The sequence below is a fragment of the Talpa occidentalis genome, unplaced genomic scaffold (assembly GCF_014898055.3).
Source record: "Talpa occidentalis isolate TD23 unplaced genomic scaffold, MPIMG_talOcc4v2.1 talOcc4.16, whole genome shotgun sequence".
Taxonomy (NCBI): domain Eukaryota; kingdom Metazoa; phylum Chordata; class Mammalia; order Eulipotyphla; family Talpidae; genus Talpa; species Talpa occidentalis.
Window position 1 is genome coordinate 67,712,867 of NW_023601653.1, and position 50,835 is coordinate 67,763,701.

General features: G+C 40.2%; 1 protein-coding gene across 1 annotated transcript; it reads left to right on the forward strand.

The window, feature by feature from the left end:
- The first annotated feature begins 22,772 nt into the window (after positions 1-22,772).
- Positions 22,773-33,770, forward strand: LOC119247034 (killer cell lectin-like receptor subfamily B member 1). Its single transcript, XM_037513259.1, has 6 exons — positions 22,773-22,857; positions 27,199-27,297; positions 28,003-28,089; positions 31,307-31,464; positions 31,828-31,943; positions 33,644-33,770. The coding sequence occupies exons 1-6, from the start codon at positions 22,773-22,775 to the stop codon at positions 33,768-33,770; spliced, it is 672 nt and encodes a 223-aa protein (XP_037369156.1).
- The last annotated feature ends 17,065 nt before the right edge of the window (positions 33,771-50,835 follow it).

Here is a 50,835-nt window from a genome sequence, read left to right on the forward strand (position 1 = left end):
TATATATATCACATCTTGTTGATCCAGTCATCTACTTTTGGACATTTGGGTTGTTTCCAAGTCGTACCCATTGGAAATAGTGCTACATGGCAGTCATTTTCAACCTGATCTTTGTATCCCTAAGTCAACTACTGTACAATCAGCAGAATTTAGATGTTTATTATTGTGGTAGGTGCTGAGAAATAAAAGTTTTGCAGGAAAGGGCTGAACAGATGCTCCAGGATGGCCCAGGTGAGGCAGGAGCTTTCTCTGATCTTCAGGCAAGAGATTGGTTTTTAAAAGGAGGCTTATACCATACCAAGAAAACTGTAACAGAGCAAGAACAATATCTTATGAAAACAGTGGCACACCTAGGCTGTAGGAAACTTGGGAGGGAGAAACATATCTATTTTGACACAGCCCTACTCTGCCACAGAGAATTTAAGGATACTCAGACTCAGATTAAAGACGAGTCTCCTCAAGAAGCCGGCGTCCCTTGTGTTAACTTACTAGTACGCAGCATTGTATGGAGGGGAAAATTACTTATTCTTCTAGAGGTCAAAATGAGGATTAATCTGGAAGAAGAGAAGGAATGGGTCCCAGCTGCTTCTTCAATTCCCCCCCCACCCCATAGGGCTTGGATTATATAGGCTGTGGAGATGGGGGGTGGGGAGGGTATTTTTAGGAAAGACCACAGGGCAGAAACAAACACTTGCTTTCACTGGAATAATATTCTCAGGCACATGTTAATCACCAGAGAGGGCAAAACACAATTCAATTCCCAGACAGGCAGTACCTTAACTCGTGATCTCTGATAGTCATCAGCATGAGAAAGGCAAGAATTTAGGGAATGAAGGATTTTAGCCTAAGGAAAAAGGCCTTTGGCCTCCTGTCAGGGCTCTCCAGGGCAGAGGCTTCAGGCTTCAGGCGGTGGTGCTTGAAGATGCTGAGGACAGGGCTCAGAGCAGGCTGGGCACAGTGGGCCTTTAATCTCCTGACTTTGCCTCTGCTTCATGCCCACGTTTTGTTCATATTAATTTTGTTTATTTTCACAATGGAAAATAGAGGATTCAGACCAGTTCGGAAAAAAAAAAAAATCTATTTCCAATTAAAACAGCAAAGCTTTCACAAATTTCCACCCCAGGCAAAACAGGGAGAGGGTGGGGGAGATTGAAACCAGAAAGGGAGAAGTCCCTGAACCTGAAAACCAGGACCTGTCTAGGAGCCTTTGCAAAAGCCTTTAAAACCATGAAAAGTCCCGAGTCTGTACAATCTGATACCAAGGGCAAGTCCAGGCCTGGGAACTACGGGAAGAAATCTGGTCAGAATTTTTGGAAAAACATCACAAAGGCCAAGCAGAGGAGATATCACTCTAGGTGAAGCTGGAAAAGGCTTTTTTTTTTTCTTTCCTGGTTTTTGGTTCTTCCAGTGATGAACTAAGAGGTGCTCTGGAGGAAAAAAAAAAATGTAAGATATGGATGGAGGACTGTCAGGGCTGCCAATTTCCTGTGTTAGGGAGAGAGAGAAAGGGGCAGTCACAATACCTCGTGTAGGAGTCTGCAGGTACAGATACAGCAGAGGCTGCTCACAAACACCCTATGACTAATGATCTGTTTTCTTTGAAATTTATTTATTTTAAAGATTTTATTTATTTATTTATACAAGAACGGGGTACAGGCCAGGGTGAGAGGATTCACCAGAGACAAAGCAGGAAACAAAACAGACAGATTGACGAAATACACTGCTGAGGGGAGCAGCGGGCGTGACAGGAGAGGTCTGCCACGCCATGTGGGACCCTCGCAGGCCGGCCGGGATCGAACCGGTGCTGCAGAGGATGTGGACAGCTTCATAGTACAGCGCTCAGCCCCCTGCGCCTCCAGGGGAGGCCCTGTTTTCTTTGAAATTTGATGGGGATTCCTGCCCTACTGAGGCCTGAGGAAGTGTTGGACATTGATGCCATTAGAAACTAATCAGGCCTGGGCCTCCCTGTTGGTGCAAGGGTTTAAGCACAGCACTAAGAAGCAATCCCCAGCCTCTGCAGCATGAGTTCGATCCCCGGCTGGTTGGTGGCGGCTCACATGGCGCAGCAGACCTCTCCTGACTCGCCCGCTGCTCCCCTCAGCAGTGTAGTTCAGTAGATCTGCCTGTTCTCCCCGCTCTGTCTCTGGTGGGTCGGCTCACCCCCGCGCATCTCTGGCTTGTATACCAGCTCTAGCATGCATAAATAAATAAATCTTAAGTGATATTTGTCCACTAGGAGTGTTTACTTACGTACTGTTAAAACAAGATAACAAAGGCAGAAACTGGTTTTATCAAGAAATTTGTTTTCTGGTGAACTATTGTAATCTCTGAAATCATTTAAAAGCTTCACTAGACAGTGATAATAAAAAGCAGATGACTCTTTGGAAGACAGTTTGTTCGTTTAAAAAGAAAACTAAACATACTGATAAGATCTGGTATTCTCCTCCCTTGGCATTTATACAAATGCTTTGAAAACATTTATACAAATGCTTTTATCACCATAAAATCCCTTGTCTTTCTGGGTTCTTCTCCAGCTGGAGGAATAATCAATTGAATGGGGGAGAGGGCAAAAACAATGCTGCAGATCCTGCCAACATTTCAGGAGGATGGGGTATTGAGGGATCCAAAGGGCTAAGGAGAGAGGAGAGGGAGGCTTCACATGAGGAGGAGATGACCTCATCATTGCTCTGAGAATAAAGGTGAAGTTCTCAGGCAGAAAGGACATATTTGCAGGTAAACCTGTCCTTGGATGGTTCTCCCCAAACTGCATTCTTCTGAAGACTCAGGCAAGGACAAGAATTTCTTAGACTCTAGGGCTTTCATTGCTCTTTACTCAAAATAATCCACATGCCAGCAAAACGAATTCCAAGAATCTTGGGGTTATTTGTTTTGGAAGACTCTTGGGGTGACCTTCACTTGGAAGAAACCAAGATGCCTGTCAGTGGATAAGCAGTATGGAGCATCCAAATAATGGACTATTGTTCAGAGACAGAAAGGAAAGCTTTCAAATGAAAGTTGCTGAATGTGGGCCTGTACCTGACAGCACAGAGGCCAAAAACCATGCTGCCAACTTTTGAGAAAAGAAGCTGTTGAACACCAGGTCACCTGGCAGGAGATTGGACTCTCATATCAGTCTCCCTGAGGATAGGGTTCGGGGCAGTATTTGTGGGGTTGAAGAACAAATACAGAAAATGTATTTTGGGTGTCCTCCCTGGTGGCCTAAGGGTTAAGTCTCAGCACTGTGACCACTGCAGCCTGAGTTCCCTCCCCACCAGAGAGCTAACCTACATGGTTCAGCAGAATTCTCCTGTCTAGCCCACTGCTCCCCTCAGTAGTGTATTTCAGTCAGTCTGTGTTTTCTGTTCCCCACTCTGTCTCTGGTGAATCGTCTCATTTCCCGTACCTTGGGCTTATACCCCAATTCTACTACATAAAAATAAAATTAAAAAAGAAAAGAAAATATAAGATGGTAGCTTTTGATGAGCTGCTTTCTGCTAAATCATGTTGTCACTCAAATTGGGACCCAGAACTGCAACAAACTGAGCACCCTTTGCATCTGAAGTTGTCCATCTAACCATGAGCCATTTTCTTTCTTTTCTTTTCTTTTTTAAAAGATTTATTTATTTATTTATTTATACAAGCACTAGGTACAGTCAGAAGCGCAGGAGGGTGAGAGAATTCACCAGAGCCAGAGCGGGGAACAGAACTGGCAGAGTGACAAAGTACTCTGCTGAGGGGAGCAGCGGGCATGGCAGGAGAGGTCTGCACGCCATGTGGGACCCTCACTGGCAGCCCAGGATGGAACCGGCGCTGCAGAGGTTGCGGGCAGCTTCGCAACCCATCGCTCAACTGCTGCGCCACCAGGGGATGCCCCCATCAGCCATTTTCTATGGCTATTTTTGATCCAGAAAATGAGCTATCATCTCGAGGATAGTGACAACTAGCATGGGCCTCTGCTCTGAAACATAATTTACCAATTTATGAAAGATTATGGACGTTTCCTTGTTGAAAATGGGTGGGAGCATTTTGGTCCCATGGTTGTTAGCTCACCCTGTGTTCTTGCAAGATAAACAGAAATAGAAAATGATCCTGTGACCAGCAGAGTTTCAAAAGTTTGCTTCGAGAAAGAAAGCATCTAAAAAAAAATATATATATATATATATTATATGTATATATATATATAATTAGATAGATCTATTTAAGTGCATGTACAGTTGATATATTTTAACAAAGTAACACAGTAATAGCTGATGAACATTTATGGAAATTTAGACTTGGCTCTCAGATCCTTGAGAAACATCCATGGGTTGCAAAACTGGCAAGAGCCTAGGTGATTTATCTCTCAAAGGGGCAGAGAGAAAGAATTTATAATTATGAATTTTCTAAAGTAAATGCTTTAAGAAATGGGGGGATCAGAAGACTATGATCAGGTAAAATCCCATCTAAGATTATACAAGCAGAGGGCAATCTTATGCGTATATAAAGCTTATTCAGAGATACCTTGATATTCATTGATCCTCTAGATTTCTAGTAGAAGATCTAACAATATTTTATTTAAGGGAAAATCTCCCCTACCCTGCTAGGATCTTCTTGGATTGGTCAAGTAATCAAAAGAACAGGTTAGCAGGAGAAAAAGAACAAATTTAGTTATGTACATAACTATAAATTCTAGAGTAAATCACATAGAAAAAGAGTTGTTATCCTTAAACTGAATGGGATAAGAGCCTGGGGCTTCAAGGTTAGAGTAGCACCCATATGACGGGTAGAGGGTGACTTCTAGGGCAAAATCAGATGCTCTGTAACTAGGTGTTAACCACATAGATTTCTGTATGAAATGGTTATTTCTGGAGATGACCTTAAAATGAGTAACACTAATTCTTTTTTTTAAGATTGATTGATTGATTGATTGATTGATTGATTGATTGATTTAAGCACTGGGTACAGTCAGAAGCCGGGAGGGTGAGAGAATTCACCAGAGCCAGAGCAGGGAGCAGAACAGGCAGACAGATGGAGGACACTGCTGAGGGGAGCAGCAGGCACAGCAGGAGAGGTCTGCGCTCCATGTGGGACCCTCCCCGGTGGCGGGGGGGGGGGGGGGGGGGGGGGGTCACTGCAGAGGCTACAGGCAGCTTCACAGCCCAGCGCTCAACCACTGAGCCACCAGGGGAGGCCCAGTAACCCTAGTTCTTTTAGGTACTTAAGGTAATGGTAACTGTTTCTTTTGAAGTTCAGAGACCTTTGATCTTAGTTCCACATGACAAAGTGACATGTCTTGGAAAAAGCCAATGAACATCTGAGAGAGGGCTGTCATTCATTCACAAAGTCTAAACAATAAGAATTACATTTGTTGCCCAAAAATAGATCAAGAAAATGTGGTCCATATACACAATTAATATTACTCAGCAATCAAAAAAGATAAACACATGCAGTTTGTAGCAACATGGATGGAGCTAGAAGGGATCATGCTCAGCGAAATAAGTCAGAAAGAAAAAAAAAAAATACTGGATGGTCTCACTCAAAGCAGGAATTTAGAAAACCTAAATAAGAGACCAGGAAAAAGATTAATCAATACAAAGTAAAAATCAAAATCAACAAGCAACTATAAACCAGAGACACACTGAGGGCGGGGAAAGGAAGGACTACAGTCAAAATAAGGGGGGAGGTGCAATTGTATGGGGAATATAACCAAAATGAAAAGGCATACATTGCGCAAAGATGAAAAAAGATGTAAGAATTATATAAAATAAAATATTTAAATAAAAAAAAGAATCACATTTGTGTTGCAAGCACTTAAAAGATTCTTAGCAAAACAACACAATAGGTATTATTTGAATCCACTCAAATTTAGCCAGAATATTTAAACAGGAAAGAGTTGCCATCTTAGTACATGGACAACCTTAGGCAAACTGAGGCTGGTGTGAGATCCACCTCCCCAGTAGGGTCAGACAGGCTTTTCTCAAGATATCTGCAGTGGCCACTTCTGACCATGTCACCTTGATATGAGAAGCTACAGGTCCACTGAGGCCCTGTGAGCCCGAGAAGTTTCTATTACTGTTGCTTAAAGAATGCAGATTAAAAACAGGAAAATGTCTGAAAGGTTCGGCGTGATAAAGAAAAGGAGAGCCAGGCTACATTTCTCAAAGGGAGGGAAAGTTGATTGCACCCGGGTGGACCTCACAGACCCAAGGTGGGGGTCAGTGGAGTCGTGCACGTTGTCAGGGGGAAGCAGAGTTTTATAGGGTGAGGAGAGGTCAGGTGGGCTCCTTGGGGGGGGGGTAGTTTGTAGGGCGTGAAAAGGTTCGTGGGGCAGGTAGGGGTTCTTTGTCTGAGAAGAGACTCCTGGGGAGAGGGGGAGGGCGCACCTCCTGAATCCTCCAGGCAGGTATCCACATTCCTGCCCCCCACGTGGGCTTCCTGGTTGGCTCCTGCATTCCGGCCCCCTGCATGGACCTTTCAATGTCCTGATCCACTCTTTTTCTTTAGAATTCAAAACCACGTAAATTCTCCTCATGTATGTGATTAAATTTTGACTTTTCGTCCTACTAATTTGTTTGCTTGTTCTATTCCCCACTCTGTCTCTGCTGAATCCTCTCCTCCCCCACACCTCTGGCCTGTACCCCAATTCTTGTATGCATAAATTTCATTTCCCCAGCTTCCCTAAATAGGCAACATTTTATTTCAGTTCTTCCTTTTCCGCATGACTTGACATTGATAGCATCATACCAGCAACCCATGGTACTACTGTAGGTTGCAAAATGAGCTTGTGTTTTTGAGCTAGGAAACCATAAAGTCAAAAAATATACAAGTTTTGGTGCAGCGAATGGAATAGTGTAGCTTTAGGCATTTATTGATAACTAAATTTTCTGACTTCAGTACTCAGATGTTTTAATGACAAAAAAAAAGACATTGCAGCACCCTCTGGTAGGAAATTTAGTAAATTTACTCAGAACAATTAAAAAAAACAAAAAAAACCCATGGGTTTTTGCAGCAGCTACAAAAGCACTTTCACTCTGTCCCTGCTCCATTTCTTTCTGTTTAAATTCCCTCAAATGTGTGGAGAGACTCCAAAGTAAACTCTGGAGGTTGATCACCAAAGTTCATATCCTTCCCCTCCCCTCCCCCCATCCCCACACTGCTACACACACACACACACACACACACACACACACACACGTCTGGGTGACTATTAACTAAAAGCTTAAAAGCTTAAAATAACTGATCAGGAAGGTGTGTCTCTTACATCAGTAGTCCTAACACTTTAATATTAGGACAAGTCACCTGGGATCTTGTTAAACTGCAGGCTGCACTGGGCCTGGGTGTCAGCAGAGGCCGGACATCTCCAACATCTCCCAGACAAAGCACATGTTTCCGTCATCCTTCACGTGCTCAGCAACTAGTTAGTAAAAAGTGCAGGTCTCCATCTCCTTGGGAGAGTCCTGCCCCAGGGCTGGAGGTGGGAACAAGGCTCATCAAGGGAGGTTTGCTTTGGTAAGGAAGGGGGTGCCACAGCATTAAGGGGGAAAGTTGTCCCCAGGAGCAAGCACCCTGTAAACTTGAAAAACTCAGGACCAGACAGGATGCAGACCACTTACCTGGACAGTGTTTTGCAACCTCCCAGGCTGGGTAGGTTAACCGTGGGCTCTAGGAATTTGAAGGAGAATTTTGGAGCCCTTGGCATCATTTTTACAGGTCAGAATGGTAAGCAGGGGAAATGAGCCAGCAGGGAGATACCAACTTGCACCCTCTTCCCCAGGGTTATTCCGCCCTTTTACCCCCTCCCTCCCAGGCACACCTGCACATGTGCACACACCCACATGCCAAGTGTCCACAATCAGGCACACATGCCCCCCGCCCAAGTGCCTCCTGTATGAACACAATCAAGGCCACAGGTAATAGCCACACAAGTTAGTAGCAGAAAAAGCCTGATGAATTCACTGACCCCACAGACAGACTTAAGAACCTCTACTCAGACTTGTTCAAAATCTGAGCCTGGATTTAGGTGGAAAGGGATTTAGGAAGCAACTGAGTGGCTTGGAAGGTGACTTAACTACTTCACGCTGTGAGCCTGCTGCAGCAGCCTGGGTGTCAGGGGTTCCTGAAGGATGGGACAGCGTGGGCGAAATCATGAGGGAAGGGGGAAGGAGTGAGGAGACTCAGACACTTGGTCAGGGTGCAGGCATCATCCTGCTGAGAGTCTCAGCAGCCCTTTATTTATACATTTCAAGCAAATTGGGAGAGTGCATAAGCATATGCATTAAGGCAGGAAGATAACAGTCACATCTTTTCTCAGAACAACATGGGCTTATTTACCCTTTCGCAGAGGCTGTGACATTTATTACTTTTTGATTTAAAGGAGGTACATTTGCTAAACAATAGTTTCTCAGAATAGTCATTTACCTTAAACAACCAGTCATTTTATTACTAGCAAAAGGCGTGCGACTGCACTAACATTTCTATATTTACTATAGTGAAGGGATTAACTAAAAGCTAGGAGAAACAAAGGGCAGGAAGTTACCTGGGGGGAAGGGAGACAAAGAGATTTTTCCTAACTAACCTATAAAGTTTAGACTAACATATAACCAATTGATTAAAGAAAAAAACAAAAGGCTTTTATAAAGAAGTCATTATCTATGGTATATTGTTTTAATATTGATTGGATATAAAGGAACCAATTGCCCGGAAGGCGTTAATGCCAGGCAAGCCTTACTGACTCTTCCCTAGCCCCCAGCTCTCAATTAAGGGAGGAATTCTCCTAATTAAACAAAGAGTTTTCTACCTATTACTCCTCTACTTATCTAGTCAGCCTAGTTTCCATATCTAACTTTAAGATCAATGGAAAATTCCTTTCTCTGTAAGATTGCTGATTGTTGTTTGTATTTATAAGGGATTACAAATATTTTATCAAAGGCATGGCAAAAGATGGTTATTGCTAGCTGCTCAACCAGTCACAAAATTGCTGTTAATTTATTCTTGAATGTATATTCTAACAACTACGATACTGTTAGGGAGAAATGATGTCCTGAGTTAATCCCATACAGGCTTTGTGGACTCCACCCCCACTCCAGACTAAAGCCATCAAGACATTGGGAAAGACAAATCCCATCACCACCAAAGGGAAGGTGGCTGGTGAAAGGTTCGGCGCAGTAAAGAAGAGAAGAACCAGGCTACATTTCTCAAAGGGAGGGAAAGTTTATTGCGCCCCTGGCGGACCTCACGCACCCAAGGTGGGGGTCAGTGAAGCCGCGCACGTTTTTTAGGGGGAAGCAGGGTTTTATAGGGTGAGGAGAGGTCAGGTGGGTAGTTGGGCTCGTTCTGCGGGAAAAGTTTGTAGGGCGCGAAAAGGTTCCTGGGGCAGGTAGAGGTTCTTTGTTTGAGAAGAGACTCATAGGGGGAGGGGGGAGGCTCACTGCCTGAATCCTCCAGGCAGGTATACACATTCCTGCCCCCCAGGTGGGCTTCCTGGCTGGCTCCTGCATTCAGGCCCCCTGCATGGACCTTTCAGCTGGGACCTGAGGGTGGAGTTAAGCAGCCAGGATGGGTATAAAAACCAAACACGTGGGCCTTGGGGTGGCTCGCTATCACTCGCTATCGCTCGCCTACTGGCTTCACAGCTCCTGGCTTGCAGTCACCTCTCAGAGCACCATTTGGGATTCCTGATTGGCGGATTGGATAGGACTCATTTAAAACTTTGTCTCCCACTTTTCTCCCCGAGCTGTACATTTCCTCATTTCCCCTTCCCTTGTAAATAAACCTTTTATTAACCTTTTGCGTGTGCCTGCAGTAGAGCATGGATAAGTCCTTTTAAGCACACGGGTGAGGACCCACAGTCAGGCACCCCGTTTTGTATTGGGGTGCTCTACAACAATACCAATTGCTACATCCATGGGAATTAGCCCTAAATAAATAGGAATAATTTAGCAGGAGTTGACTATGGCGTCTTCTGGCTTATCAGGAGTTTTCTTATACTTGGAGCCTGGCTCACCTCTGACACTCAACTGTTATTTTTAACTTTAAAGTAAAAGAATTTCCTTCTCCAATTAGCCCTTGCCTCAAAAGACCACATCTCCATTATGTACAGCTCCTTGAGGCTCCCTTGTATCTGCTGCCAAATTCAAATTGATTTTTGTTCATAAAAACTCTAAAAATGATAAATGTCTCAATTACTCGTTAACTGTGGGATGATGTCTCCGAGGGAGCAGGAGAAGGAAGGAGTAGGAGTGAGCAAGAGAATATGTTTCCTTGGTGACCTACATGCAGGTCATGCAGACATCAAAAACAAATGGTTGAAGGGGAAGATCAGACTTTACACCTGTGATAAAGTAGCTGAAAGACCAGAGTTCGAGCTACCTGTCACCACCAAATGACAAAGTCGAGACAGGAATTGCATCTTTACAGTGTGCTTTACTCAGAGAGCAGGCAATCAGGAAGACTGGGAGTTAACAGTCTAAAGAAACCGCCTTAACATTTCACTTCCAGCTATTTTTTTATAGTGAGTTGAACAAAAAGAGTTCAGCAGTGAGCAGGCCTTCCCCACTGCCAGGAACTCATGATGTCCCTGAGCTCCTTATCAGCCTTCAGGCCTCAGGCTCCTCCCACTGTGCTGAGGCTGGTCTGCAGATAGCACTGCTCCCTGAGCTCCTCCAGATGTGTCCTTCAGGAAAATCAGCTCAGAGCAGACAGGTCACAAGCAATATGTGTGTGCAGATTTCTTAGTATACCAGCTTAGTGTCTTACCCGGTCTCCTCCCCCTCCCTAGCCTTTATCACTTCCTGTGCAACACAGAACATAAAAACCCTAGGTGTCTAATTAAAATTTGGACATCCAGGGCCTCCCTGGTGGCGTAAGAGGTGGAGCACAGCACTATGAAGCAATCCGCAGCCTCTGCAGCATGAGTTCCATCCCTGGCCAGCCAGGGAGCAACCCACATGGCACAACAATCCTCTCCATGACTCAGCTGCTGCTCCCCTCAGCAGTGTATTTTAGTCAGTCTGCCTGTTCTGCTCCCCACTCTGCCTCTGGTGAATCCCCTCACCCTCTCCTGCACCTCTGGCCTGTACCCCTCAGCTCTTGTATGCATAAATATATAAATCTTAAAAAAAAAAATTGGACATCTAGAATAATGACTTACTTCCCCACTCGACAAAGTTACTCAAAATAAATGACACTTTTTCAATGAGTTTTTTGAAACTCATTATTTTAAAAACTTCATATGCATATATACTTTATATACGTATTTTGTGTTTTACTTTTATAGCAACTGTCTGAAGTTGGGCAGACCACAGATACTGGGAGTGCCGTGGAGGGGGCCTGCCACAGCCAGGTGCTCTCTGACCTCTATTGCCCATGTTGACTCAGTCTCCACAAAGCACCTTATTTCCAGGGTGCAGTCTGATTGCAAAGATGATACAAACTGACACCTACTAAGGAAAAGCTAGGATTAAAGCACAGTTCCAAGGTTCTGAACTGAAGCTATGCCCTCTCCTTTGTACTAGGCTGGCCTTCAGTGCAGGGAAGTCAACAATATGTATGAATTTGCCATGGGACAAAAACAATGACTAAATGACAGGATAAAATACAAGAATCTTTAAATACTGTTTAATGTAGCAAATTCAAATTAGCAAATACTAGAGATATAAAAAAAAAAGTATTTGGGGTTGTTAAGGACAGATGAGAATTGACTGTTATATGTTAGTGTCGTGACATTAAAATTGATACTGCTTTTCTGGAAAGCTATTGGCAAGATGTCTGGATCTTAAATTTTTTTAAACCTTAGATCCAAGGATAAGTGATGTGGACAAAGATTCATTCCTCCTTACTTATTTCACAGATACCACATAGATGCAATTATTTGTATGGTTAAAAATAATGGTATCATGCAGCATACACTCTAAAGTATTAAGGAGTCTATTGTTCTGGATTCTGGACTGTTCTAGGATAGTGTTAGCAGTCTTAATGCTGTTTACACATCCTCAGGATTTCCTCCTTCCAGGAGCATGATAGGATGTAATTCTCTGCTTTCTTGAACTCAGGCAAGGTCCTATGACTTGTCCAGTCTTTGAAAAACAAACCATGTGTGTTTTGCCAAAAGCTAAAAACCAATTTTCCCAAATGTGTGCAATTCCCCACACACTTTTCCCACCTGTTATAATAGAGAGCAGCATTCCTGATGCCACCTTCCTTCTGCACCTGGCTCCTGGAGGTGCAAAGCAGAAACTAGAAACTCCAGTTAACTGCTTTGTTTTATCATTTAAGCCAGCACTCCCACCTCTATTTCCCAAAGAATTGAAAACCGTGATAGTTATTTCTACACCAATAGTCATAGCAGCATTTTCCTGCTAGCCAAAATGTGGAAACAACACAAATGTACATAAGCAGATGAATGGATAAAAAAAAAATACATTTCTAGGACTCTGCCCATTTCATCTAGATGAAGTTATTTGTTTTTCACTATTAAGAAAAAGAATGTTGCTTACAATGGGGACTATCAGCCTCACACTTTGCCACCTCAAGAGCTGAGAACAAAAGAATAATGCCTGTGCTAGCTGAGGAAAACAATGATAGACCCCAATTATAGACAGCAAAAATGATCTAGGGCCCCGCCTTCTACCATACTTTAGAAGCCCTATTTTTAGTAGGCCTCCACATGCTCCAAGATGTCAGAAAGAACTTGTCTTTAATACTGAAGCTTAAACTAAGTAGTTCGTATGCTGGAAAATAAAACCAAGGCTAAATTGCTATTACTTTAAAAAGGATACAAATGTTGGTAAGGTAACTTAGCTAGGTTCTTTCTGTGACAAGGTATAAGTGTGTTTGATAGACTTTTGATCTGCTAACAAATACAAATTTAAGAAAAGTGACCAAGTTATGTCAATGTGGTGGCATAAGACAGCTTTGGCTTTGATCCCCTTTTTAACATGTAAAATTCAGCAACTGACCAAGAACAAAGGTGCCTCTGTGAGAGCTGTATACCTAGCATCACACCTCAAGGGCTCTAGGGGAGTCTTGCTCAGCTCTGCACCAGACCATACGAGGCAGGACACCCCCACAGGTGATGGAACTGGCAGGAACCTGTCCCAGCACTGGGAAAATGCTGATATGGGTAGATGATACCACAGACAAGAGAACATTTACAGACGTTCAGGTTTCAAAGAAGTACCAGTCGTGGGTCTGCTACTCCTAGGCAGCTTATTTGACCGCCATTTTGTCACCTAAACAAGGTCGAAGTGGTCCAGCCAGTTAGGAAAAGGATCCCAACCCTTCAGCCCTTCAAATCAAACAAGAGCACAAAGCTGGACCACACTGGGAAGGTTGTGCATCAGGAGGTATGTCCAGAAGGCCGGGGGTGGGGTAGGGGTGGGGCGTGGCTGAGGACCCATGGATAACATGTACCTCACGAGGTATGTCCTGAATGCCCAGGGGGCTGAGGACCGATGCATAACACATACTCCCGACTTATACATCACGAGGTATGACCAGGAATGCCCGGGGGGCCGAGGATTGATATATGACAAGGGACCCCAGAAGCTGATCAGTGGAGTGCCTTGTTGATAAGATTAGAACCATGGCGGGGATTAAGATGTGTCATCAAGTAGATAAGAGGTGCCTGGAGGGCAGACTCACAATACCTAATCTTCTACACCCTTCCCCTTTCTTTAAACTCCTTAATCTCCTTACAACCAATTATGTGTGTCAATAAAAGGGCCAGGATCTTGCTCTTCAGCAGCATCCTGCTTTATGTAGCCTGCCCCACGACTCCCGTTTGTCAGTGTGGTGTTGTCTGATGTGACACCAGTGTTTCATTTTCCCTCTGCAATTCAATTATTTATATCCATATCTATATCTATCCATATCTACATTTGTATCTGTATCTACATATGAGTTTTGACTTGTGGTGTGTTGCATCAGCAACACCACACTGATAAAGAAACAGGAGTCGTGGAGCAGGCTACCTAATGCAGGATGCTGCTGAAGATCAAGATCCTGGCCTTTTTATTGATTATACAGCATTAGTTGTAAGAGGGAGGAGCAAAAGGAAAAGGGATGGAGATTAAGGAGGATGCAGATTAAAGAAAGGGGAAGAATGGAGAAGATCAGGGATTGTGAGTCTGCCCTCCAGGCACTTCTTATCTGCTTGATGACTCGGTGTTGTCATTGAGATCAAGCCCTAGCTCCCCAACCATGGTTTTAATCTTATCAACAAGGCATTCCACTGATTAGCTTCTGGGGTCCTTTGTGATACACTGGCCCCCTGGGCCTTCCTGGTCCTGATGTATAAGTCCGGAGTAAGTGTTATGCATCTGCCATCAGATGTTATGCGTTCATCTGTCATCAGATGTTATAACGTGTTACGCGTTCCTGTCATACCCCGTGATGCATAGCCTTCCCAGCATGATCCAGTTTTTTGCTCTTGCTTGATTTGAAAGGCATCTTGCAGGGTTGGGCTCCTGTACTAAACTGAATGGGTCATTTTGATCTTGCTTAGGATTTAGAACTGTAGGTAACAAAATGGTGACCGAACAGGCCGCTTAGGGTAGCAGACCCACAGCAGTAAGAGAAACTTGAATCATTTCTCCCCCAACCGTAAAGTAAAGAAAGCCCAAGTCCCACCCAAGGGAGCAAGGGAGAGTCAGTGAGTGAGAAGTGCAGAAAGCCACTGTAGAAGCCATTCTCCCCCTCAGCACCCCAGTAACAAAGGGAAGTTTCTTGCCTAGGGGAAGGGAGGAGCTTGAGAAACAAACAGATGGGAATATCAGAGGCTTTAGGGACACAGATTCCCTGACTGTGTCTGGAATCCAGCAGGAGGCACACCCAGGAGCTAATAGGAAGACCTCCCCCAGGAATTCCCTCCTCCCCCAACCCCCTTCCCTCCCTCCACATGCACTCTTTGTGCCCACAGGCATCCCAATACCTCCACCCAACCTCCACTTCCTACACTGGTTGGTATTTTGTGTCACTGAGATTAGCAGCACAAACAACAACAACAAAAAACTAGATGGGAAGTACATGCGAAAATAACTCAGAGGTGAAAGGTTCCGAGCAGTAAAGAAAAGGAGAACCAGGCTAAATTTCTCAAAGGACAGGAAAATTTATTGCGCCCCGGGCGGACCTCACGGACCCAAGGTGTGGGTCCGAGAAGCCGCCCCCGTGGTGAGAAGAGATGTCCCTTTTATAGGGTGACTGGAGGTCAGGCAGGAAAACTGGGCTGTCAGGGGGAAGCAGGTTTAGGCGGAACAAAGTTGTTTTTCATGGAGCCGAATTGTTTTTCTCCTGTTTATGGCTTCAGTTTCGGTTTGATAGTATCCGTGGTCCTGGTGTCAGGGCCATCTTGTCTTTTTCTGTGTGGGCTTCCTCATTCCTGGCCCCTGCATCGACCTTTCCAGAGGGAGAAACCAAACCGCAGTGTGAGGAGATAAACAAGCTTAAGAATTTCTCCCAAAAGAGGGAGCAAGAAGCATGGGGCAGGGGTACAAGGCCAGAGCAAGTGGCAGCAGACTGTCTCTCCCACTATTAGGCACCAGCACAGATTGTAGGAAGTGGCTGCTAACTCACATGTGGAAACAGGAATGCAACAGTCCTGGAACGTGAGGAATCCAGGACATGACATCAGCCAAAGGGCAAAAGAATCCTCCAATAACCAAACCCAAAGGCACAGAGATCTGGAATTTCCCAGATGAAGAATTCAAAACAGCTGCTTTGTGTAAACACAATTGATGAGAAAACACAGAAAGATAATTTAGGGAAATCAGAATAAACAGCAAATGAACAAAATGAGAAATTTAATATTGAGAGAAATCATAGAAAAGAACCAAACAGAAAATCTGGAGCTGAAGAATTCAGTGAATAAAATGGAGAATGTAATAGGAAAGAAATCACTATCTGCACCTGCCAAGCCCTAGAAACAAATTAAGCATCCAGTGATGAGTAAATATAATAAGAGATAAAAGGTAGGTAAGCAGTAGGTAGGCAGGTAGATGGATAGATAGAGGGTATGACTGGATAGGTAATGGAATTTTTTTCTTGTGTATAAAAAGGACAGAGATCCTCTCATTGGCAACAATATGGAAGAATCTTGAGGGCATTGTGCTATGGAATTGAGGCAGAGAAAGACAAATACTGTGTGATCTGACTTCTTTGATAATCTGAAAGAAAACTGAAGTCATGAACCAGAACAAATCGGTATTGTCCAAAGTGGGGAGGTGTGGGTGGGAGAAATGATCGCATGAGTGAAAATGTCAATAATATGTTTTAGGCATCTAACATGCAGCAAAAGCCCTTGACCTTTTGTTACAAAGCTGCTTTGGTTTTGTTTCAGATAAATGCTCTCTCCTTTACCACCAGGCTCACCGCAACCACCTCTCACCATCCAGCTACGGATTTACCCTGTCCTTTTGTCTCTTCTGAAGACCTGGTTTACAGGTCACATTTTTTTGTTGCTGTGCAAATAGTGTATTTTGCAATTTATATTTAACTTACACTTACATAATCCTCCTGACAAATATATGAAGTATTACATAGTAGATGTTTTCTAAGTACTGACTCAACCTCATAGTACCATACCACTATAAAGGAAGGGCTTTGAGAATTTGATTTCTAGCAGCTGCCTTTTCTCCCATCTACATGCTGTGTATTTGGTGACACCAAAATGATAGGAGAACTGTGCTATTCTAAAAAGAAATACAACTCTTAGGGTATAGAAGTGAGACTTAGCAAGATGGATGCTTGTGAGTGTTGACTCAGGCAAATACTCAGAAGGCCATAGCTAGCTGCCACATGGCTGACCATAGCTATAAATAGCAAAGTGCTTTAGGGAGTTCTTTGTGTTACTTTCTGTATGTAAAAGTGACCGACCTAATTTTTAGCAGTAGAAATTTATAAACCACCCCCTGCCCAAAATTTCTGGGCAGTATCTTTTTCTCTTGATATTGCTACAAATCTTGTGAATCTCTGTATCATACACATGGAACTAACTGTGGACAATACAATGACTACTTGGTAGAATTTGCATTTAGTTTTGTAGAAATCAGTAGGTTCAGTTGGTATTTAGACAGCTTTAATTTTCACACTATAATATGCTTATGTTAACTTCAGTTATAATACCAAATCTTTCTTTCTCTTTCTCTCTCTCTCACACACACAAAAAAATCTTCTTTTTTTTTCTTCTTTTTTTCCCAAAGATTTATTTATTTATACATGAGCTGGGACCCAGGCCAGAGACAGGTGAGAGGATTCACCAGAGACAGAGCAGGGAGCAGATCAGGCAGACGGACCGAAATACACTGTTGCGGGGGGCAGCGGACGAGACAGGAGAGGTCTGCCTCGCCATGTGGGTTTCTTCCTGGCCGGCCAGGGATCGAACTCGTGCTGCAGAGGCCATGGACAGCCTCACAGCACAGTGCTCAATCCACTGCGCCAGCAGGGAGGCCCATAAAATCTTCTTTTGTAAGCAACTATAACCACTATGTGTCTTAAATATGGAAAATACATTTGGAGATAATATGAGTAAATTGTGCTTCCTCCTGCTCCATGCCAAATAGTCTTATGTGCAAATCCTAACCCACAACCCCAGATTGTGACATAATCGGAGATAGGGTCTTTAAATGAAGAAATTAAGTTAAAATCAGGCCATTAGGGTGAGTCCTGATTCAATATAGTCATATTGAATTGAATATAGTCATATTGTACCTATATGCAGAGAAGGTTAAGATACATCCATGGAGAAGAACCTGTGAAGATATGGAGAGAAGATATTTACAATCCCCAAAATTAACCTGCTTCAACATCTTGATCTCAGGCTTTTAACCACTTAGAACTATATGAGAAAGAGAACCCAGACTAGGGCACTTTGTTATGGCAGCTCCAGCAAATCCAAACAGGACGAGCTGCACACCTACTCTCCAGTGCCAACATGGAACACAGGACAAGCATAACAAGTACCTGAGACAGGGATTCATTTTTTCAGCTATCTCCATGGAATTGTTCTCTGGCAATGCAAGTATAGCTGTGGTTCAGGGAAATGTTACATTTTTTTAAATTGCAACAACATTAGTTTACAACATTCTATATGATTCAGAGATATAGGTTCTTAACATGCATGTTACCAGAAAATTCATGTCTAATTGTGAAACAGACATAATTGATATTAACACTTTAAAAATAATGAATAGGGCCTCCCTGGTGGTGCAGCGGTTGAGCGCTGGGCTGCGAACAATACATTGTTCGATCACCTGCGGCCAGGAATGTCCCACATGGCGCACAGAACTCCACTGCCGAGCCCGCTGCTCCCCTCAGCAGTAGACTTTGTCAGTCTGCCTGTTTTGATCCCCGCTCTGGCTCTGGTGAATTCTGTCACCCTCCCGCGCTTCTGACTATACCAGGTGCTTGTATTAATAAATAAATATAACCTGCATGAACAATCTCCAAAAACAAGAGGAAAGGTAAAAATACATCTATTTTTACAAATACTGAATTACTGAGACATACACAAAGAAATGGGGACATAACCAATACAGATGGACCCTGATGAGTGACAAGACCAAGCAAAGGTCTAACAAGCTACAGTCAGTTGAAATTTATTTATCGTATTTGCCTGAAATTTATCTGCCCTTGAAAATTTTTAAATTTCAATATTTATACTTAGCAGGAATAATTTTGTTTCTAGTTCCATATCTGAATAAGCAAGTCAGCGGAGCACACAGTTTCCTGAGACAAGTAAATGAAGTGGAACACAAGTGAGGTGAGGCTTTTGCACCCCCATTGAGTGCTTGGAGGCTCTTACTGTTCTCCAATACCCATTGTCTCACTGCTTCCCTCCAACTGACCATTTCCCTCATCTCTGGGTGGAGGAGACAGAGTCATTCCATCAAGACCACTGTCCTATATCTTTGATATTTTAGAGTACATTCTCTCCCTTCCTTATCTGTTACTACTGAACATTAGTTTCCCCCAGATGCACAAATTTTCTACTGTATTATTTTTCTATTATCTATTACAGTAAAAAGACATAAGATAGAGTTTACCTTCTTACCAAATTTTAACTGTACATCTCCAAAGTTAATTTTATTTACATTGTTGTAAAGCAGAACTCCAGAATTGCTCATCTCACAAATCTGAAATTCTATACCTACTTAGTAACTTCTTTCCTCCCCACACCCTAGAGGGTCACCTACTTCTTGTTCTTGTGAATTTTGCTACTTTTGTACTTTATACAAGTGAAATAATATTTGTTCATTGGACTCATTGCTTATAAAACCTAAAGACTAATCCACAATGCAGTATGACTTAGGTTTCCTTCTTCTTGAAAAGGAATGGTGTTCCACACCACATTTTCACTCTCCAGTCATCTTGGAGTGGACATTTGGGTTGTTTGAACTATTGTGAATACTGAACAGTGCTGCTATAAAAAAAAGTGATGTAAATGTCACTAAGAAAAATTCTTTTGAATATATATGCAGACATAGGAGTCCTGGCTCATAGGGTAGTTTTTCTTTTGTAATGTTGACTGAACTGTTTATTGTTTTTCATAGTGGTTGCACCATTTAACTACCCTAAGGCAATGGGGTTTTTACATTCTTTCTCATATTTGTCATTTTCTGCTTTTGTTGTGTATGCGTTGGTCATTCTAACTGTTCTAAGGCAATATCTTATTGATTTGTATTTTCCTGATGATTAGTGATGTTGAGCATCTTTCCCTATACTTTTGACCATTTGTATACCATCTCTGGAGAAATGTCTACTCAAGACTTTTGCTCAATTTTTAACCAGGTTCTTTCATTTTGTTGCCATTCACAATGGGCCATAGAAGTTCTATATCTGTACAAGATATTATCTCCTTATCAAATATTTGATTTACAAATATTTTCTCCTATTCTACAAATTGACCTTTTACTCTAATGATTGTGTCCTATGGTGCAAAAAAATTTTAAAATTTGCTTATTGTTGCTTTTGTTGCCTATGATTTTGGTATCACATGAAAGAAATCATTTGCCAAGTCCAATGTCTTGAAATTTTTCCATATGTTTTCTTCTAGAGTTTTATAGTTTTAACTCTTATACTAGATTTTTAATCTACTTGCCGTTAATTTTATATAGAGTGTGAAAGAATGGCCCATCATCATTTTTCTGCATATGAATATATCTCATTTTCCCACATCATTTGATGAAGAGACATTTTTTTCCCCATTGAGCACCCTTGGTCTCACTGTTAACGATCATATGGTCATATACATGATGTTTATTCTGGCCTTTTTGTTTGTTTATAGGACACTGTTTTGATTAGGGAATGTTAGGATGGTTTTTCAGTTTCTGAAAAAATATATACCTTTGCAATCTGGATATGGATTGAATTGACTCATCTATAGTACACATTAGGTAGTATACACAGCTTAACAATATTACTTTTCTAATCCATGTATTCTAACCCATGGATGTATTCTCATTTACTTACAGCTTTATATTTTTTCAGCACAGTTTTATTGTTTTCAGTGTCTTTCACCTCCTCAATTATATTTATGGTGTAACCCTCAATCTTTTTGATGATTCGTGAATGGAATATTTTTCTTCATTTCCTTTCTAGATTGTTCATCATTAGTGTATAAAAATGCAATTGAGTTCTGTGTAATGATTTTATTTTTCAAAGCTGGAGATGCTAGTATTTCTCTACGCTTCCTTATCTCTTGTGACCCCTCTGTCAGCTTGAAGAACTACAGCATAGTCTGTGGTTCACCTCACTTTATAGTGGTTTCCAAACTTACCTGATCTGTAAAGTCTCCCAGTCAGGCAAGACAGAATCCAGTCCTTCAAATAGCATCCAGGCAATGCAGGATGTTAGAGGTACAATCCACTCATCTTCCCATTTCCAAGGAGGACAGTATATGAGGTTCCTCCTAATGCTGTCTCACCATGCTCTGTAACAGAGAGGCATCAACTGGTTACCAAATGCTGGAATTATTTTTACTCCTTTATTGGAATCTCTTCTTTGTTTTACAATGACCTGGGTGCTATAGCTTGTCAACCTTCTTTGGGACTCTTATAGAGGTAATATGGTCCTTAGAGTGTTATCAATTCCATGTCTCTGTGGATAAAGGAGGGCTTGAAGTTCCCTAGTCTACTATTTTCTTTACTCTGTTAGACCTAGCATCCTAGCGTGGCTTCCCTTCTCTGAAGATTACCACTTGTTGCCTCTTTTATTTTTACCTTTTAACACAGAATAATTGTCATATCTCCATGTTGAAACCAATTTTTTGTCTCAATTATACTTCTTCATATTATAAAGTAATTTTGTTCCTATTTATTTTCCTATCTAACCAAACGTCTACTACTGAGCCAGCAAAGTTCAATGTCAAAATAAGTCATGTAGTTAAACATCTATCATTCCTTGAACTATTCAGTATTACTGCCTTATTAATAGCATTATTAGAACTATTGCTACATGCCAAACCTCATAATTACTTATAATCATTTACCCCTAAAATCTCTAGATTTAATATCATACATATGTGTGTATGTGTAAAATCTCTCTAGGTGGAGATAATAGTGACAGCCTATATCTGAATTCTTTTTTTTTCTATATCTGAATTCTGATAGACTTTCCTTGTGTGTCATCTACATGATTGAATGCTCAAATTAATTTATTAACAAATTAGAAAAATCACCAGGTTTGAATTCCTGTGAGCATTTTATTTTATATCCATACAATGGTGATTGCATAATATGGATCTTCATGACAGCAGATAATTGCCATAACAAGCAAAACTACAACAAGCAAAATGAAATGAGCCATCCATGAATATCCATGTGGATAAAGACTTATCAGCTTATATTTCCAGATGTTTATAAATTTTGCAATTTGCAGTTTTGCAGACTTCTATTTGAAGTAGGCACCCTTTCCTTGAATAAATTACTTTTAGTGACAATGGTGGGTCCCTAGAATTCTCAGTCATGCTTCATAATTTGATATTAAACTTCAGTGCACTAAAAGCACCATTTTGCTAATTTTTAAATTATGTCTACGAGGTAACAATTTACCCACTGTATATATTTTAGGCATATAAGTTCACACGTCTACACCTCCACAATGTGTGCTATCACACCATGCCCACCACCAAAGTGCCTTGGGGCTCTTCCCCACCTGCTCCCACATCCCCTCTCCTTCTGGTGGTCTCTTTCTGCTGTCAGATGTCAAGGGCCTTTTCCACATCTACAACTCCATTTTTTGCATTTTGTAGCTTTCTTTGGAGCACAAATATTGCAGGGAGAATTTAGAGGTTGGGGAAGGCATAATAGAGGGCTTTATTTTGCATGAGTGTTTAGTATTTTACAACATTGTGGTAAGTATTACTTATCAGGATGACTGGGTTGGGGTTTTTTTTGTTGTTGTTGTTGATTTTTGCTGTTTTTTGTATTTTTTAAGGGTCCCGTTAAGTTATACATTAGATGAATACCTCATTTCCCTCATCCTGCTCATGGACCTGAGTGAGGTATTCAAAAAACTGAAGGTCAGAGGTGCAACAACAAACAAGCCTTCCCACAATTTGTCAGAGAAAAGAGCAGTTAGTTCACTAAATCCATTATTGAATATTAAAATACAGTGGACTCAAAGTAAATGGCCAGTGCTACTAATTTATGGAGAAACCCACAGCTAGAGGTGTGGTTGGGTGGGGGTGCAAGGGCGATAACAAAGTATTTCAGACTGGGCACTTCCTTTTGCTGATCTTGCATCAGAAGACCTAGAGTTTGTCCTCCACGCAAGGTTAGTGCCACTGTCTCCTCTTTGCCATGGATGGACAAGTGATGTACGCTGAATTAAATGTATCCAGAAATTCAGACCTTAAAAATTCATCACCTCCATCTGTTCCTCAGGGTAAGTGACTTTGATTTTCCTTTTCCCCATTTGTTTATATTCCATGGTTAGTTTTTCTTGATAAATATGTGGTATTAAATCATTGCTTTGAACAAGTAGCCATCCCAGATTAATGTTAAGTGTAGCCTGCCTACTAAGCCAATAGCTATTTGGTTAAAAGACTCTGAAGAAGTATTTTACATGTATGAACAAAGGAGTATTTTTAGGGACACATCGCTACCTTTATGCAGTAGTACCCCACCTCACTCAAATACTCTACAAAATGCTAAGTTCAAGACCAATGTATTTGCATCCATACCATGCCTTTCAGAATACAAAGTGTAGCCTTACTGATGGACATTCTTCACTCTCAGAAGAGATAATCTTTCTGGAAGAAAGTCATATTCAGGAGCAAACACTTGAATATAATTACAATCTGATGACTTCTAAGTCTGAAATTTCATCCTTGAAAAGTATCGCTAGGGAACCTATTTGAACGTCTGTTAAAAGCCACACATTTCTTGTTGCCAAAGGAGGAGTATTCTGCTGAAAGAAATGGAGCTCTAACCCCAGGTAAAAGGTGACTGACATATGGCCTGGAGTTCATGAAAAAAATCCCAGAAGCTAGATGAAAATGAGCATGAATATCAGGGCCATCTGAAACCTAGCCAAATTTACTAACATCAATAATATTGAAATTTTTATTTAACCTGATTATGTCCCCTTGGATGTCCCCTTGGATGTCCCCTTCCTCTATGGTTGCATATAGATTTGAAGCTATTAATCAGTGTTCATGTTGGGGGGCAGTCAGGATAATCGAATATGTTTTAATATACTCTTCATATGGGAATTAAGGGAAACAGAATTCTAAGAGCATTAGGGTTTCGTCACGGCTGTTATTTTTTGATCGTACGAACAAGATTTTCTTTTTCCTTATTCAGGTTCTGTAACAATGGAGGGAAGGGTGGAAGGAATTGTAATAAGGGCTGTCAAAAAGACAGTGAGATGTTTGTCTTTAGAAGCTACTATCTATGACCCCATATAAATGGGTCCAGAAAATTTACCTACTTATATATTCATTGTCCAGAAAATATAATCTTGAAGGTAAATCTCAGGGGGGGAGGGAATAGAATAAATTTAGAAAAAAATATGTGATTATAGATACTGCTCTAGTATCGCAGCATCAGGAAACCACTGTTGAGTTTCTGACCAAATGGTCAGGTTGTGGTAACATGTACAATAGTGATTGTATCATGGGCTGTCAGTACAGCTGGAGAAATATATGACCTATTTAGTTGTGAGATAGGCTCAGTCTTCTAGATCAGGTATTGACAATGCACCTTCAGAATTTATTCAAAAGTCAGCACTTACTATGTACCTGCTTTGCACCTCAGACAGAGTCTACAGTCACAAGTAAAACAAAGGGGAAAACCTTCTTCTTTACTGTATGGAGACATGCAAATAAGCCAATAGCTAAGTATTGATGAAAGGATCAGTTGATAATGAAAGCAATTGACCAAAATAACAAAGGGAACTAGAATTTATGTTTGTGGGAGGGCACAGAACATCATAGAAGGCTTCCATGATGGTTTGACATTTAAATCAAGACCTGGAAGAAATGCAGGACAAAAACATGTTCTCTTGGAAAGAACCTTGTGGAAACTGGTCCTGCAGTTGCATAGTTCTGAGAGGAGGTCTTGCCTGTCTTGCTGTAGGAGGAGATGTGAGTTAGAGGGAAAGGCAGCACGCAGGAGATGAAGTTAGAGATGCAGTGGGACACCAGGATGAATAAGGATGTGTAGATCCCTTTATATATATTTATGTTTATAGATGTTTATGTTTATTGATAGAAAACCGTTAAATGGTATAGAACCACGGAGTGAGATGATTTCACAGACTGTGGACATGCAGTCAATGGGTAACCCACACAATTAGATTTACCTTTCTTTCCCATTTGCTTCTGTAAATCCATTCATTCCAACCTCTCAGAGCAGCAGAAAAGTGATTCAGAAGAGCAAGGAGTGAGAACCCAGGGCTTGTCTTAGGCTCATGGGCTGAATGAAGCCACCTGCGTCACGCTGGCGCTCATTGATAGTCTATCAATATCTCAGTTAGTTTTTCCCTATTCAGATGGATGCCCAAAGCCTTGGAGTGTCCTCTGGGATCAACTCATACCTGCCACCTCCTGTTGGTAGTCCACATGTCACTACCTTGAATCTAATCTGCTTCCTCCATATCTTTTATCACATTTAGTTATCCTAATTCCATCTCCCTAAGGACATTCATAAGAACAAGCTCCTATATGATTGTCAGCACAACAACAGATGAGACCACAGCAGTTGTCTATAATACGATGAGTATAAGTCAACTGCTGGGAGCATGTAGAGAAACAAAGTTTAGGTGAACTTGAAAGTCACTTTGGAACATTTATTGAGAGTAAAAGCAACATTTTAGCATGTCTGATTCAAGTTTTTAATAAGTAACCCAAGGCAGGTAATCATTTATATTGAGAAATAATAGAAAAATATAAAAAGTATAAATAATATGAATAAATTAATAACTGTAGATAAATTAGAAAACTTTTACTTGTGAAGACCCTTGATTCTAATATGATTTAAAAAAGAATTTGTAGGGCCTCCCTGCTGGCACAAGGGGTTAAGACACAACCTATGAAGCTCTCTCTTAGCCTCTGCAGCACAAGTTTGATCCCCTGGCCGGCCAGGGAGCAACCCACATGGCGCAGCAGACCTCTCCTGTCTTGCCTGCTGCTCCCTTCAGCAGTGTATTTCAGGGGATCTGCCTTTTCTGCTCCCCACTCTGTCTCTGGTGAATCCTCTCACTGCCCACACCTCTGGCCTGTACCAAGGTCTTGTATGCATAAATAAATAAATCTTTTTAAAAATATAAAATAAAATAGACAGACTTTGTAATTGTAATATATCTAGTTTTCTACAAAACAAATGGGAGCAAATATTTCTTATCCTTAAATAAGAGATATGAGAGTTATATTGTATAAAGATAGTTTAGTGTGAATTAGCACAATAAAGTTACAGCTAATTTAATGTTTGGAGTTATAGCCCAGTGTTTCCCAAGAATTTTTTTTTATTTAAGTAACATTGCACTACAACATTATATTATATTGTTATATAATGTTACATAATGTTATATTAAAACGAATCAATGAGAAAATGTCAAAACTCTTACTCTAATTCTACATCTAATCAACGTTATGGCATTATATAATGTTAGATTATATGATCTCCCAAAATTTAATAAATTCTTTTTTTAAAATTTTCCCTATGAAATCCATTTTAAAGATGTCCAGTAACAAAACACATTGGTAATGTTATGATTAATTTATCGTTCACTTTCATTAATTAGCTAATTAACCAAAACTTCTGATGAACATGAGACATACAGTTTATTGTACTTGATATGTTAGAGAAAAGCAAAGATATTTGACATTTGTTTAGACTATGCAATGTAGGCATCAGTTCATGTGACATTATGCTCACTAACATAATTTGGAGACTGACAAAATACTTTCTTGATTGCAATACACTTGGTCTTAATTGGAGATGATTTTTCTGGACAACAAAAAGCAGAGGAATCCATGTCCACAAACAGAATTTTATATATCGTAGTGACTAAAATGGTGTTTGTCACAAAACAGAACCTCACAAAATATATCTTCAGTGAGTGAAGGTGACACTTTTTTGACAAAATAATTTGACATACTCTCTGGAATAGGACAGATGTTTTATTTTTTATAGCACTTGGCAATTTTCAAAATATCATATCTATCTCACTTGATAATTCGTAAACCAATCTTTTGTACATTAGACAGCATAAATACTTCAGCTTTTATCAGTGAGTTAACTTCCAGGTAAATCTGATAGAGAATTAATTTTGTGGGACTCTACATTAAGAAGCCTGATAAAGGTTCTTTTCTGTCCCCAGTTGTCCAAATGTGATCAAAACTGCCTGTGTTGGTCTCCCTATGGCACAAGGGTTAAATCTCAGCACTATCAAGCTATTGCCAGCCACTGTGACATCAGTTGGGTTTCCAGCCAGGGAGATGACCCACATGGCACAGCAGACATTTCCTGTCTCACCTGCTGCTCCCCTCAGCAGTGTATTTCAGTGTATCTGCCTGTTCTGCTCCACATAGTCTCTGGTGAATCCTCTCACCCCCTGCACCCCAGTTCTTATTTGCATAAATAAATGAATCCTCTCACCCCCTGTGCCCCAGTTCTTATTTGCATAAATAAATAAAAATAAATATTAAAAAAAATCTACCTGTGCTTTTTTGTACCAGTGAACTCGAGGGAATTAAATGCATGTATTTTCTTCCCTTCTCAGGTGTCTGTCAAGGTCCATGCTGGCATCAACTTGCTCTGAAAGTTGTCTGTGCTGGCCTTGTTCTTCTATTCTTGGCTGTGATTGGGTTGAGTGTTTCAGGTAAGTGATTCAAGACCATTTGCTTCAGAACATTTACTCAACTGCTCTCATAAATATTAGAGTATCTTAACATAATTTGATCACCCAGATAGAGTAAAAGACAAGTGAAATAAAAACAATAGCAAAACAATACTTTTAATAATGCTCAGCCCATATCCACTTTGCAATTGCAGCGTTTCATATTTTCTTTCTGAATTTTCTGCCAAGTCTCCTAGGGATTTCACATGTGTGAACTTAAAAGGAGTTTACAAGAACTTAAAAGAAGATTACAATTATGAGAAAAATATGACAACAATGAAGAAATTTTAAGTTGCCACTCATTTACAGTTTCTTAAGTATCCAAAAAATTCCAGAATGCAATAACAATCTCTCTCATGGGGTAAATATAATTATACTCAATCTGAAGAGGAAAAATTTCAGAGAGAAGTGTAAGCACTTTAAGAATTTAGCACCTTTATATTGACTTACCTAGTAGAAACAGGCAGCTCTATGTCCAAGTGAGTTCACTTGTTTTGTGGATATTCTTATTTGCTTATACTTGTAGTTGTAGTATTTGTCTAACTAAACACTTTGTGACTACACTCTGTTCTTTTATTTTCTTTTCATATTCAAGCTTGGTGAGATCATTTAGTTCCCTGAAGAGAGAAATATTTCCATTTTATTGTCCATTTCATTATTTTAACCTTCTTAATGCTTTTTTGCTAGTGATATCCTTGAAACTGATGTCATCATCAACAAACAGTTGTACTGGGGATGTTCAAGATGTTCAAAAGAACAGAAATGAAACTACAGGTGATCTTGTGATTTAAATGTCTAAGAGTAACCGCTGGTATTTGATAGATACCATGCATTACCCTACCTAAGGCTCGTAACAGCACATATATTAATATGCTATAATCACTTTTATTTTAAGTTTGACAAACCGAGGCATGAAAAGATGAACAGCTCACATAGGGTCATACAACTAGTCGGTGGTGACCAGACAGTACTTTAGGAGTCGGTCCTCAAAGTCTTGATGATCCTAATCACCAGAGCAAATCCCACATGAGATACTGATGCTCAGATATTCAATAACCAGTAGCCAGGTTCTAAGGGGAAAAGTAAAATATGCATGTGAGTGGGATATTTTATTTTAATGAATACATCAAACTGATGATAATCACACTCAGACATAACATGAATGTTAAATATATTTTTTAAAGATTTATTTATTTATTTATACAATCACTGAGTATAGTCAGAAGCACGGTAGGGTGAGAGAATTCACCAGAGCCAGAGCGGGGAACAGAATAGGCAGACTGACGAAATACACTGCTGAGGGGAGCAGCGGGCGAGACAGGAGAGGTCTGTCGCGCCATGTGGGATCCTCTCCAGTGGCGGGGGATCGAACTGGCACTGCAGAAGCTGTGGGCAGCTTCACAGCCCAGTGCTCAACTGCTGCGCCACCAGGGGAGGCCCATTAAATATTTATTTTATAATCTTTCATTAATCTTTCAGATATTATTGTGTTAATCATTAAGATATTATTGAATTAATCATTAAGATATTATGTTCCAATAAGTAGTGTGTTTTGATGGTCTATTGTTGAATGTACCAAAATGTGAAATTTATTGTACATATTATAACGGAACAGAAATTGTAGGATATCTGAAAAATACTCTGCAAATTGTTATGGCAGCGGTCACATTAATTCAAAAATATGGAACTTGGCAATTAGAATGTTTCTAAAGACTTTTTTCTGGGCCTCCCCGGTGGCGCAGCGGTTGAGCGCTGGGTTACGAAGCTGCCCGCGGCCTCTGCGGCACCGGTTCGATCCCCGGCTGCTCCCCGGCCACCGGAGGAGGGTCCCACATGGCGCGCAGACCTCTCCTGCCACCCACTGCTCCCCTCAGCAGTGTACTTCGGTCCTTCTGCCTGCTCTGCTCCCCGCTCTGGCTCTGGTGAATTCTCTCACCCTCCCGCGCTTCTGACTGTACCCAGTGCATGTGTAAACAGAACAAACAAACAAAACAAATAAATAAATAAATAAACATGCCTCTATAAAAAAAAAAAGACTTTTTTCTCTGTGATGTTTGACTCTAATTTAGGAAAGGAATTATTGTTTGCTTTGCTTTATGCAAGCTGTTAAAGTAAATACTTTTGAGTCATTTTCATATGTTATCTACTTGTGGACTGGCAGCAAATTTAAGGAAACTCTGAAACATTTTGACTCTACCATCATTGGATTACGTGGTTTTGAACAAGTTGTTCTGTGTGTCAGTGACTTAGAATGTAAGATGTGGCTGCTTAAGTTACTCTGAAAGCCTTTTTCTGTTCTAATATTCCTTAATTGAATTCATGCCCAGTGTAACTGCTTACTAATTCCTTATTTCGTGATACCAGAAGAGACAGCAGTCTCAATTTCCTCGTGAATGTAATAAAATCATGACTATTACTTACAAAAACTTCAGTGCATGTGTTACAGGGCAGCCCCGAAATAAAACTGGTTGCCTGGCTGTGGGTCCCCACCCACGTGCTTAAAAGGGACTTATTAATACTCCACTGCAGGCGCACACAAAAGGTTAATAAAAGGTTTATTTACAAGGGAAGGGGAAACGAGGAAATGTACAATTCAGGGAGACAATAGGGAAATAAAGTCTTTTTTTTTTTTTAAATTATAAAACTTTATTGAAGGTCATAAAGGAAGATTTTAATAAATGACAAGCTCTATAGTTTTCAGATATTACGTAAATGACATGTTCCCACAAATCAGTCCATAAAGTTAATGTAACTACATTTCACAACTTTTTGTTATATAAGAATTAAAATACAGGAGAGTTGAAAGAAAACTGAAATGAACACCGTGTGCCAAGAAAATTTAAAATTGTTAATATTTTGCCACGATTTGGAATGTTTATCATCTATGCTTTTTGTTTTAGCTATACCATTTGACACTAAGCTCTAGATACCAAGTACTTCAGTATATTCTTCCTATGATTAAGGGCACTCTTCTACATAATCACAATACCATTATTACCTAGAAAAATTATACAGTAACTACACACTATAATCTTATAGCCACTTCTCCAGTTGTTTCCAAAATGACTTTTATAGATTTTTTTTTTGCTTGCACTCTTTAATTATTTGAGAAGTCAGAGTTGATCTAATATATTTTTTCTTTTTTTTCTAAATTTTATTTTTATATACCCCTTACAATTGCAACCCCCTTATTTTCACCACAATCCCTCTTTTCCCTGCCCCCGTCCCCCCATAGTGTGTCTCTGGTTCATAGTTTGTTGATTTTGATTTTTTCTTTCTTATAGCTATTCTTTTTTCTGGTCCCTTATTTAGGTTTTCTAGATTCCTGCTATGAGTGAGAGCATCCGGTATTTTTCTTTCTCTTTCTGGCTTATTTCGCTGAGCATGATCCCTTCCAGCTCCATCCATGTTGCTGCAAACTGCATGTGTTTGTCTTTTTTGAAGGCTGAGTAATATTCCATGGTGTATATGTACCACAGAAACATTAATTCCAAAGAACACCTGCACCCCATTGTTTATAGCAGCACTATTTACAATAGCTAGCTTCGGAAACAACCCAAATGCCCCAAAATAGATGGCTGGATCAAGAAGATGTGGTAGGGAAATAAAGTCTTAAATGCGTCCTACCCGATCCCCCGACCTGGAAACCCAATGGCCCTCTGAGAGCTGGCCGAGAGCCGTGAGCTGGTGGAGAGCTGAAAGGGAACGCCCCAAGGCCCACGTGTCTGCTTTTATAGCAAAACTGGCTACTTAACTCGATGCTCGGGTTCCAACAACTTTCCTTTTGGTGGTGACAGGATTTGTCTTTCCCAATGTCCTGATGGCTTTGGTCTGGAGAGGGGGTGGAGTCCACAAAGCCTGTATGGAATTAGCTCAAGACATCCTTTCCCCCTAATACATTCATGATAACTTGTGTATGTGTGATGAGTTGTGGTGGGATGGAGACAGGTTAGAAATACAACACTTTTATTTTTTCTTTTTCTTATTGTAGAAAGGCCAAGTCTGTTGAAGTGCCCCACAGATTGGATTCTGCTCAGAGAGAAATGCTTGGTTTTTATTTCTAGTTCTACCCAAAACTGGACTAACAGTCTAGCTGACTGCTTAACAAAAGAAGCCATTTTGCTACTTATTCAAGATCAGGAAGAATTGGTAAATAATTACATAAAATATTGAGTAGAACTTAGCAGTTTCTTCTGCCACAGCAAGGTCTTGGAGCTTTAGCTTAAAGATTCCAGGACAATGGAAGTACTGACTTTGACTTTAAGAAGCTCACCATTTGAAAGACTAAACAGACAAGCAAAAAATAGAGGGCAATTGGATGAATACAATACAAATCTAAATAGCCAGAGAGAAAAATCACAAAGGGATAATTAACTCTAGGGGGGAGGCAGGGACAGGTTTCAAAGAGGAAGTGATACATGAACTGGGCTTTAGAGGGTGAACTGAAGGGGAGTGCAAGCCACAAACAGAAAAACATTCAATGTTCAGTCATCTCTTCTGTTCCATTTATAGACACTCATACAACACCAGCTACCTGATGAAGGACTTAATTTTTGGATTGGATTGAATTTCACATTATCAGAGAAGAAATGGAAGTGGATAAATGGCTCATTTTTAAATTCTAATATGTGAGTATGAGAGAGGCCTTTTGAATATTCAAGTTACGTCAGGTTTTCATTGTAGGGCAGAAACATTGTTTTTAAAGATTGAGTTTTGTAGTTTTAATTTAACTTAAAAATTGTCAAGAGTTTCAGATTTAGCTGAGATGAGTTAAGTCTGATATTACATGACAATTTCATATACGAAAAGATTCATGTGCAGTGGAGTTGTAGAAGAAAAGGAATTGAGGGCCTCCTTGGTGGCTCAGGGGTTGAAGACAGCACTGTCAAGCCATCGCCAGTCACTGCAGCACGAGTTTGATCCCAGGCCAGGAGGGACAACCCACATGGCACAGCAGACCTCTCCTACCTTGCCTGCTGCTCCCCTCAGCAGTGTATATCTGTAGATCTGCCTGTTCTGTTCTCACTCTCTCTGGTGAATCCTCCACCCCCCAACACCTCTGGCCTACATGCCAGTTCTTGTTTATATAAGTAAATAAATCTTAAAAAAAAAAGAGGGAAGGAAGGAAGGAAGGAAGGAAGGAAGGAAGGAAGGAGAAGGAAGGAAGGGAGGGAGGGAGGGAGGGAGGGAGGGAGGGAGGGAATTGACACCATCTCCTTTGGAGGGGGCACATGAAAATTTTAAAAAACTCTAACTCGGTCTACCCTGGTGGCCTAGGGGTTGTCTCTGCTTTATCACCACCCGGCCTCAGTTTGGTCCCTGGCCAGGGAGCTACCACATGGCACAGCAGACCTCTCCATTCTCTCCCACTTCTCCCCTCAGCAGTGTATCACAGTAGATCCACCTGCTCTGCTCCCCGCTCTGTCTCTGGTGCATCCTTTCACACTCCGCACCTCTAGCATGTACCCCAATTCTTCTACTCACACACACACACACACACACACAAAATTAAAAAAAAAAAAATCCCTAACTGGAGCCTATTGGGACATAGAAATTTTAAGTATTTTTTCAATACCTTAGTGGTTACAACCAGCATTGGAAAATGATTATGAAAGGGAAAAAAATTACTAAGTGTCAGAGTGTGGAGCCCAGTCACTCAAACTACCCACATTGTGAGAAATTGTGTAGTATACTCTAACTTTGAGTAAAAGACATTTATGTAACTAATATACAAGGTCTGCAAAGGAGCTATGTGCTGTTTGCTACTGGGTGTCTCAGTATAGCATCTTGTGTAAATGACCAAGATAACGTCACTGTGGAAAGGCTATGGCTACACAGACTTTGGATGAGGTTTTGATGACATGTCATTGTGTATCCCTGAATGATTTAATCAAGTTTGCATGAACCCACCACATACTGACCACATGCTTTGCTTAATCACAGTCACGCTTTCAAGCACATCGTCTCCATGCCACCCCAGATAGCCGGTGATTTTATCCTGTAGATTGAAGAAAATTCAGGCTGTGTGAAGTTAAGAATTTTTTCACATGACAAGTTAATAACAGACTATGGAGACTCAGTCCCCAGATTCCACAGCTTCTCTTCTGTAGATACATTACAAAGTTTCTTGCCAGAATGATTCTTCTTCAGTAAAGGTCCAGAGATTGACATTAGCCTTACATGAAAGAGTTGTACCATTATATTTATGAATTACTGGGACATTTAGCAGCCCCACTCTTTCCAGAGAGCTGTAGAAACACTGGCCAGATGAGGAGAATCATGTGAGAAAATCCCAAATACTAAAAGATGCCTTTGTTTTTCTCCATAGATTGCAGATTAATGGTGAAGAGAAAGAAAACAACTGCGCTTACATTTCAAAGACAAAAGTAGTATCTGGGAACTGTGCAGCGGATATTAACTGGATTTGCCAAAACAAACTTAAACATCAGAAATAAAGCCTGTTCTGTGTGACTCTGGGGTGTGCATCCCCCTCCTGTCCCTGCCCCATCACACACGTCTAATTTTAACCCTTAAAATGTAATTTAATGTTGAAATGGCCCGAGGTGACTTTAGCTGCACAAAGTGAACATATACAAAGATTTCTAAATATGGTTGTGAATCTCACAGAATTTCATGTCAAACCTATACGTTCTCTAAGTGAGAAACAGACATATAGAAAATCATACAGGGCCAGTGGCGCAGCGGTTGAGCGCTGGGTTGCGAAGCTGCCCGCAGCCTCTGCAGCGCCGGTTCGATCCCCGGCTGCTCCCCGGCCACCTGAGGAGGGTCCCACATGGCTCGCAGACCCCTCCTGCCGCCCACTGCTCCCCTCAGCAGTGTACTTCGGTCCTTCTGCCTGCTCTGCTCCCCGCTCTGGCTCTGGTGAATTCTCTCACCCTCCCGTGCTTCTGACTGTACCCAGTGCATTATAAATAATAAATCAATAAATCTTTAAAAAAAAAAAAGAAAATCATACATCTCATTTTAAGAGGCACTGCTGTTTGTGGGAAAATGTTCACACCATTAAATGGTTTCTAATGCTGGTCTCTGTACATGGATCCTCTCTGTGCCTCAGCTCACATGCAGAAAAATGTAGTTGTAGTCAATGATTTCTAAAGATTGTGGATCTCTCGTAGATTTTTCACACCATCAACTACCGGGTTGTGGCAGAACAACCACCAGAGTCCATAAAGACATGAAACAACTAACCTCACGTGGCCTGGCAGGCTAAGTCTTACCGTTTATCCTGGACAGAACTCACTTTACATCCATAGTAGTTCAAATGGGCGCCACTTCTGTGGTGATTTTCCAACCAATGAAAGGAGAACAAAGGGGAAAAAAACAAACCTTAGCAATGAGAAGAGGGTTATGCATTTTGCTGCTTTACAAGACCTTGATTTCTTTTGTAATATACGTGGTTGGAGAGCTATTTATTTGCCTATTTTGTTGTTATTATTAATATCATTATTGTTCGGAGGTTATTATTGCTACTCCTTCTATTTAGGTCCTCTTCAGGGGTCTCAGAACCACGAGGACAAGGACATTCCTAATATTGCTACCCAATGCATGGTTCTGGTATATCATTGATGCTCAATAACCATTTCCTGAACAAGGATGTAAGTAATTTTATCATCAAATTCAATATTTATTGAGTGGTTTACCCAGATGGTCACTTGGGGTCTCTAATGCAGTTGGAGTGAGATGGTACCAGCTAGTCCTCCCGCTCACCTCTGGGGCTGCTGATGCAAGAACCTCACCAGGGCAGCTGAGTGATAACAACAGTTTTTCAAAAAGGATCTTTGCTTTTTTCAAATAATAAAAACAACATAAACTGATCTTTCAACATTTAAAAGGTGACCAATCACAGAGCTTGAATGAAATCTGGTCTCGCAGTTAAATGAAGCCATTTCCACTGTCCACCCCAGCACAGTCTATTAGGGCCATTTCAAAATTAACATCAAAACACCGCCCAGCTGATTAGCCTTAGCCTTATCCTTTGTGCTTTGTGGGAAATCTCCAGTGTTCAACTTTAGGAAATAGGCAAGTGTGACATGGCAAAAATTTCCCAGGTAAAGACATTCAATGAGAATCACTCCAAAATGTGACTGAAACCTACCCTCCAGGTTTTTTGTTTCCTTCTCCAAGTTTTTGTTTCATTATTTCTGTTCATTAGTAATAATGTCAGGTTGGAAACATGAAAAGCAATATCCAATTGTTACTGCAGTATTTCAATTTATTATTTGGTGCTGAAGTGAATACAGGATGATTTAAATTGATGCTTACCTCATAGGCGAAGTGATTCTGCAAACCAAGGGCTGGATCTGGAATAGAAGCACTTAATCAAACTATCCTTGCCTATTTCTTCACTGATGGTTCTCAAGACCCTATAAACATGGCTGGCCCAGGTGGGCACTCACTGTGGGTCTGGACTGGAGAATCATGCAAAAACCCTGTACATATCTAGGACAGAGTTTAAGCTCTGTCGGAAATTCAGGTGGCTAACAAAACAATGCTTCAAGAAACACAGTCTGGGTTGAGAATGGCTTTGTTCCTGCTGTTTTTCTGATTGAATGCCACGTTTTCTTTATCTGGCGAAAACCTTGAATTATATTGTAAGATTCAAATAAAGTCTGCTCTGCTGTGTAGATACCCATAATTGTTTCAGAGGGCAGTCATTGCTTTATTTTAATCTTGGTCACATACTTTGGGCTAAATATATTATCTGTTTGGTGGTCTCTGGTTTTGTTATCATGCTAAAATATTTCTAGGTCTTTAAGGCCATTTTCATGCACCTTAGCCCTAGTGCAGCATATAGTGGAACACTTCTGGCTTATTTCCATATTCTTGCATATAGTTGTGTTCATTGCAGTTTATCAATCAGAGACAGACAAAAATAACCTAGAGGAATTGCTAAAACAAACCAAAATTACCTCCAAAATGTCTAGTCCATAAAATCAGAATGAAAAATCAGTGGCCAATTATTCAAATTGAATTAATGAAATTATATAATGCCAAAATAGAATTATGAAACAGGAACATCTGTGCTCACTATTTCAGTGAATTTTGTATTTTGTTACAAAACTCAGTAACTTAAAAAAGCAGTTTTTAGTTTTGTTCATGCCATTTAGTTTTGCACAAGACAGCAGGAAGTTCCTCTCATCTAGTCCTAGTTCAACTTGTATTGTCTGGGGCTTCTGTGTGCTTCTAGGAGTAGTTGACTAATCAGCTAAGGACCAACTGGACTTGGATGATTCAGTTTGTTGGGGTGCTGGGAGCCATGCTACTCATGTCACCTGATAAGGGTCCAGGCATGGGGCAGATTCCTGAAAAGTCAGGAATCTGTTAGCTGACTCCTGCTAGATTCTCCTCATTTGTTTATGGCTAGTTTCTACCATTGTTAAAATACGCATTTAAAAATAAAACTGCAAATGCTGTTTGATCAATTACTGAATAACCAATTTGATGGCAAATGGCACTGTGTGATTCATTGATAACATTGGTTAGTTAGCGTACAAATTGTTGACACAGGAAAAGGGGAAGGATACAGACCTTTGAGAATGGCCCAGGAAAACAACCAGCCTAGGAGGCTGCCAGGACTTGTTTAGATATGCTTGTTAAGGAAGCAAACTTCCATGTCTTTGGCTCTTTAGCAGGGAGACAGTTCCTTTTCATTAATAGTTCCCTTTTTCCTTAACAGTTCCCTTTCAGTGACAATGGGTATGGAAGCTGTTAGAGTGTGCATTCAAGAATAAGTCAGCAACAATTTTGTGACTGGTTGAGCTAATAACCATGGCAGCACAAATAATGCACTTGGAAGTAGTCAATGTTACAACTACTGATACGTCACGTATGAACTACTCTGAAAACCAAAAAATAAAACCATCTCCAGCCCTGCCTCTGATGAAATATTTGTAATTCCTTAAAACAACAATCAGCATCTTACAGAAAAAGGAATTTTCCCTTGATCTAAAAGTTCGATACAGAAACTAGGCTGATGAGATAAGTATAGGAGTAATAGGGAGAAAAACTCTTCTGTTAGATTAGAAAAAATTCCTCCCTTAATTGAGAGCTTGGGGCTGGGGAAGTCAGTATGGCTTGTCTAGCATTGATGCCCTCCAGGCCCTTGGTTCTTTAATATTGAATTAATACCTTATTAAAACAATATACTATTAGATGATGGTTTCTGTATAAAAGGCTTCTGATTTTTGCTTTAATCATATTGTTATATGTTAGTCTAAACTTTATAGGTTAGTTAGAAAAAATCCCTTGGTCTCTCTTCCCCAGGTAACTTCCTGCCCTTTATACTCCCTAGCCCTTAGTTAATCCTTCACCATAGTAAACATAGAAATGTTAGTTTCAGTCACATAAGTTATTGCTAGTAATAAAATAATTGTTTAAAATAAATGGCTATTCTAAGAACACTTTGGTTTAAGCACCTGTGCCTTCTTCAAAGAATGGTAGGACATCTGTTGAAGGGTAGATGAACCCCTGGGGATTCTAGAGGAAGATGTGATGATTGTTATCTTACTACTCTAATAGATATGCTTATGTACCTTGTAATGTATACATAAAGGGCTGCTGAGACCCTCAGCAGGATGATGTCCACACCCTGATCAAGTGTTTGCATCTCCTCACCCCCACCCCCATTTCTACAATAGCACCTAAGCCTTCCCATCTTTCAGGAACACCTGACACCCAGGCTGCTGTGGCTGGTTCACGGCATGGGGGCCAAGTGGTTTCCTGTGTGATTAGCAGAGAGGGCCACATGCTTATTCATCAGGTTATTGGAGGTTATTCACAGGCAGCTGAACAGAAGTCCAGAAGTAGGGGGGTGCAGGTTTACAGCTGAACACTACTCTCCCCTCATTTGGATACATCAAATGAAAATGCAGTCCAGGCTCAAGGAGTGAGAGAAATGGACTCCTGGTGGGATGGGGTGATGCACAGCCACAGTACACAGGGTGGGAGTAAATGAAGGGGAAGAGACCAGAACTGGTGCTTATTCTTCTACTTAATTTACAGAGGAGCCTTTCAAATTATTTCTAGTTGTACTATACTTCACACATTGTACATGGAGAGATTTCTTCTGGTAGTTGGGATGCTGGGACTAGATTGCCACAGAGGTGGTTTTTGAAAGGATTCAACAATCCTAAAATAGCCACAAACATTAGAAAGGTAGGGCATAGGCAAGGGATTTTTAATCAATAGATTCAATTAGTTTGGAAAGACATGTTCCCTCGTGAATGGACTTTAATTTTGAGCAGGGAAAAAATGCAAATGGTTTTATAACAGTGGGCATGACAAAGAGGGAAATAGTTACTTTCGAAGTAATCAAAAGATAATAAAAGAGCAATAGGCTCCTAGATCTGTGGTGCCAGAGGAATTTATATCATTTCATTTCAGGTCCTCTTCCGACATTTTACTGCCCACTGCCTCTTTTACTCTACTCCCCCATCCTTGCTCATCTATGGAGGGCAGGCAACAGGAAGAAGAGTATTCGGCTCTAACTAGCAATTTCTATAGTCAAAATTACAGGAATCCAGTGTATTTAGGTATGATTTTAGAAACACCTACCCATATGCTGCAAACATGTGTCAGACTCTTACTTATGTCAACTGTCATCACATCCGTTCACATTTTAAGAACTATATGTCCCTTTCCACGGGACTCTCTTCACAGCCACACAGTGACACTTGAGTTTGTCAGTCATTTTCCTCTAGTGTCACTGTCTCTGACAACAAAACCTCAGGAAAATAGTATTAGTTACCATATTCAGGTCAAATCAAAAAGAGGAGTCATTGTTTAAATCTGGCAAGGAAGTCAGACTCCTGAATTTCATTTCTACATTTATATGTGAGACCTACTCGCCGCTCTCTCAGGTAAGGTCACGGAGTTGAACATTGTGGAACAAATAATGAAACTAGATTTCTCCAACTGATGGTTTCTTCAGCGTTGTCCCTGCTGTCCAGCCAAGAAAATTCAGAGAAAATTCAACCTGCAATTGAGTAGTTTGAATTTCTCGGTGATTCTTGCCTTCTCAGAATTTTTTTTTTTAACACATTTCTCATCCTGGAGCCAGCTTTTGGGAGAGTAACGTTTCTTGTTCTTTTCCCTGCAGTGTGTTAAGAAAAATTCAAAAGTGAGTCTATTGCCACATTGTGGCCATAGCTAATAGCTACAGCAGTAGAAGGGCCAGTTTTTGGAGGATTCACATTACCAAAAGGGTTCAAGGATAATTCAACAAGCATTTTCTTCACCTTGATCCACTTATTACAACTCTTCCACATAAACTTTACCTTTCTCTTACTTCCTTTACCTTTCTACATAAACCTTCTACATATACTTTATTTACCTTTCTCTTATTTCTTGTTATTTTTCTGAATGATTTGGAAGTAACTTTTCATGTTAATAAATCTATGAAAAATAAAAATAATTCAGTATCTATTCTAAGAAAAATTTTATATCAAATTATCATAAAATGTCTTTTAGAAACTGTTTTCTTCTTACCTCTGGATCTAATCAAAATTTTAGGTTACTGTTACTGGGTATAGAGAATAGTCTGTTTTATTTTATCTCTGACATTCATTTATTTCTGAGTCTATGCCAATATAGTTAAAAATTGCCCAACATTGTATATTCTGATTTTTTCCTCATAATTTCAGCATCTATTTTAGAATGTGCCACCCTCCCCCCAACTTTTCATTGAGAGGAGGTCAATGCCCTTTAAAGTGATTGGATTTTGATGAGGTCAATAAATTGACACCTGATGCAAATCAGAAAATCTAGTGTACTGAGAAGCTTGCTCTTGTAACTCGATCTCAGGCTTTAAAGAAGTGAGACCACACTTCTCCCCTAGACACACTGGCACATGTGCACACACCCAAGTGTCCATAATCAGGCACACGTGCCCCCGCCTAAGTGCCACCTGCATGAACACAATCGAGGCCACAGGTAATAGCCACATAGGCTAGTAGCAGAAAAAGTCTGATGAATCCACAGACCCTACAGACAGACTTAAGAACCTCTACTCAGACTTGTTCAAAATCCAAGGAATACCTAAACTAGACTTCTTCTGAGCCTGGAATTAGGGGGAAAGGGCAGGAAGCAACTGAGTGGCTTGGAAAGTGACTAGGCATTTCAACAGTGACTTCCTGACTTGGAATAAAGGTTTTTAGGAAGGTGAGTTAGATTAGGAGAAATGGCTAGCTAGTCCAGGTACTGCCTCCTGCCGCTGCTATATTGGGAAGTGAAGAAAGTAAAATACCTCCCGAAAGCAGATGGAGGGAGTGGGGAATTTATAGACTGTGTTCCTCTTGTCAAAAAGAAAACAAAGAGAACAGTGTGTATTAACTCCCATGTCACAAAACCGAAACTTAATCAGTTTTGCTTTCCCCAAAATGGAGTCTTCAGTCAATCAGTGCCACTCAGCACTAGTTAGTGCCTCTGCCCGATCCACCCTGCCAGCTCCCAGGGAGAGTAACCCATCAGTAAGCGCTCTTTTTTTTTTCATCTTCCAGAACTTCCATTTTCCTGCTCCCTTCGGCCTAGAGAAATCTCCCACTATGTTCAGCTCCTTGAAGCTCCCTTGTATCTGCTGCCAAATTCGAATTGATTTTTGTTCATATAAACTCTAAAAATGATAAATATCTCAATTACTCTTTAACTGTGGGATGATGTCTCCGGGGGAGCAGGAGAAGGGAGAAGTGGGAGTGAGCAAGAGAATATGTTTCCTTGGCGACCCACATGCAGGTCATGCAGACATCAAACAAGTGGTTGACAGTAAAGATCAGACTTTACACCTGTGCTTCCTGTGCCAAACTGAAAATTACAACCCTAGTTTTAGTTCAATATTGGGCATATAGAATAATGACTAATTTCCCTACTTTGCAAGTTACTTAATATAAATAATGACTCTTTTTCAACGAGTTTTTTTTTAATGACTAAAAGATGCCATATGTATACTTCACATGCATATTTCATGTTTTATTTTTATAGCGACTGTCTGAAGTCAGGCAGACCACAGGCACTGGGTTGGCCATGGAGGGGGCCTACCACACTGCCAGTGCTCTCTGACCGCTATTGCCCATGTTGTCTCACACCCCAAAGCACCTTATTTCCAGGGTGCAGTCTGATAGCAGAGATGATACAAACTGACAGCTGAAGGACCCACTATATTACACCTTCTAAGGAAAAGCTAGGATTAAAGCACAGTTCCCAGGTTCTGAACCGAAGCTGTCCCCTCTCCTTTGTGCTGAGCTGGCCTTTAGTGCAGGGAAGTCCACAATACGTATGAATTTGCCCTGGGACAAAAACAGTGACTAAATGACAGGATCAAATACAAAAATCTTGAAATACTGTTTTCACCTTTCAAATTAGCAAATACCAGAGAAATTTAAAAAAAGTATTTGGGGATTGTTAAGGACAGACAAGAATCGACGGATATATGTTAGTGTTGTGAAATTAAAATTGATACTGCTTTTCTGGAAAGCAATTCACAAGATGTCAGGATCCGAAATTTTCTCAAACCTTAGACCCAGGGAAAACCAATGTGGACAGAGATCCATTTCTCCTTATTTGTCTCACAGATATCACATTAGATTATTTGTATGGTTAAAAATAATGGTATCATGCAGCATACATTCTGAGGTATTAAGGAGTCTATTGCTCTGGATTCTGGACTGATCTAGGGTAGTGTTAGCAGTCTTAGTGCTGTTTACATACATACTTGGATTTCCTCCCTCCAGAAGCATAATAGGATGTAATTCTCTGCCTCCCTGAAATAAGGCATGGCCTCATGGCTTGTTCAATTCTGAAATACAAACCATGTATGTTTAGCTGGAATTTTTAACCAATTTTCCCCAAGTGTGTGCAATTCCCCACACACTTTTCCCACCTTCACAATAGATAGCAGCATCCCTGATGCCACCTTCCTTCTGCACCTGGCTCCTGGGGGATGGAGGTGCAAAGCACAAACTAGAAACTCCAGTTAACCGTTTTGTTTTTATCTTTTAAGCCTGCATTTCTACTTCTAAATTTACTTCCAAAAGAATTGAAAGCAGCGAGGGTTATTTCTATACTAATATTCATAGCAGCATTTTCCCTACCAGCCAAAAGGTAGAAATAACTCAAATATATGTGAGTAGATGAATGGATAAACAAAATATGTTCCTACGAATCTACCCACTTCATCTAGGTGAAGTTCTCTGTTTTTCTTGGTTTATAACTTTGTATATGATTCAGAGATATAGGCTCTTAACATGGTGTCACCAGAAAGTTTTTGTCTAACTGTAAAACAGATATAATTGATATTAACTGATATAATTGATATTAAAACAGATATAATTAACACTTTGAAAATAATGTATAAATATATTCAGCATGCAAAATCTCCAAAACAAGAAGAAAGGTTAAAATCTATTTCTACGAAACACTGAAATACCGAGACAGGAACAAAGAAATGGGGACCTAACCAATACAGCTGGATGAGTGACAAGACCTGATGAGTGACAAGACCAAGCAAAGGTCTAACAAGCTACAGTCATGAGAAAGTCTTCAGTGGTTGGAATTTATTTATCATATTTGCCTGAAATCACATCTGTCCTTGAAAACTTATAATTTTAATATTTACACTTAGCAGGAATAATTTTGTTTCTAATTCCATACTGAATAAGCAAGTCAGTGGCGCACACAGGTTCCCGAGACAAGTAAATGAAGTGGAACAGAAGTGGGTAAGGTTGTTGCACCCCCATTGAGTCCTCGGAGGCTCTTACTATTCTCCCATATCCACTGTCTCACTGCTTCCCTCCAACTGACCATTTCCCTCATCTCTGGGTGGTGGAGAGAGAGGACATTCCATCAAAACCTCTGTCCTAAATCTTTGATATTTTTAGAGTATATTCGCTCCCTTCCTTATCTGTTATTACTGAACGTCAGTTTTCCCCCAGAGGCACATATTTTCTTCTGTATTGTTGTTCTATTTTCTTTTCTTTCTTTTCTTTTTTTTTAAAGATTTATTTATTCATTACACAAGAACCAGGGTACAGGCCAGATCGTGGGAGGGTGAGAGGATTCACCAGAGACAGAGCGGGGAGCAGTACAGGCAGACTGACTGAAATACACTGCTGAGGGGAGCCGTGAGAGAGACAGGAGAGGTCTGCTGTGCCATGTGGGACCCTCCCTGGATGGCCTGGATTGAACCAGCACTGCAGAGGCTGGGGACAGCCTTACAGTGCTGCACTCAACCCCCTGCGCCACCAGGGGAGGCCCTTCTATTTTCTATTATGGTAAAAATACATAAGACAGTGTACCTCGTACCAAATTTTAACTGCACATTTCCATAGTGTTAACTTATTTGCATTGTCGTAAAGCAGATCTCCAGAATTGTTTATCTTGAAAATCTGAAATTCCATACCAGTTTAGTAACTTCTTTGCTTCCCACACCCCAGTGAGTCACCTACTTCTTGTTCCTGTGAATTTTGCTACTTTAAATACTTTATACAAGTGAAATAATACACTATGTGTTTTTGGACTTATTGCTTATAAAACCTAAAGACTCATCCACAATATAGTATGAGTTAAGTTTCCTTCTTCTTAAAATGGAATGGTATTCCATACCACCTTTTCTCTTTCTAGTCATCTGGGAGTGGACATTTGGGTTGTTTGAACTATTGTGAACAGTGGACAGTGCTGCTAAAAAAAAGTGATGTAAATATCTCTAAAAACTCTGCTTTCAGTTCTTTTGAATATACATGCAGACATCAGATTCCTGGATCACAGGGTAGTGTTTTTTGCTTTTTTTTTTAAAGTTCAAGGACTCTATCATTTTTTACAGTGATTATACCATTTAACTATCCCACAACAATGTACTAAGATTCCAAGTTTTTCCCATTCTTTCTCATATTTGTCATTTTCTGGTTTTGTTTTGTGTTAACCATTCTAACTTTGTGGGGCAATATCACATTGCTGTTTTGATTTGCATTTACCTCTGATTAGTGATGTTGAGTATCTTTCCCTATACTTTTTTTTAAAGACATATTTATTTATGCATACAAGAACTGTGGTACAGGCCAGAGGTGTGGGGGTGAGAGGATTCACCACAGGCAGAGCGGGGAACAGACCAGTCAGATCAACTGAAATACACTGCTGAAGGAAGCAGCGGGCTAGATAGGAGAGGTCTGCTGCACCATGTGTGTGGTTCCTTGGCTGGGGATCGAAATGGTGCTACAGTGGCTGTGGACAGCTTCATAGATTGCATCTTAACCCCTTGCACCACCAGGGAGGCCCATTTCCCTTTACTTTTGACCATCTGTATATCACCTTTGGAGATCTGTCTACTCAAGACCTTTGCTCACTTTTTAAACAGGTTCTTTCATTTTGTTGCCATTGACAAGGACCCATAGACGTTCTCTATATGTACAGGATATTATCTCCTTATCAAATATATGATTTGCAAATATTTTCTACTATTTTGTAAATTGACTTTCACTGATTATGCCCATTGGTGCAAAACATTTGAAAATTTGCCTATTTTTGCTTTTGTTGCCTATGATTTTGGTATTACATAAAAGAAATAATTTGCCAACTACAATGTCTTGAAGTTTTTCCTTATGTTTTTTTCTAGAGTTTCATAGTTTTAGGTCTTCTACTAGATCTTTAATCCAGTGCCACTTTATATAGAGTGTAAAAGAATCCGCTTTCCATCATCATTCTTTTGCATATGACTATATCGCATTTTCCCACAACATTTGTTGAAGGGACTGTTTTTTCCCCATTGAGCACCCTGGGTCTCACTGTTAAAGATCCTATTCTTGTGAGAGTTTTGTTTTCTATGTATACAATGGTGATTGTATAATATGGGTCTTCACGAGAGAAGATACTTGCCATAACAAGCAAACTCCAGCAAGCCAAATCAAATGTCCCATCCATGGATATCTATGTGGATAAGGACTCTTATCAGCTTATATCTCTAGATTTTTGTAAATTTTGCAATTTGCAGCTTTGCAGGCTTCTATTTGAGGAGGCATCCTTACCTTGAATAAATTGCTTTTATATGACCACTGTGGGTCCCTAGTATTCTCAGTCAAGCTTCATAATTTGATATTGAACTTCAGTGCACTAAAAGCAACATCTTGTTAATTTTTAAATATGTATATGAGGTAACAATTGACACACTGTACGTTTTTTAGGCATATAAGTTCACACATCTACACCTCCACAATGTGTGCTATCACACCATGACCACCACCAAAGTGCCATGGGATGGGGCTCTAGCCCACCTGCTCCCACACCCCTGCCTTCTGGTGGCCTCTGTTGTGCAGTCAGATGTCAAGGGTCTTTTCCACATCTACAGCTCCATTTTCTGCATTTTGTAGCTTTCTTTGGAGCACAAATATTTCAGGGAGAATTTAGAGCTTGGGGAAGGCATTGTACTAGGCTTTATTTTGCATGAGTGTTTAGTATTTTACAATATTGTGTTAAGTATTATTTATCATGATGATGGGCAGGGTTTTTTTTTTTTTTTTATTTCTTGATGGTCACTTTAAGTTACACATTAGATGAATGCCTCATTTCCCTCATCTGGCTCATGGCCCTGAGTGAGGTGTTCAAAAAAATGAAGGTCAAGAGTCCAACAATTAACAAGCCTTCCCACAATTTGTCAAACAACAGAGCAGTTAGTTAAGTAAATCTGTGATTGAATATTCAAATACAGTGGACTAAAAGTAAATGGACAGTGTCACTAATTTATGAAGAAAACCCACAGCTAGAGGTGTGCTGGTTGGGGATGCAAGAGAGATAACAAAGCATTTCAGACTGGCACTTCCTTTTGCTGATCTTGCATTGGAGGATTGGCGTTTGTCCTCTGCCCAGTGTTTAGTGCCACTGTCTCCTTTTTGCCATGGATGAACAAATGATACATGCTGAATTAAAGGTATCCAGTAATTCAGGCCTCAAAAGATCTTCACCCCCATCTGTTCCTCGGGGTAAGTGACTTTGAATTTCCTTTTTCCCATTTTTTTATATTCCATGGTTACTTTTTCTAATAAATATGTAGTATTAAATCATTGTTTTGAAGATGAGTAGAAATCTCATATTAATGTTAAGTATAGCCTGTCTGTTGTAGGTAATCTCCCTTGTGAAGAAAAGTATATCCTATAGATTTATTTTTATGAAAGTATCTGTGGTAAAATGAAAATCATATCTATTACTGAACCTTAGTATAAAGACCCTGAAACAGTATTTCACATGTATGAACAAAGAAGAATTTTTAGGGACATATTGCTACCTTTATGCAGTTGTACCCCACCTTATTCAAATACTCTACAAAATACTAATATTAAGATCAGGTCCAGTGTATTTGCATCCATACCATACCTTTCAGAATACAAAGTGTAGCCTTAATGATGGACATCCTTCACTCTCAGAAGAGAAGAGGAAATCTTTCCCGAAGAAAATCATATTCAGGATCAAAAACTTGAATATAATTGCAATCTGATGACTTCTAACTCTGAAACTTTATACATAAAGAGTATCACAACTTAAAAGGATGTGAGCCATGGGAGGCTAGTTGGTATCGTCAGGGAAGCTATTGGAGGGTCTGTCAAAATCCACACATTTCTCGTTGTGAAAGGAGGGAGTATTCTGCTGAAAGTAGTGGAGACCTCTAACCCTAGGTAAAAGGTGACAGACATGATGGCCTGGAGATCTATGAAAAAAATGCAGAAACTAGATGAAAATGAGCACAAACATCAGGGTTATCTGAAGTGTAGCCAAATTTACTGACATCAATAATATTGCAACTTTTCTTGAACCTGATTATGCTAAGCATTTGGATTCCCCCTCCTGTATGGTTGCATATATACTTAAAACTCTTAATCAGTGTTCATGTTGGGGGAAAAGTCAGGGTAATCGAATATGTTTTAATATACTCTTCATATGGGAATTAAGGAAAATAGAATTCTGATAATAGTATTAGGGTTTGGTCAAGGCATAGTTCTTTTTGATAGAATGAATAAGATTTTCTTTTTCCTTATTCAGATGTAGTAAAAGTGGAGAGGAGGTTGGGTGGAGTTGTAATAAGGGCTGTCAGAAAATGAGTACAGAGAAGACAGTGAGATATTTTTCCTCAGAAGCTACTCTCTATGATCACAAATAAATGGAGTCCAGATAATTTGCCTAGTCTGACATATTCCTTGTCCTACAAAATATAAACTTGAAAGTAAATGTCAAGGGGGAGGGAATAGAATTAATTTAGAACAAAATGTGTGATTATAGACACTGCTGTAGTATCACAGTATCAGGATGAAAAGATCAGTTGATAATGAATGCAACTGAGCAAAATAACAAGTAGACCTGGAATTTAGGTTTGTGGGAGGGCACAGAACATCATAGAAGGCCTCCATGACGGTATGACATGTAAATCAAGACCTGGAAGAAATGCAGGACAAAGACATGTTCTCTTGGAAAGAACCTCCTGAAAACAGGACCAGCAGGTGCACAGTTCTGAGAGGTGGTCTTGCCTGTATTGTTGTAGGAGGACATGTGAGTTAGAGTGAAAAGCACATGCAGCATGGGGAGCATCAGGAGATGCAGTGGGACACCAGGTTGAATAGGGATTTGTGGAAGTCTTTATAGGTGTTTATGGAAGGTCTTTTTTTTTTTTTTTTAAAGATTTACTTATTTATGCAATCAAGAGCTGGGTTACAGGCCAGAGACACGGGGGGTGAGAGGATTCACCAAAGACAGAGTGGGGAGCAGAACAGGCAGATCTACTGAAACACACTGCTGAAGGGAGCAGCGGGGAAGTCAGGAGAGGTCTGCTGCTCTATGTGGGTTGCTCCCTGGCCACCAGGGGATCGAGCTCATGATGCAGAGGCTGCAGATTGCTTCATAGTGCGGCGCTTAACCCTTGCGCCACCAGGAGGCCATGTTTATGAATGGTCTTGATAGACAAACCATTGAAAGGTATACAACAACAGAGTGAGATGATTTCACAGACTGTGTACATGCAGGGTAGCCCACATAATTAGATTCAACTTTCGGTCCCATTTGCTTCTGTAAATCCATTCATTCCAACCTCTTAGAGCTTCAGAAAAGTGATTCAGAAGAGCATACCCTGAAGCGCAAGGAGCTCTACACGGTTCCTTAAACTTGAGCAAGAATGAATAAGTCTTTTAAAAAGTCACTCCAAAATGCCTTATTCCTATAGTTTTAAAAATAAAGATTTTAAGGAAAAATAATATTTTTTGAACATTACTCTGTACCAGACCCTATATTTAGCAATGCAGAAGAATTGCTACCTATAATTCTTTCCAAACCCTTATGAAGCAGATATTGTTCTACATTTTAGAGGTGAGATTTTGATAGTTTATGAAGTTTGAATCCTTTGCCCAAAGGAACATTCTCAGATGCATGTCTGGAAATGTGAAAGTCTCTGCTCTTAACCTCTGCCAGACTTCAAATGGGGACCTCATAGGAGTCTCTGGATTTTGCAGTGTGCCAAAGGAAGTAGGATAAGGCAGAAAAGAGGCAAGAAGGTAACGTTATTGTTTGTCTACAACTGAAAGGAATGAGAAACTAGGGCTCGTCTTAGTCTCATTGGCGGAGTGTAGCCACCTGTGTCACCCTGGCGCTCATTAATAGTTTTGTCAATATCTCAAGTTAGTTTTTTCATATTCAGATGGATGCCCAGAGCCTTGGAATCTGCTCTTGGGATCGACTATTACCTGCTACCTCCAGATGATAGTCTACATGTCACTACCTTGAATCTAATCTGCTTCCTCTCATATCTTTTATCACATGTGGTTACCCTAATTCCATCTCCTTCAGGACATTCACAAGATAGAACTCCTATATGAACGTCAGCACAGTAATAGAAGAGATTATAGCAGTTGTCTACAAAGTGAGGTGCACAATTCAATTGTCAGGGAGTGTGTAGAAAAACATAGTAGGGACGGACTCAAAAGTCACTCTGGGACATTTATTGAGAGTAAAAGCATTTTAGCATATCTGATTCAGGTTTTTAATAAGAAACTCAAAGCAGGTAATAATTTATATGGAGAAATAATAGAAAAATATAAATAGTCATGGATTATCAATAAATCAATAACTGTAGATAAATTAGAAAACTTTTATTTTTTTTAAAGATATATTTATTTATCTATACAAGCACTGGGTACAGTCAGAAGCATGGGAGGGCGAGAATTCACCAGAGCCAGGGCTGGGAGCAGAGCAAGCAGAAGGACCGAGCACACTGCTGAGGGGAGCAGCGGGCGGCAGGAGAGGTCTGCGCGGCATGTGGGACCCTCTCGCCCTGTGGCCGGGGATCGAACCGGCGCTGCAGAGGCTGCAGGCAGTTTCGCAACCCAGCGCTCAACCGCTGCACCACCGGGGAGGCCCTAGAAAACATTTACTCATGAAGACCCTAGATTCTAATTATATGACAGAAAATATTTGTAATTGTGATATATCTAGCATGCTACAAAACAAATGGGAACAAATACTTTTTTTATTTAAACAAGAGGGTGAGAGTTATATAAGGATAATTTAATGTAAATTAACACAATAAATTTACAGCTAATTTAATGCTTGGATTTATAGCCCAGTGTTTCCGAAGAATATTTTTATTTAAATAACACTGCACTGTTACATTATATTATATTGTTATATAATTTTATATAATGTTATACAAAATGAATCAATGAGAAAATGTCAATACACTTATTCTAATTCTACATGTAATTGTTATAACATTATATATTATATGATCTCCCAAAATTTATTTATTAATAAATTCTTCTTTTTGTTATTTTTCCCTGTGAAATCCATGTTTCAGAGATGTGCAAAAAACAAAATACATTAATAAAGTTATGGTTAATTTATCATTCCCTTTCACTAATTAGCTTATTCATCACAATTACTGATGGACCTGAGACATAGTTTATTGTACTTATTGATGGATACCAAGAAGGTAAAAGAAAAGAAAAGATATTTGTCATTTGTTTAGACTATACAATATACTTACTAAAATAATTAGCAGACAGACAAAATACTCCTTTTCTATTGCAATACACTTGGTCTAATAGGAGGTGATATTTCTGGACAACAAAAAGCAGAGGAATCCATATCCACAAACAGAATTGTTGTATATCATAGTGATTCAAACGGAGTTTGTCACAAAATAGAACCTCACAAAATATATTTTCAATGAGTGAAGGTCATTCTTCCTTGACAAAATTATTTCACTCTCTCTAGTAGGACGGATGCTTCATTTTTGCATAGTATTTGGCAATTTTCAAAATATCTCACTTGAAAACTCTTTAGACAATCTTTGTATATAAGACAACACAAATATTTCAGTTTTTATCAGTGAGTTAGCATCCAAGTATTAATTGAGAATTAATCTTGTAGGACTTTGCATTAAGAAGGCTGATAAGTGTTCTTTTTTGCCCCCAGTTGTCCAGATGGGATCAAAACTACCCATGCTTTTTGTACCAGATAAACCCCAGGGAATTAAATGCATGT

Coding starts and splice junctions, on each gene's coding strand:
- LOC119247034 (XM_037513259.1), top strand. CDS start 22,773: ATGGATGGACAAGTGATGTACGCTGAATTAAATGTATCCAGAAATTCA. Junction 28,090..31,306: donor GAACAGAAATGAAACTACAG/GTGATCTTGTGA, acceptor TTCTTATTGTAG/AAAGGCCAAGTCTGTTGAAG. Junction 31,944..33,643: donor TCATTTTTAAATTCTAATAT/GTGAGTATGAGA, acceptor TTTTCTCCATAG/ATTGCAGATTAATGGTGAAG.